The sequence below is a fragment of the Beta vulgaris genome, chromosome 3, assembly GCF_026745355.1.
Source record: "Beta vulgaris subsp. vulgaris cultivar EL10 chromosome 3, EL10.2, whole genome shotgun sequence".
NCBI lineage: Eukaryota > Viridiplantae > Streptophyta > Magnoliopsida > Caryophyllales > Amaranthaceae > Beta > Beta vulgaris.
The window spans coordinates 45,788,086-45,860,174 of record NC_079204.1 but is presented as its reverse complement, the minus strand read 5'-3'; the positions used below and the strand labels follow the sequence as shown (position 1 = coordinate 45,860,174).

General features: G+C 35.9%; 3 protein-coding genes and 1 long non-coding RNA gene across 4 annotated transcripts; 3 read left to right on the top strand and 1 right to left on the bottom strand.

The window, feature by feature from the left end:
• Positions 1-12,325: 12,325 nt before the first annotated feature.
• Positions 12,326-26,405, bottom strand: LOC104906725 (homogentisate solanesyltransferase, chloroplastic). The gene is made up of 10 exons (XM_010695520.4): positions 26,099-26,405; positions 24,193-24,314; positions 23,945-24,091; positions 22,901-23,126; positions 21,869-21,942; positions 17,482-17,574; positions 16,811-16,928; positions 16,609-16,671; positions 16,001-16,033; positions 12,326-12,564 (listed from the first exon to the last, which is right to left on the bottom strand). Exons 1-10 carry the CDS (start codon positions 26,315-26,317, stop codon positions 12,490-12,492), a joined length of 1,170 nt encoding a protein of 389 aa, XP_010693822.3. The 5' UTR covers positions 26,318-26,405; the 3' UTR covers positions 12,326-12,489.
• On the top strand, positions 18,898-21,274 carry LOC130590644 (uncharacterized). Its single transcript, XR_008968483.1, has 2 exons — positions 18,898-20,194; positions 20,279-21,274. It is a non-coding gene; the product is annotated as an uncharacterized LOC130590644 (long non-coding RNA).
• Positions 26,406-36,276: 9,871 nt separating the features above from the next.
• On the top strand, positions 36,277-37,905 carry LOC104906724 (40S ribosomal protein S28). The gene is made up of 2 exons (XM_010695519.4): positions 36,277-36,437; positions 37,469-37,905. Exon 2 carries the CDS (start codon positions 37,470-37,472, stop codon positions 37,665-37,667), a length of 198 nt encoding a protein of 65 aa, XP_010693821.1. The 5' UTR covers positions 36,277-36,437; position 37,469; the 3' UTR covers positions 37,668-37,905.
• An 18,666-nt stretch (positions 37,906-56,571) lies between these two features.
• Positions 56,572-66,366, top strand: LOC104906721 (uncharacterized). Its single transcript, XM_010695517.4, has 20 exons — positions 56,572-58,056; positions 58,222-58,425; positions 59,876-59,980; positions 60,063-60,128; positions 60,207-60,371; positions 60,614-60,688; positions 60,810-60,964; positions 61,889-62,024; positions 62,150-62,219; positions 62,304-62,431; positions 62,559-62,615; positions 62,896-63,081; positions 63,193-63,285; positions 64,123-64,208; positions 64,295-64,361; positions 64,435-64,501; positions 64,587-64,723; positions 64,984-65,075; positions 65,299-65,365; positions 65,851-66,366. Exons 1-20 carry the CDS (start codon positions 56,827-56,829, stop codon positions 66,013-66,015), a joined length of 3,351 nt encoding a protein of 1,116 aa, XP_010693819.1. The 5' UTR covers positions 56,572-56,826; the 3' UTR covers positions 66,016-66,366.
• Positions 66,367-72,089: the final 5,723 nt, after the last annotated feature.

Below are 72,089 nucleotides of genomic sequence, written 5' to 3'. Positions count from 1 at the left end.
ACTTCTTATATATATATTTTCATGGCTCAATGAAAAAAGGTCAAGCTTTGTCATTAATAATACTTTACATGGTATAAAGAGCGTAGGTTAGTTATCCACCCTACAAATAATTTTTTTGGCTTTATTAGACCTAATGTCCACTTGTACTCGCACATAATATTTGTCTTCTTACTGCTTCTGTAGACCTCACATCAAATTTGCAGTAAGTTATTTTTTGTTTGCTGGCAAGTATTCTACTCTAAAATAACAACTTGTTAGGCGAGTATTTTTTTTACAAAGTTATCACCTTTTCTTTCTGACCTCTTTTCCACCTTCAAATCGGAAGTCCCAAGTTTTCTTTTCCCTCCGAAAATTCGAACCTATCCCACGAAATTTTTCAAAAAAAAATTTCTCTTCGGCACCTATCACTGGTCTTTGACACCTCTGTTTCACGCTGCATAATCTCGCTTTGTGCCTCTAATTTGTCGCCTAAAACTCCACATGACAAATTTTTTTTCGCCACCTATAACTAACTATGGCAGGCGGTCATGGCTCATCTACTCCATGTGCTTCCTCCTCGTCTACTTCATCTTCGTCTTCTCGGCTCTTTTCAGCTGAACAATGGAAGCCTTAGTAGGGTTTATTGGTACTACAAAAAATTCTAATGATCGCTTGAAAGGTATGTTTTCTCCTACTAATTGGATTATTCATACATGGACTACTCATTATGTTACTGGTGAGAAGTCATGGTTAGTTGATGTTGAAGAAGTTCATGATTGTCTTGTTGGCCTCCCTAATGGCTCTTCGATTACTATCACTGATAAGGGTTTGTTCGACTTTCGGCATATTTTAATCGCACTAATGTTCTTTTTGTGCCTAGTTCAAACTATGCAATTTAACTCATCTATGTGTGCTATACAGGATCGCATGAGGGAGCTGATTGGAACGGGGCTTAGACGGGATGGACTTTCTTACTTCTACAAGGATGCTCCTTTAACACCTGCTTCTCTTCATGTTGTTACTTCAGACTTTGACCTTTGGCATAGGCGTATGGGGCACCGTTCTGAACGGGTGGTAAAGTTATTTCCTCCACTTTTACCTTTTCTTTTCACGTGATTTATTATTGCGTATGGGTAAAACCGCAGTAATAAGCAATTATTCTACTAGTGTGTATTGTCACACTACAACAAAATGGGAGGGTTGAGCGTAAACACAAACATATTATTAATGTGGGCAGGGCTCTTCGTTTCCAGGCTCACTTGCCTATTTATTTCTGAGGGGAAGAATGCTCTTGCAGCTGCCCATCTCATAAATCGTACTCCCTCTACTTTATTAGATAATAAATCTCCTTTTGAAATTCTTTATGGTTTTACTCCTTCTTATGATGCTATTAAAACCTTTGGTTGTCTTTGCTTTGCTCATAATCACAAAACTAAGGCGAACAAGTTTGCAAGCAAAAGTGGAAAATGTATTTTTGTGGGTTATCCGTTTGGTAAAAAGGGTTGAAAATTATTTGATTGATACCAAGGAATTTTTTGTGTCTCGTGATGTTAAGTTTTTTGAGGAAATGTTCCCTTTTGAATCCCCTTAAGATGACTATCACCTTATTTCCTACTAACTCCTTGCCAATTCAACCGGATTTTGATAAATTTTCTTCCCTCTCAGCCCCACAAACAACCTGCCATCAACCCACCTTCACTGATCCACCTTAATCGAATCTTTCTCCCTCTTCTAAAATTCCCTCACCTGGCCCAATCCCTTCTCCTCCCTCACCTGGCCCAAATTCTCCTCCCTCACCTGACCCACCTAATTCCTCTCGCCTGCTTGATCCGGGTCACCCCTGCCTGGCCCAAACTCCCCATCTTCTCGCATGGTCTCGCATCTTCTCTCCATCAGGCCCAACAACCTCCTTCTTCTACCGTGGATCCAGCTCTCACATTCGCGGCTCTTCTTCTCCCTTGTTGGATCCAAATTCCACTCAATCTCCTGACTTGGGCCGTGGTAAACGTGCGAAAATCACATGTGTCTTTTTAAAAGATTTTGTCACCCATTATGTGGTTTCTGAAAGTACATATCTTATGGCTTTGTCTCCTTCGCCTTCCTCAGCTACTCCTTATCCTATAGCTCATTATATTAATTGCACAAATTTTTCTAAGAAGTATCGCAAATTTCTTTTTTCTATTATTTCTCACACTAAACCCATGTCTTTTAAAGAAGCTATGAAGGATGATGGTTGGAATGCTTCTATGCATAATTGTAGGTGTGATTCTATTTCGCCTACGCGGTGTGAGCGTGTATTATATTTGACTACCCTATTGTTAATGTTTTATTGTAAAATGGTTTCGAAAGAAGTCGCCAACAATTTTTTTTAAGAAGAATGATAAACCTAATTGGATATGGGAAACCATAGGGACAAATTATCTAATGTATATTTCCCTATCATGACTCGTATTGAGTTCGGAGATGATGGTACAAATATGGTCATAATGAACCACATTGCCCATTGTTGGCTTCTAGTAAATATCGATTCATTACAGATTTTATGCCAAATAAGAATCATATAATGTTTTATAACACCCTAACAATAATTTAGTCTAAGTTGGTTCAGGAAACACATAAAAAGAATATTTTTTTAGTGACAATTTATTATGCAATCAATTTACAGGGAACCTAGCAGGTTGTCCAAATTAATCTGATTAATATTAGAACAGATCTATGTCTTGATTAGCAAAAATAACATGTGGGTTATAAAAGCAATAAGTCAGGAAAATCATATAATATGCATAGAATAATCAGGCAGGCATATGATATACAAAGGCAACAATAATACGAACATAAAATAAATTATAGAAAAGAGGTTAGTATGCACAGTAAAGCAATTTTATATTAAAGATCTACATTAGAATAGAAAACTGTTAGTAACTTCAATATAAAAATAATTAACTTATTCGGTTATTTCACCAAATACCCCTGACAAAAAAAATTATTCACCAAATACCCGAACTTTTTTCAAAATTCACCAGATACCCCAAAAGTTAACGGACATTAGCCTCCGTTAGTGTTTATTTACAAGTTTGCCCTGAGTCAACCTAATTAACCCTAATTCAACCTAATAATTAACCTTAAATCAACCTAATTAACCCAAATTAATCCTAACCCTAACTAACCCTAACCCTCTCTCCCCTAACCTACCAGCCCCCCACCACCATAACAACCCCAGCCCCACCAGCCCCCATCCCACCACCCCACCACCAACCCCGGCCCACCAACCCCCTTCCCCGTAGCCACCCACACCAGCCCCACCAGCCCTCCCCGCAGCCACCAACACCAGACCCACCCCTACCCCTCCCCCGCAGCCACCAACACCAGACCCATCCTCCCACAACCCCCTGCACGCAACCCCAGACCCACCATCCCGCGACTCCCTCTCCTGCAACTCCTTCTCTCTTCGGTTGCGATGGTGGACGACGAATCGAGCTCTTCGAATCGACGCCACAAAGATCTCCGGCGGGGTGGGGGGAGGATTCGGGCTCCGGCTAGGGGAGCGGGAGGGGGAGGGCGCGGCTGCGGGATGGGGGAGGGGGCTGCAGGGGAGGAGGAGGGTGGGTCGGGGGTTGCGTGGGAGGATTCGGGCTTGGGCTGGGGGAGGGGGAGGGGGAGGCTGGGGGACGGGGGCTACAGGGGAGGAAGAAGGTGGGTCAGGCATTGCGTGGGAGGTGGAGGTTGAGGGGGGGGCTGGTGGGGATAGGGTTGTTAGGGGGTGGTGGGTTAGGGGAGAGAGAGGGGTTAGGGTTAGTTAGGTTTTTAGGATTTTTAAGTTAATTAGAGTTTTTTAGGGTTAATTAGGATTAATTAACACTAATGACTAACAAAATTAACCAGTGTTAGTCACTAAAGACATTATTTATCATTTTTTAAAAATTTTGGGGTATCTGGTGAATTTTTTTAAAAAATTAGGGGTAACTGGTGAATTTTGAAAAGAGTTGGGGTATTTGGTGAATAAATTTTTTTGTCAGGGGTATTTGGTGAAAAAACCGTAATATATTTAAGGACCCTCATGATTATATTGTGGCTTAGGTCTGCGAGATTGACAACCTTCGGAACGAGCAATCATGAAGCCTGGACATTTGAATGTCTGAAAGTGTAGATTTGAATGTGTTTGAAAGTAAGAGATTTTTGTTAAGGTTGTAACAGGGCTAGGTTAAAGGTGTGGATGATAATTTAGGAATGTGGTGCAAAAAGGGTAAGCGGATACAAACTAGGGGTAAAATCTCCCCAAGCTAGTCCTAACACCAATCTCAAATCAAAATCTCACACATAACCTTGATTTTTCACTTTGTCTTTTTCACTTTTTGAATTTTTTCATTTTTCTCATGAATTTGCTATTTATTTCTTTTCTTTTTCAATAGAAATCCAAATAAAACAATAAGAGCTTTCTTTCTTTCATTTCTTTTGCCTTTTTTTTACGATTTTCTTCAACTTCTGCGATCATACATGCACATTAACTCACTTCAACCAAGACTTAGTATCAAAACAACTCAACTCAACACAAACTAGACATGCACTCCACTTTGGGGAAAGTTTGGTCATGACTCATTATGAGGGTTAAGCTAAAATAGGATAGAAAGGCTCAGATGGGTTGAGAAGCGGATAATTATGTCGGTATTAAAGCTTTTTGGCTTTTGAGCTCCTATTTCTAACAAAAAGAAACGCCCTAAATCATTCTTCTATAGGCTCGATCTTAGCAATTTTGGGGAGCTAAAATGCAAGTCAAAAGTTAGGCGATCAATGGTGAGGGTTGCAAATGAGTCTTACGAGGTTCTTGGCCCTCCTTCGGGATTCATCGCACAAAGAGCAAGGCAATCCAATCAACCAACTCACCTAATTTTAAAAATACTCTACCAAAAGTTATCGTTCTCAAGTATCACTTAAAGTCACAACAAGCCTTCCAAAACCTTCAAGTCTAATGTAGGGAAGGTCTTCCAATCAAGTTATGAAGACTTTTAGCAATAAGTCATGCATGCAACCAAGCTACCGTAAAAGCAAGAAAAAAAAAATTTGTCTTTTTTTATGCAAACCTAACATGCAAAAGCAACAAAAAGAACCTAAATACAAACAGGAGGAAAAAATGTTGAGATGAATTGAACACATGCTAACTCCCCCAAGCTTAATACAAACTCCGTCCTCAGAGTGTACAAGCAAAGAGAAAGTAATGGATGATGTAAGGGCACAAAATCAAACAAAAATCCTAACCAAGTAAGATAAGGATAAAGGTCTCAACATACCTACCAAAAAGAGCTCTTTTAGAATAATTAGCTAGACTTTACCACTATATAATTTGACAAAGATCTCAATAGTTTGTCATAAGCATTAGCACATATTTCACAATGGATCAGATAGATATGATATAGACAAAGAGCATGCACAAATTTCAATGCGTCTATATGCTTACCAAGTAATGAGTGCCGGAAATAATGAAATTTCCAAGATAATCCTGGAAAGTATGAAGAACAAACATCAAAATTCAAATAAAAAGAAGAAAACAATGAGTTCTCCTTTTGATGATCCTTGCAAAATTTAAGCTCGGTCCTATCCTCGATGACTTCCATTTGGTCTTGTGAAGGTTTAAAGAGGTCAAAGGCTCTTCCAAGGTGAAACTTTGAGGAAGGGAATAAGATGGGAAGGAAGAACTAAGTCGATTTTCCTTGAAAAGGAATATGAAAGGACAAGTAGAATTAAAACTCTCATCAACTACTTTTTCAACATCATTAGACTTTATAGTGTAAGCTTTCTCAACAAATGATTCCTCTACTATGGGATTCTCATCCATATCCTAATCATCATCTTCATTGGTTGTAGTCATACAAGAGTGATTTTGATTATTGATAATGTGACCCAATGTTTCGATTGATATTTTGCTAGATTCGACAATGTTGTCCATCATAGAATCACATATCATTAACAATGCCATATTTTCTTTGAGTGAATCAAGAATTTCATAATAAACATGGAGTTCACACCTACAGACAACATCTAAATTTGAGAAAGTTGTATTTCCATGGTCCTACTCATAAGTGTCTCTTGACAACCACCCAAAGAAATTCCATGCTTCATCAAAGTGTTGGGATCGAAATTCACCACTAAACATAGACTCCCCCATTTCTCTTGTATGCAAATTCAAACCCTCATACATCACCTCACACATATCCCAAATCCTAATTCTATACTTAGTTAGAAGAGTGTTCTCAAATCTCTGATAATAATTCCAAAATGGTTCATCATCATTTTGAGGAAAAAAGAAGTTTGTCATTTTTTGGAATTCTCTATAAAAAAAAGTTATGTGCAAAATCCTAGACTTATATAAATAGCACTTACCACTTAAAATAAAGACAAGATAAAAAAAAACCAATAAAGAAAAGAAAAAAAAGAATCAATTAAGCAATTTCAAACTTAAGAAAACTTCAATCAATAGCACAATTTTCCCGACAACAGCGCCATTTTGATAAGAGGTTTTAAGTGTGTCGTTAAGACACCAAAAATCACTTTCCAAACAATATTAATAAAACCTAACAAGAAATTACTAAGAATGTATTAAGGCAAGTCAAGGGTCGATCCACAAGGAAAAAGGGACTAATTATAGTCTACCAAGTCTAAATCACTTAATTGAAGGGTATTTGGGGTTTGAAAAGATTTGGTAACAACTATGACTAGCTAATACCAAGAACTAGCAAATAACACGAGTTTAAATATTAAATAGGAAGACACTAGAGTTAAGGTTCACTAGTAGAAAAACAACGATTTGCGTCTCACCATCTGCGTCGCACAACAGGACAAACATCGCAGAAGACTCATTTGCATCGCATGCAACAGGTAATCGGCGCAAAAGACGACCTATGTGCGTCGTATTTAACTAGTGTGCGACGCAAAACATCTATGTGCGTCGTATGGGCCAAAAATGCGACGCACATAACAGAAGCTATGTGCGTCGCATGAAGCCCACGTGCGACGCAGATAGCCCAAGGTATTTTTAATTCCCCGCATTTATCCCCAAACCCTTAGCTTACTCATCACCTTCCCATCGTCGCTTCAAACACAAAACCCTAATTTCTCCCTCACCTACCTTCATCTATCTCTGTCACCTACCGTCATCTCTCTCACCTTACCTTCATCTCTCTCTGTCACCTACCGTCATCTCTCTCTCTCTCTCACCTTACCTTCATCTCTCTCTGTCACCTACCTTTCTCTTTCTCACCTACCTTACCTTAATCTCTCTCACCTACCTTCATCTCTCTTTCGTATCTCAACAACAAAAGCATTCATCTCCTTAATTTCGTGTTTTCGAATCTCCGACATTCATCTTCTTATTTTCGTGTTTTCGGATCTCCGGCATACAATTCGACGAGTTCTTCAAACAACGAGCACGAACACAAAGAGGAGAGAGAAACGAACTTAAATGACGGTCTTCTTAGTTTCGTGTTTTCGGATCTCCGGCATTCATCTTCTAAGTTTCTTGTTTTCGAATCTAAGGCATACAATTCGACGAGTTCTTCAATTTCGACGTGCAAGAACACAAAGAGGAGAGAGAAACGAACTTGAACGACGGGCTCTGAATTTTGTGCTCAGATTTCTCGATTTTCAGGTATTTTTAATTCACATTTGAAGAAGAACGAGATTTGAAGAAGAACAAGAACAAAATTTGATCTGATTTTGGCGATTTGTGTTTTTTTTTAATATATTTAGTTCGATCTAACAAAGTTCTTTGTCTGCTAGATCTGGTTTTTTGTTTAGGTTCATTTGTTTTTTAATTTCGTCTTTTGTATCTGAATATATAATTTTTGATAAATATTCATCTGTCCAGATTTTTTCGTTACTTAATTTCATTATTTCACTTGTTTAATTATTATCACTTGTTTCTTAATATTTGTTAGATCTCGTTTTTAAATTATTATCATTTGTTTCTTAATCGTCGCAAGGCAGATGTTATGTTCACTTGTTAGATCTCGTTTTTTGATATTTGTCTCGTTTCTTTTTTTAATTATTGGCAAATTTTTTCCTCGAATGCAGTACTAAAGCATTCATGCTTTGGTACTGGGTTTTTTATTTTTCCTATAACGTCATTTGCGTCGCACCTAGTGCCATGTGCGACGCAGATGTCTAATTTGTGTCGCACCCTGTGCTATGCGATGCAAATTCCCCTTATATCCGGCTGTAATTTGTAGTTTGTAGGACTGGGGAGAGCAATTTGTGTCGCACCGTATACAACGTGTGACGCAAATAGCTAAAAAGATTTGTGTCGTTTTCGCATACGACGCAAATCATTTATAGGTCATCTGCGTCGAGACCTGTGCCGTCGGACCCAAGTCCGACGCAAATAGGGGCCCCAGGTCCGACGCAAATCGACCTTTCTCTACTAGTGGTTACTAGTATGAATAAGAATGGACAATGATTGTTAATGCGATTGTGAAGCAAAGGAGATGATTATGCAAGGTTTAATTTTCCTCTAAAATACTCGAGTCCTCTCTCAAATGGTCCTCAAGAGTAATCACTTAATCAATCAATTAAATCCTCTCTCGAATGGTCTTTAGTTAATTGATTAAGAGATTTGATAAATTCGGAAAACCAATAATGAAGGATCCCCTTAATTTCTACCCAATATCTTGGCCTATAAATTAAGTTGATTCTTAGGGATGATAAAAAAAAAGTTCAAATATCGATTTAAGAACATTTGAATCCAAAATACCAAAGCATAAATGTGATCAATATCTATCCTAAGCTCTCAAAACACCAAGATCAATGCATAAACTTCCTTAAAACATCACAATCACATCAACAAAACAATTAAAACCCTAATCCATACTTTCACCCTAACCCTAGATATGAAACTACTCACTAATCATGGATTCTAAGCAATTAAACATAAAATCTATGACTAACCTAAGGATAAACATGATTAAAAGATAATCAAACTAATAGAAATAACAATTATGAGACTATAAGAGTGAAGAACTAATAACAAGGAAGAAAAAGAACAACCACGAAAATAATGAAACCTCAAATTAAATTGAATGAAAAGTACCTTGAATATTATCGAAATCACAAATTATGATTAATTAATCTCAAATCTCAATAAAACTAGAGTGTTTATCTCTCTAGTATAAGCCCTATCAATCACTCTCTAAACTAGAATAAAGCATAAGTTTCAACTAAAACAAAAACTGACGTTTTTAATAAAGCTCGAATTTTTCTTTTCCGGAAACAAATGGTGTGGGCGCACCAAAAGGAGGTGCGGGCACACCACAATCGGGCGCACCTCAGCCTTCTAACTTGAAACTAGAATCTCTCGTCAGATGGTGCGGGCGCACCAAACTTTCTGTTCTGGTCGGACAGTTCAACTTAAAACGAGCATATATAACTTCTTCGTTTTATATCCAAATAAAGCTTATGACCAGTTGTTGGAAAGATATCAAAACGAGCTTTCACCTCCAGCTAGAATTACCTTTATCCGATTTGTAGTTGGAAAGTTGTATCCATTTGAAGTTCCTCATACAAGATTATATGGCACAATGTGCTCCTTTGTGCGAGCGGACATGGGGCATGGTGCAAGCACATCATTTCTCAACGTGTGCTCTATTTTCATTGCTTCGTTTTACCAACTCTATAACTCATATCCATCTTAGGTAGTTCCACCAAATTTAAGAATATAAAACATAATGAAAGCAAATGTACTAGAAATTTGGTCAAAAATGAATGAAAATCTAGTAAAATATCACTATGATCAAGAATGATCAAGTGCATGAAATAGAAGGGGAAATGAAGAAGAAAGAGGGAAGAAAGGGGAGAAAGAGGATCAAAATGAGCTAAAATTACTCTGTAAAGTGCGTTAAAAACGCACTTATCAGTTTGAAAGTAAGAGGTTTTTTGTAGGGAGATTGTATAATTCGTAGAAAGGTTCGTAATATGTTCGTCGAATTTGAAGTGTGTTAATATGAAAATTCATTTTTTAATCTGTACGAAAATTGATCCTATTTATAGCGGAAACAACACTGCACCGCACGCGCCAGCTGGGTTTGACACATGTTTACGTATCAAGACCATGACGCAGCATGCGTTTTGAAAAAGATAAAAACAAAAAGAAACTTCGGGTCTCACGCAGAGAACTGCGCTTGACGCAGGAATCTAAATGAGTCATAAAATCCACGTGTCACGTGTCAGGCGCACCAGCGTGGCTCCTGACGTGCCTTTGCCAGCTTTATTTAAAACGCGTTTTAAAAGATTTATTTTATCCTTTAATTACAGATATCTGAAAATATTTATTTATTTAAAATAGATCAAGTAATTATTGTTAATTAATTAATTGGACTTTTCAAAGAATTGGACTCAAAATACAATTAATTATCATGAATAATTAATTGAGCTTTAAAATAGGACTTTAACACCTTTCGAAATGGTTTTGAATGGTTGTTCATATTGCTCTGCCCTTGGGCCGGACCAATTAAGACCACGGTATGTTTCATCATCGGATCCTTAAATGGGGAGACATGATTATGTGTCTACAATGATAAAATTCGTGCTTTGGAGGATAATGGTACTTGGACACTAGAAGAGCTTCCTCCTGGGAAACTAGCTTTAGGTAGTCAGTGGGTTTATCGCATTAAATATTTATCTAATGGGTTTGTGGAACGTTTGAAATCTCTTCTTGTGGTCCTAGGCAATTATCAGGAGGCAGGTATTGATTATAATGAAACTTTTGCACCTGTAGCTAAAATGACTACTGTTAAGGCCTTCTTAGCTATTATTGCCTCCAAAAATTAGAAACTTCATCAGATGGATGTTCACAATGCTTTTCTTCGTGGTGATCTTAATGAAGAAGTTTATATGAAACTTCCTTTAGGTTTTGAATGTCCTAATCCGAATTTGGTATGTCGATTACGTAAATCTTTGTATGGTTTGAAGCAGGCTCCTCGTTGTTGGTTTGCAAATTTGGTTTCTACCTTGAAAGGCTATGGTTTTCTTCAGTCTTACTCAGATTACTCTCTGTTCACTTATACTAGTGGGACTATGCAACTAAATTTTCTAGTATATGTTGATGATCTTATTATCTCTGGTAATGATTTCGCTGCTCTAGCTCTGTTCAAAGCTTATTTGAGTGACTGCTTCAAAATGAAGGATCTTGGTACCCTGAAATATTTTCTTAGCATTGAAGTAGCTCGCAATACTTCTGGATTGTTTTTATGCCAACGCAAGTACACTTTGGATATTATTTCTCAAGCAGGTCTTCTTGGTGCAAAGCCATTTGGCTTTCTTATTGAGCAAAATCATCACTTAGCGCACACTTTAGCACACTATAGGACTATGCAGCGCCCTACAAGCGCCTCGTTGGCCGCTTGATTTATTTGGTTGTTACTCGCCCTGACTTAGCCTATGCAGTTCATGTTATCTCACATTTTCTGCATGCTCCTCGTCAGGAACACTGGGATGTTGCACTTCGTGTGGTTTGTTATTTGAAAGGTACCCCTTGACAGGGTATTCTTCTACGTTCTGATAGTGACTTATCACTGCAGGGATGGTGTGATTCTGATTGGGTAGCTTGTCCTCTCACTCGTAAATCTCTCATAGATTGGATTGTGTTCTTGGGTGCTTCTCCTATTTCTTGGAAGACCAATAAACAATATACAGTTTCTCGCTCTTCAGCAAAGGTTGTATATCGTTCCATTACTGCTATTACTTGTGAGGTGAAGTGGCTAAAGGCCCTTCTATCTCTTTGTTCTGCAATAGTCAGTCTGCGTTATATTTGGCTCAAAATCCAATTTTCATGAATGCACAAAGCATATTGAAGTTGATTGTCATTTTGTGCGTGATGCCGTCACTGAAGGCCTCATTTCACCCCCTTATGTGTCTACTAAGGCACGGTTAGCTGATACTTTCGCTAAAGCTCTTGGCCAGTCTCGATTTGATTTTTTGTTGTCCAAGTTGGGCATTATGAAACCCACACGTGCTCCAACTTGAGGGAGAATGTTGGAGATAACGTAAGACTATCTTATTATAGATAGATTTTAGTATGTTATAGTTAGATTATAGTTAGATTTCCTTTTCCATGTCGGATTTCTAAACCTCTTGTAAATATATTTTGATGGCTCAATGAGAAAAGGTTAAGCTTTGTCATTGATAATACTTTACACAAATGCAGCCTTAAACCAAGCAAATTTTGCTTTAGGCAACTTTGATGATCCTGAACCAGACCAGCAGCAAGAGAAAAAACTGACAAAATCACATTGACTTTATGTTGCACAGCAACAAAAAAACTACTATGAATTTTATATCATTATATGGCTGAAAGAAAAGGAAATGATAACCAACAATCCTATACATAAAATGTTGGACATATTGGTACAGTACATGGTTCCAAAAAAGGGTACATGTTATGTCATTAGATACAGAAAGTACATAGATAGATATATAAACAAAATCAGGAAAACTATCACTTGTTTCCCCATAGTTCTAGTACAGTTTTTAAATCAGAGGAAACATGATATACTCTGCATAAAATAGGTTCCAAATAAATCTGTAGAAACTTGTAATTGCTTCCTGCAAAATGAAGGTCAAGGTACGATCAGAAATCGAAAGCTGCCTATACAAAAGTAAAATAATCTGCAGCATCAAGGGGGGGGAAGCTAAATCACAAAGGATATGGTCGTAGAGCAAGGTTGAAGGAAGAGAATGTTGTGGAGAGCGTTATCTGGGTCGCAGAAGGTGCATGTTGAACAATACAGTGTGATCTTTTGAAACCCCGAATTTTGAACTATTTTTTATATCTCCACTAGCACTACCACCCCACCCTCCCAAAGAAATGAAGAAGGAAAAGAGAGAAAAGAAAGACAACCGGTTATCACAATCTAGAAGCAGGTATCGTTCATTTCACCCAATAAAAGACATACTACCTCCTTTTCTAAATATATGCACCATTTTCCATTTAGAAATGTTTGATACTACACATGCACCATTTCCCTATTTAGTAAAGTTTCATAAGATAATAGTACTAATAAATATTACTACCCCCTCCTTTAACTACATAATCACATGGGTAAAAAAGTAATTACAACGCTCTCTCCTCACCCTTGTGCCAAAAAGAAATAGTGCATGTATTTAGAAATGGAGGCAGTAAGTAAGAACCTCTTTCAATAAGATAGTAAATTAGATAGGCGTGGGCATGCTGACGGTCAAATTTGAAGCATACCAAAATGTAGGACATCACTGTAGAATGAGAGTATAACATAGCCATTTCCAATAGATTTGTACGAAAGAATAAAAATAGGGTTCCTATTCTGAAATATCCTATGAACAGGGTTAGCTAAATAGCTAGTCTATGGCAGTGTACCTCAATTGCGGTAGGAAAATATGCTACTTGCATGTACCAATTCGCCGTTTTTAGATTAGAGTTTGCAGGGGGGTTTAGCAAATCAGGTAATACTAGCTGAGGTAAAAGCACACCCTTTCCTGCTGGTCCAGCACTTCTTGGAAAAATGAAACTGACTGAGGACTTTACAGGGTGGATTCCTTTTAGCTTCATTGGAGACTTAATTTATATTTCCCATCACGAAGATCTTATAAGAATACCATCGCATGTACGACAAACAGAATCATATTGGTTTTGCGGACTTTCTCTTCATCATGGGGAAAATTTGACAGCTCTACTATTCCATTCAATCTTATTTATTAAGGGTGCGTTTGGTTAGAGGGTCTTAGGAAAGGGTAAGGGAATCAAGTGAATTGATTCTCTTACTTGTTTGTTTTGTCAATTCAATGATTCCCTTTACCCTTCCCTTACCCCCAAACTCCTCTACATCCTTTCCCCACCCTACCCCAAGGTTTCACTTACCCTTACCTTGAAACAACATTGACCACTTTGTTGACCACCAACACCACCCTAGCCTAACCGCCAACACCACCCCAACCTAACCGCCAACCACCGTCACTTCCTTCACCAAGACCACCAGCACCGACCCAACCCACCCGCCAACACCCCAACCCCAACCACCGTCACCCCTCCACCATGACTGCAAGCACCACCCCAATCCACCCACCGGAATCTGTTCACCACCCCCCGAAACCCATACCATCAACCATGAAAACCCACCCACACCTATCACCACCGAAAAAACCACCCACCGCCACCAAAAAAAACCACCCACGAGACTAGATCTACACGAGAACGTAAGGAGAGAGAGAGAAAATTAACCGCCGGCGTTCAAAGACGGAAGGAGTGGCAGCGGCAGCGTGCAGATCTTCATCGTTCGCCGGCGGAAGTTTTTCTCTCTTTCTTTGCCACCAACAGACCACCACATATGGGCTCAGGACAACGTTGGTGAAGGTAGAGAGGATGGGAGGGCAGCCGCGAAGAGGGGAGGGGGACGACGGCGGCGAAGCGGAGAAGCGGAGAAGCGGAGAAGTGTGGTGGGGGTGGTTGAGGGAAAATATGTGGCGGTAAAAATTTGGGGTGGTGGTGGTTTCCCTTAGACATTTTAAACCAAACAATCTACTAAATCTAAGGGTTTGGCTTTCCATTCACCCTTTTTCCCTTTCTTAAACCCTTTTCTTTTCCTCTTGGTGAACCAAACGCCCCCTAAACTTCATTCATTTTCTGATCATTCGAAGAGTTTAATTTTCAGAAGTAGCACATTTCTGCAAAAGAAGACCATAGCAATGCGGTGGAAAGCAGAATCAGCCGGTGCCAATCCTAGTATACCAAAGAAGGTCCTCCTCCATCCCTTTCTCAGAATAAAAGGAGGGTTTAAAATCCGCACTTGACCTGAGAGTCCCATCGCCATACTTTTGCTGCTGAAAGCTCCCAATCACTCTTCGCTCTATATGAGGGGTTTATTCAAGAGCAGGCAAGAAAGATTATGAAATGTATTTAACCAAGCTAGGAAAAGAAATGGGTAGAAACCTCCAGGAAAATCCTATTCTATTCTATAGTTCGGGAGGTGGTGAAATAGAACGACCAGTTCTGAAAGACTAGTTTTTCATTCCAGTATTCAGAAATTTTATATTCTCTATCTTGGATTGCATCATCAACAAGTGTATCTACGACTTCTAGAACCACGTCTCCAGTTTGGTTATCTTAACGAACCCCCCCACCCCCCCTCCCCCAAAAAAGCTCAATCATAACAGATTAATAACTCTTTAGCTCAAAATGAACCAGCCAATGCCTTCATTCGATACAAAACTGTGACAAACATTTCAAATCCATTCTCCTGGCAGTGAATTTTTCTAGAAGACCTCGTTTTCTTGAATATCATTTTATAAAAGAATGAAAAGGTTTTTTCCATGAGTTGGGAAATGAATTACCATTAGTCTATTAGCCCCATACCGTGAGGAGAGGATGAAAAGAATCTCCAATAGACAAGTAAAAAAAATGGAATACATTCTTAAAAGAGTGCCAAGAGAGATCTTGTGCCACTCCACCATTCATATGAAACTGGCATACTTAGGGTTCCCGGACATGCCAAGAATCCTCTTGACAGAGAAGTGTGTCTACGGGAACATGGGCACCCCTTTATCTGAGGGGACACACCGAATTTAGCTTCGCCAAAAGGAGAAGTTTGGCACACAAAACAGTGTGCTGTTTTTCTTGTCATTATGGGGTGAAGTTGACATGTATACTATTAAATTCTATACTATTCATTGAACTTCATTCCTATTCTGGTGAAAAGTTTGAAGAGTTACTTCAATTTTCAAAACCAGCACACTTCCTGCAAAAATTATCAAACCCTAGAATTAAGGAATCCTCACTTTTAGCTGAGGATATGTTTATGTGGATCATGAATCTTTTACATGGGGATTCATACGACTTCTCTATGAAAGCTAGAAGAAGGGACTCAATCAGAAAGGCCAACACTAAACAAACAAAGATGCTAATTTCATCTCCACGGATGTCATATACATTCCATGACAGGCTCGAACAATCATGGAAATCAAAGTAACTCGACTCTAGCATAAAATAAACAAAACAATAGAGTATTACCTTGGAGTAATTAGCTTGGTCTAGCAACCATGTCTGAAACAAAGATTAACAAGTAAACAGATAGTTCACATCAGGGTCCAGAATCAGATACATTGTAAATATGATGGTTATAGATATGCTGTTAGACTCAAATTACATTCAACCCATGTTAGATAGTCTGTTCCTTAAGCTTAAACCATTACAGGATACTAAATCCAAGGGGGGAGACTTGTTCGATTTCATTGGAGGAGCCAAAAACACATAAAATTTTGAAAAAGATAAACAAATACAAGACTTGCACGTCTCAGTTGGACATTTTTACCCTAGTCCATGTAACAATAGATTCAACTCAATTTGTTTCTGTTCACCAACAACAATAACAACCCAACATGGATCCTGCACTTTCACCAGGATTTGGGAAGGACTATATCCATAAAATAAATAAATAAAACCATTATTTAAGGAAGAGACTCACTAATGTTCACATTGGCTAGCTTTATCATCGATATAAGAGGAAGTTATTGTAAAGCAAAGTATCCCTAAAAATTAATATGATATTCCATAATGATAATGATTGAACTGTCATCTAAGATTGTATCCTAGCTAGCACCATCATTATAAGCAAATACCTGGAAAATCAGACCAATTGCCAAAATGGTGTGTGTAGGTATCATCAAGCTGCGCCTGAATGCCTGCGCAAGAAGCAAAGTACACATGTTAGCAACTGAAACTAGGCCATTTAACAGCACATTGCAACTATCTACAGACAAAGCCTAAGTTTAGCAAAAATAAAGTGAGAACAAACAGCATAAGAATATAAGTGTATCTCACCTCAGGAAAGTAAATAGCAGCAGCTATAGACCCAATATAGTTAACTAGCAAAAGCCCAGAACCAAGCAGTGCAATATTTTTCACCCCAAGCTTTGTCGCTAGGGTTGATATCTGAAACCTGTAAAAGCGATTTGTTACACATATTTATAATTTGGAGGAAGTCCTAGAAATATACAAAAGGAAAGCATGTTATTAGAAAGACTACTTACTATCTTACTAATTCATCGCGACATTAAGCATTTCATAGTACATGCAGGGAAACTATTGGAAAGAGAAGCTGAGCTTTTCTGTTCTGTTTCACTTTTTAGCACTCTCAAGTTGCCAGAGAAATGAGAGCGACGGGTAGTTGTAAACCCTATGATGTACTAGCAGCGTAATATATTACACTTTTCATTTCTTCAAAGTTTTGATCTTCCAGTTTTCTTTTTATTCAAAGGAAGTTGATTAAAAATAGAGCAGATATCACCACAGCAAGTTATCATACTACTACAAGATATCAGTAATTGTTCAAAAGATCACAAATGTCCAATAATTTAGATTAACCCACCTCTCCAACTGAATTTCAAATTTTACCAACTCCTACAGTCTTTGCTTTTTTGTAGAAGGAACATGGAAGTGATACAAAGACCAAGAAATAATTACAAAAAAAAGATGGCAGAAGCAGGCCTTACTTCCGATCACCTTCCACATCTGGGAGATCTTTTGTTATGGCAATGACCAATGCAAACAACGTCACAAATGTTGTGATGAAAACCACAGGATAACTGCATATCAAAACCACAGTAACAAGTGAATAGATATCTGGTTAGTTCAATCACGATGGTGCATGTGCAGATTGGAAGAATGAAAGTTCATCTAGTAACACATTTGAATATATGAGTCATCTCCAAAGGAGCTAGAAGATTCACCATTGAGTCAATTTTGGTTTTGCGGTATAAAAGACTCAATGAAAATGCATTCAGTAACTGTTTGGGCTTCTCATTCATCATCAAATAGCAAGGGCTCCATACATCCAACCCCCAACCCACCCTATGTTTGTAATAAACTGAGAAATTGTGCAGTGAAGTAAAGAAGTAGATGATGATATTTGATTGATGGAAATGCAAATTACAGAAAAGAAAAGGATAATTGCCAAGTTTTCGAGTGACTTGGTCACACTCCCAAAGCTAACCACTAAAATAAACTTCTCAATATGTTCTTGATGATCTTTTCTCTCCCTAATCTCCTCTATTTATAGTCTACTTGCCTTATTACCCACGCTAACATATTAAATAGAGTATATTACTAAAATACCCCTGCCCCTTAGGCTAGTCTATTACAATGTTACTCAGACTTTACTTTTGTGAAACACAAGTGACAAGTATATGACTCACTGACTTAGGCTTTGTTCTTTTGGACTAAATTTGTCTAAACTGAATTGAACTTAATTTGTCTGAATTGAACTGAACAAAATTGAGTAGGATAATATTTTTATGATCGTTGATAATGATAATAATAATAATTATTATTATTATTATTATTATTATAATTACTATTATAATAATAATATTAATATTAATACTAATAATATGCATAATAATAATATTCTTACGAATTGAGTAATATTAATAATGACAAGTAAAATATTAATGATAAGAAGTAATTATTAATAATATTAATGATAATTAACTATATTAATCTATCAATAAAAATAAAAACAATTACATTACGTTACTAACAATAATAGCTATATTAATCAAATACCTATAGTAATGATAATACTAATAATAATATGCATAATATGTATAATAATAATATTCTTATTCAACAATCTATCTTATGTTGTTAAAAAAATATAGATTCAATAAAAAGACACTTCTACAGTTTTACTATTCGTTTTTTAATCTTATATTCTTATTACAATATGAATGCTTTTAATGTTGGTTGGTAAGGTTTTAATACATTGTTGGAGAATTTAAATCCTAGTCACTATTGAATAAATAATAAAAGTGAAATAAAGAGATAATTCAAAATGTAACACGTATATATTCCACTTATCAAATCAAAGTATAATAAAGCCTTAAAATAGATTCACTTAAGGTAAGATGAATAGAAAAGTGGTAACAATAGACTGCTAAGTGCTAACAGTCAACAAAGCAATCCCAGAAATATCCTAAAATATTTGACAACTCCTAATTTCCTAACAACCCACTAAGATCATATTCCAACATATACTATCATTCTCAGTGCTCCTCTCTCTAATGCCAGCTCCCTCTTCTTCTATCTTTCAAATTTGAAGAGGTGCTCTTCTCTCTTTCAACGTTCAAGAATCTCCTCTCTTCTAAGGTAAGGTTTATCAATTTCTCAATCATTTTGTTGTGTATTTTCGTTTAATTTGCTCGTTTATTATATCTATTCAATTTCAAAATCATCATAGCATCACGCGTGACATAAAATTTTCGAGATTGTATATCTTTGCGCAATATGAATCTTCGTACAGGAACATATAACAATATCAAAACACCGATTCCCCATGCTAATATCAACAGCAATGAAGACAACACCCATTGTTTTGTTTGATAATTGACGAAACTCTCCTCCATTTCCATTTACAACACCCATGAATTTCTTCTAATAGTGTTTGGTTCCAAGGGAATTATATATGCGCTAAGAGTTGTGTCTTGACATCTTTTGATTTGTTTGTTTGTTCATTGGTTTATCTATGAAAAACATTTCCAATTTGTATTTTTTTTTTCAATATTTTGCAATTTTTGGATGATATTCCGTTGTCTCCTTTATATTAGAGAAGGGTGTTTGGGGTTATCCTTTCATCCAAATGCCGACAAATGAGCGTATTTTTGCTGGGATTGTTATCTTTGAGTGTCAATGTTTTTGTTTTTTTAAAGAGGAATGATATTCAATTCATGAAAGATCAATTCATGAAAGATCAAATATTTCAAGAAATGCTACAAATTGCTATCTTGTTGATATATTGGAATTGGTCCGCTATCAAGTAATTATTTTGTTGCTATTGAAACTAAAGATATTGGGCTGTTGGATTTGTACCAACATGTGATATTTGGGTTCATGAATTAATAAAGATGATGGAAAAACGAACAAGCTCGGAAGAATATCATGGTCAGACAATCTATCGGGACAATTGTTGACTATTCTACTTGATTAGAAAGAAAGAGGATCTAGCAAGTATAATTGGGCAAATATTGTCAAGATTTTTGATTTAAAAACGGACTTAAAGCATAGTGGAAAATAAGTGCAAAATCATCATGGTGACAATATAAGGCTTGGATGGACTTACAAAATATGAGTAGCATAGCATATAATCCTCAAACTAAAGAGGTGGATGTTCAATAAACGTGCCTAGAGAGGCGGGAAGCATTCTTAAAGGTACGAATTTTTTCCCTATGTTATTATACATCCTTAATGTTATTGATGGTAATTCTAATTCTCATACTTGGTTATTCATTGCAGAAGCATCCTAGGTATAGCTTGGTTATAGCTAAGAAGGGACTACCCAATGTCGAGAACATGAAAAAACTCTTCTCTAGTGTGTCAGCACATGGTGTTGGTGGTTGTTTTACTCAAGAAATGGTTGAGGAACAAACTTTTTGTCTAAAGAGGCGGAGGCCGACTTAACTATCGTAAATGAAGGGTCCAAGGATACTGACGAATACTTGAGTGGAGGGAGCAGTCATCTCTTGTGAAGAAAGTAAATTCCCTCCCCCAAAATCAGTTGTGCAAAAAGTGACACCCAGAACCTCCTGCAAACGGCAAAGTGAAGAGACCATTAGTTCTTCAGAACCCAAAAGAAGGCGAACTAGTTTCAACGATGTTATTGAGTTACTATTGGGGGTTGATGTTAGTTCATCTACTGCTCCCGCGCCTTCAAAGGCTCTATTGGTTAGTGATGCTCTATCAAATATGAAATGGGTGAAGAGCAAGGCAATGAGTACTTTGTGGATGCTATGAAGTACTTCAATGATGAATTGATGATATGATGATCAGAGGTAGTATTTTCTATAAGGAGGTTTGGACATGGCATATTGCTTTGAGTAGCTTGTTGGTGAGTTGTTGGTCTTATGCTTGGATGTCTAATTTATTTTTATTTGATCACTGTTTTGTGTGTTTTAATTTGTGTGACTTTGGTGCCAAACTTTGATATATTTTTGTGTTTGTATTTTATGATGTAATATATATGTCATCTCTTCGGATGCGGAACTTATGTTTAAATGTTTTTATCACATGTAGAATGGATGATCATATGAAACGTGCATCTACAATTGTTGTGTTAGAAGAATTAAGGAGATCACTTGAACAAAGTGAATCATCGAAATCATCAACAAGGATTGTAATAACAACAATAATACTAATAAAAGTGGTAGACTGAACTGAATTGAATTTCCATTAATTCAGTCCAAAAGAACAGAGCCTCAATGTCCAAGTCCAACCAATGAATTTTTCGCATAATTCTCATCCAAAAAAAGTCAAATGTTGATACCATGTCAAAGTGACATACAGTAAAAGTAGTAGTTTGCAATGAGATGAAGTGTACAGCACTATAAGTAACAAAGGCCTGGCCTTGCGTGAGACTGTTCCTAAAGGTTTTGTGATAGTGTGAGTATTGATGTTGGAGAGAAAATCATTAGACATATAACATCAGGCCCCTATGAAAAACCATATGAGTAAACCAATAATTTCAAATGCAGCTGCCACCCTAAGTTTTCTTTATGCCACCAAAAGAAATCCACAGCAAGTTGATAGTAACTCTAAGGAGATCAGCAGTAACATTTACTATCTACTAAATCTTCATACTACAGATTACAGAAAGCTATTTTGCTATCAATATTCTGGATTGGGATGACAGAACGATATGACACAGTTTTCTAACACACTCAATACGTATATCATATCAAACTGCTATTGATATTCACTGTTTCAATCATGATTCAGGACAAGAACAGCATAATCAGTATATGAAATCTCTCTGTTTCTTCTACCTAATTATAACAATAGCAGGCTCACGTGTAATCAAAATTATTCTTTTGAAAAAGAAAGACTCACCTCCACTCAAATGGAAGTCCTAAAGCTGCTCTTGTGGCATAATATACACCAAAATTAAGAAGAAATCCACGAACCTGAAAGGTAATTCTGCATCATCTTTATAGCTGCACTGCAAAGTTCATAAAGTAACCAAAGCAGAAATATCTCTGCTATGATGAATCTGCTTATGCAGACACCATCCTCGCAAAAGGTATCGCGATAATTAACACTTCCATTTTCAAATAATTAACCATACAAGGTTTAAATCTTGGAGAAAGTATATGAGTTGAAGATCTACAAGTGTGAAATATGGAGCCGAGAAAGCAAATCATATGATCGGAAGGAAAAAGAAAAAGAAAATTTTGTGAGTAATAACCTTACGAAACAAGTTTTTGCAAAACTACCTTATATAAAAGATGTAGGAAGAAACTATCTTTTAAAGTAAAAAAGTTGTAAGAAGCTACCTTTAGCCGGATTTTGACCTTTTACCTACTTTCCAGTGTTAACTTTCTAAGCAATTTTGTTCCCCCCCCCCCCAAATTTTCACCCACATTTTTCATAATCCTTTGAAAAATGGTGTTAAAATATGGTTGACTTTCGGAGAAAAAAAAAATTGAAAAAGAAGTAAAATAAAAGGGGGGGAAAATATCAAACGTCGAAAAAAGGTGGTCAATAGCCAGCCAAAGGTAAATTATGCTTTATAAGGTAGTTTCTTACAACATTTTTTTATCAAGTAGTTTTTGAAAAAAAAAAAATCATTTTTAAAGGTAGCATCTGAAACTTTCCAAAAGAAAACAGCATAATATTCAATTTTTATGTATTTCCAATGTCATTCAACAATGCATACTTACTAACTTCCATTTTGCAATAATATTAGGGAAAAAATTAATTTGATGGTCCTCCATGGCTGTTTCTGTGCACAAATACTCAAAAGGCCATTTACTTGCAAAGAGTAAAGACATCTTCACTGTGAAGAGAGTGGTAACAAGCAAGTAGCAAGAAATTTGGAAATTCTAGTGCAAGAAGAAGACAATGGTGGATACAAAGACATACCGTTGCAATTATGAGAAATGCTACAACAGGAAATCGCTTCATTCTAAAAGGAGGAACAGAATAGATGGTTCCAAGAAACAATCCCAGGCAATATAAGGATGTTATGAAAGGACCAAAGTTTGATGCAACAATGGAAAGTCCAGTGACAGCAAAAAGCAACACTAGCACCCATGCAGATCCAACTGAAAGATCCCCTGCTGCTATAGGTAGATAAGGTTTGTTTACCCTGCAAAGAAAAATTGACAAACACAAGCACTATTTCAACGGTAACAATGACTAGGAAATCCAAGTCCTTCAATAATAACACAATTGACATCGTCACCAGACAACAAATAATCACAATAAGGGTGTGTTCTCTTCTCTTTAAAAAATAAGTTTCACGAATGATCAGGTCTAATCAGGTCCTCAGGGATGATATGCAATCATTTGTAAACATCAGGTAAATTCAGGACTAATTAGATTCAATCAAGTCTAATAAGTTCGGTGTAGATAAGTTCAGGTGAAGAAATAGCCTCCTAACACAAGTGCGATGTTTTATATACGATGTTATTTTTTCCATAACCTTCACAAAACACAGGGACAAATGTGAAGTGCACTGCAGATCATTCTATATTCCTAAGAATTCTGAAATAGAGGACATGCATGTTTTTGTTATGTGTGTTTACGTGTGTGCATACCACATTTGGAATAATTATGAAGTGTATGCATAGAAGTATGCCAAAAACACGTGGTCACCAAGGGCTACAGCATTTAGAGTTTCCAGGTATAGACAAGACCTACGAGGGCCAAATCAAAAGCTTCACATCATGAGTTATACTTTTCCAATATTGGACCCGGCAAACTAAGAAGATAATCAAGACCTTCCCGGTTTAATTTACCTTTTTACATCAGAAAATCAATAAAGAAAAGCTGCAAGTCATAGGCACACATAAGGAAGGTGTCTGTTGGCATTTGCATACAGGTTCCAGAAATAATTAGCCTCTTAAACACCATATATATAAATTGCAAACCAAAGTACATAATATCACAACTGCAATTGCATACTTATCAATACCAATATCGTAGATTTGATTAATGCCCACTATATAGCCATTCCCGCATATCAGAGCAACAAGACCAGAAACTGCCTTCAACACTAAAGACCATCTTATTAAAGTTGGATTCTCAATCAGAGCTCTAGCCACCAAAGCACTGTCAGAAAGAATGACAGAAGAGCAGTTAGGTATACCTGAGATCCCTCCATAAGAAGAAAGAATGACGGAAAATGCAGGATTAGCACAGAAACAGCTTACAAGGAACCTAGAGTTGTTCCGCGAATAGTATGTGGCCTTAGGAATCTCCAAAATGCATCTCTGAATTCAGTAACTTTGCTTATAACTGGATCGGAGCCAGCAGCTCCAGCTTGTGCACAAGCCTAAACAATACTTTAATCAATAAAAAGTAGCACATACTGAACAAAGTGATATATGCAGCTGAAAGCAAGTTGTATGAGAGCACATAAGCTTTATATAACAATGATAATAATCTTCATTGAGGACATTATGCCAATCCAGGTATTTAAGGGCCTGGAGTAGCAAATATCTACGAAGATATAAAATTGGACAGATTTTCCAATGAAAATAATCAAATATCAGATTCAATTATATAATCGCCTCACAGGAAAAAAAAAAAAAAAAGAAAAAAAAAAAGAAAGAAAGAAGTGTGTGATTACTGATTACTGGTACTTCTTTGGCTCTCGCTCATGCATTCTCAACTCGTGTTTATTTATTGTTTGCTGACATGTTGGATTTCCAAGGAGAACCAAAATGAACAGAGAATTGGGTTTAGCTTAGAAAACTATTGAGCCACATGTTGTGCACATATGAGTTTTCCCATATTGGAGAAGATGAGAGATATCAAAAAATTTATTATCTAGAAGGGCTACTTCCCCATTGCCAATAGGTTTCAGGATGGAGCCTACTATAGTGCTCTAATTCTAATGACGGTCACATGTCCGGGGAAGAACCAGCCCTAAGTTGTACAGATATGAGTTGTCCGAAATTGGAGAAGAGGAAAGATATTTACTAACTTGAGCTACTCCACCACTGCTAATAAGTTTTGGGCTCCGTTTGGTAGGGCGTAAAATATTTTCAGTGTAAAATGATTTTCATGGAAAACAATTTACAATGGAAAACACAATTCCAAAATTAGTTTTCCGTTGTTTGGTTCGATGTAAGAGAAATGATGAAATGAAAGGAAAATGAAAGGGAAAGTAAAGAGGTAGTGAGAGGAGTGTACAAGAGAGATAAGGAAAATAGTTTTCCCTTCATTTTGAAAGGAAAATGGTTTTCCATCATTGGGAGATGAATTTTACCCCAAGGGAAAATGGTTTTACACTCTTTTGCCAACCAAACAATGTAAAACTGAAAATAGAGGAAAACCGTTTTCCGGGAAAACGTTTTACGCCCTACCAAACGGAGCCTTGATATCGAACATCTTTTGGCTTTGTAAGGGGTCCCAACTCTCCTCATTCATGACTATCCCAAGCACATTTTTAAATTCTATAAACTCCGCATAAACAATTAAAAGGACAATCACAACCAAGCAAGAATTCACCTCTGCCTACAACCAAATACCAATAGAAGTAGACAGAAAGCAGAGCTTGAGACTGTAAAGTAAGCCACCCAATGCAAATGGCAACAACAGATACAGCAAAAAAGATCTTATAAGTCATAAATCATTCAAGCACAAATGCCTTGTCATTTTGTAAATATAATCAAAGGAATATAACTACCCCAAACCCAAATTCAAAAGTTCTCACAATTCCTATAAGCTGCTAAAACTCTAATATGTGATCAACAACTTTATCCAATGAGACATACACAAGACATAGTCTTTGTATGCAACCCCAATACATATTGCACAACCCATATATTTCCAAATGGTATAATTGTGTCCCCCTAAATTCCTTATCATTTTAAAGCTATCGACAAACTAGGAAGGGTTGATTTCAAAACTTCAAGTTGGCATAGTTTTGGGTTTCGAGTCATAAATTTTGTTGAAAACCCAATTCATTCCTTAAACTTTAAAGTCAGTTCAAATTTAATAACTGAACCATGATCACAACAAAGTACCCAAAAATGAATACTACAACAAGTTACATAAATTTGATAAATTGAGCAATGCTACATAGAAAAAGATACGTAAAATGGAGATTACCCGGATTGAGAAACGGGTCGGAGAGTTGGAGATGGTAATGCTGGGTAATTTGTAGCATCTCAAGCGAAGTGAAGACAAGTTTCTATGAAATCCCAGAGAAATTTTGGAGGAATTTTGAGTGAGAAAAGGAGAGGGGAGAGAGACAATTCGGTTGGGAAGGTTGATGGAAGAAAATTGTTGAGGATGAGTGGAAGTGGATGAACACTGTAAGAGCTCCATCTTGATTTTAGGAGCAACACGTTGGCCAGTGAATATAGGAGAGGATATAGTATTTCAAAGATTGCAGTGGTGGGGTTTGTCTGGAGGGCTTCCAAACACTAAAGAAAACTAGCCCCATAATTAGGGCGGTTCAAAGTAAGGATGGCAAAAGTTGGCATATTCTGATGAACCAACCTAAACTAAACCTGAAATTTCAGATTTGGGTACATATTTTCGACTCGAAATAAAAAAATCAGTTGACCTAACTTGATCTTAAATCTCGGCGGATTAGGTTCAAATTGATTTTTGAACCTCGAAAAACTCCGAACAATTTGATTTGGATAATGCGGGTGGAGTATATAGAAGCGAGTGAAACTCCATCACCGATTCATTGACAATCCTACTTGCTAGGCTCAACCTTAAAATCAGGCTAGAGAAATTTGTTGGAGCCCGAGCTCTTTTCAAGGAGTTCACTCATGGTACACCCGGGTGTACCATGAGCATGGTACACCCAGGGGTATTTTTGTAATAAATTAGAATTTCAGGTGCTCATTTGATACCAAATTTGCTCATATGGAAATTTTGCTCATTTTGCTCATTTTGCTCATTTTGTAATAAAAGTGTTTGCTCATTTTCTTAAATGAGTAGAAATGTTTGCTCATTTGTTCATTTTGCTCAATTGATCATTCGCTCATTTTGCTCAATTGATCATTCGCTCATTTTGCTCATTTGGAGAAAATAGTCTTGGGTGTACCATGAGCATGGTACACCCAGGTGTACTATAAATATTCTCCTTTTCAAGTCGGGTTGGCTCGTATAAGACTTGACGAACTCTAATTTCTTCATTGATATGTGAAATATAAAAATTTCCCATAAAATAAAACCCCTATAAATATATTGAATTGATATTCGACGTCCAATAGTTCTTACTAATGCCCTCCATTGAAACATAATAGTTTCATATTCTTTCATCAATTGGTTATTTTTCTTAAACTATGTCATCGGCAAGTGATTATCAAGTAAAGTTATTTTTCAAAATATATTTACAATTTCCTTGAAAGTTTGATTTTTTTTAAACACTAAACATTTTAATTTGTATAAATAACAAGAGAAAAATAATAAATCATCTATAACAAGTTACAATTATTTTTTTCACTTATATTTTTCACTATTGAGTAATTAAATATACACAAAATATATTAAACATGTGGATGAATGGTTATATAGCACCACCTAAATCCAACCTGATCCGTCACCCATTCCACCCATATTCAAATATTTCGAATTTTTATTTGTTTTCAAAAATTTGCTAAAGTGATAATTAGATAATTCATATAAAATTGATATCCCTACTACCAAGTCTAGAGATGATAGTGGAGATCTAAGAGCTGACTACCCACACCATACTGAACCAACTCATTTTTAAGGGTTCGAGTCTAAGATTTTCCTGCCCAACATGTTCTGGTAGATTCTGGATCTAAACGTTGTTGGGTCAGGACTAAGTCAGGGTCTAGTGATACTAGACCTGCCACACATTTGACTCATGGACCCATTTATAATATTTTTTCCAAAATATTTATACATTGAAATTGAAAATACACAACTTACATGCTCACAATAAGTCTATACTCTCCAAAAAAAAAAATGAAAGGGAGGATAAGTAGCAAAATAACTATTAGTAATATTCTAAGTATGTACTGAAGTGTATGATATTTGTGTAAGTATCTTTGATATTACTTATATCAGCGTGGCCACACGCGAAATTACAAGTGTGGTCGCGCACGTGACACCATGTCAGCCCCTCAGCTCATTTTCAAATGGTCATATCTCACTCGTTTCTCATCAAAATCGAGCTTTTGACCAGGTTTCGGAAAGATATCGAGCCAAATATTCATCGCCAATTTGAATCTTCCTAAAATATTCAGTGTTCTGTGAGATATGACCTTTTGAAGTTGATCCTTATGCACAAATGCTTATATGAACGAGTGGACTTACTCTTATGAACAGATGGAGTTACTCTTATGACCAAATGGAGTTACTTGTATGAGTATGTGGTTACTTTTAACAATAAAATGGCGTCACTCTTATAAAGAAATGTGGTTACTCTTATAAGCAAAATGGGATTACATATATGAACAAATAAGGTTATTCATATGATTAAATGAGTTTACTAGTATGAATAAATTTGGTTACTCCTTATGAACGAATGAGGTTACTCTTATTAATAAGTGGAGGTTACTTGTATGAACAATTGGGGTTGCTGATACGAATAAAATGGGGTTACTTATGTGAACAAAATGAGGGTATTGATCATATGATTAAATGCGGTTACTAGTATGAATAAATGGTTTAATCCTATTGAACTAATGAGGTTACTCGTATTAATAAGTGGGGGTACTTGTATGCCCAATTGGGGTTACTGATATGAATAAAATGGGGTTACTTGGGTGAACAAAATGAGGTTATTCATATGATTAAATGGGGTTACTGGTACGAATAAATAGGGTTACTCTTTATAGACGAATGAGGTTGCTAACTCATAATAATAAACAGGGGGTTACTTGTGTGAACAATTGGGGTTACTAGTATGATTAGATTAGGTTACTCGTATAAATCAATGTGGTTACCAGTATGATTAAACGAGGTTACTCATAAGATTAAATAAGGTAACTCATAGTATTAAACAAGGTTACTCCAACAATATTTTAAGGTTACTCATATAATATTTTAAGGTTACTCATACGAACAAATGAGATTACTGATATGATATAGAATGAATAAATAAGGTTAATGATATGAACAAAGTAGAAAAATCGAAGCAAACGTTAAACTTTCGTATGGTGTACTTTTGTTTACAATTGGGGTTACTTTTCAACTCTTCTCCATTAGTATTTCATATAGACATTTATGTGGTCAGTTATAGAGTAATCCCTCTTCTCTAGTAAGTACTACTGGCATATGAAGCTTGACTTCCGTATCTTATTATGCATGTGTTTTTCCTTTCTCTCTTTGTTTAATTTTTTTAAGATCCCAAAGAAATACTTTCTCCGTTTCTAAATAAGTGCAACATTTCCCATTTTAGAAAATGTCATAATAAGTGCAACATATCTCAAAATGGAAAGCTTTTTCCTTTTATTTACAGAAATGTCATTACGTAATTCCCTCAACCACTTAATTAATCTATCATCTACCAACCTAAAAACCATAATCAACCTACCCACCCTCATCTCTCTCTCTCTCCTCAACTCAACCAACCAACCCCACACCACCACCAACCCGACGCCACCACTTAATTAAGGTTTTATTGACTAATTCGTGTGTGAAATTGGAGGAAAATTATTTGATTTTTTGGGGTTCGAGATCTAAGAATAATTCTATTTTCTGGGTAATTGATGGTGGTCGGTGTGTTGCTGCAATGGTGGTGATGGGGAGAGACAGAAGATGCCGGTGGACCGGTGGTGGTGATGGTTGATGCGTTCGGTTGAAAAGGTGGTTTCGGGGGTGGTTTAGAAGGGGATGAGGGTTGGTTTAGGGGGTGGTTTCCAAGGGAGGGTGTTGGTTTCGGTATTGGGGAGGGGAAATGGGGTCGGTGGGCAGGTTTCGGGGAGGGTGGTTTTCTGGTGGGCAGGTAGGGAGGGTGGTTTTCGGTGGGCATGTTTGGGGGAGAGGTTTTACGGTGGTCGGTGGTGGCGTAGTGGTGGGTGACAGGTGGCAGGGGGAAGGTGGCGAGGCAGATAGTTGTTGGGTAATTATTTTAGTGTTTTATTAAGTTGCCTAATCTCTCTTTTAAGTGTGGTCCCCAACTTTCTCTCTCTAGATGCCTTGGTCTGTGTGTCACTTCTCTATGTTGCACTTATTTAGAAATGGAGGAAGTATGATATTAAAAAGACAGTTGAAGGAATTTCTTGTTATTCAATTGTAGATGTCTAAGTTAATTGAAAGCAATACTCCACCATAGGCTCATGTGATTTCTCTCTTTAGAATTTCATTTTAGAATGTTGTTAGTTGTTGCTGCACCTTCCTCTCTCTATACGCCTTCTTTTCTCTCATCCTCAGCTCCAACAATGGCGGTTTTCTTAAATTGAAGGATTTTCAGAGGTTTAAGAGTGGAGAAGTTGAATAATTCTCCAATTCTTTATCAAATGAAGATGTCGGGTTTAGGGGCTTTTTCCTAAGCAGCGAATTCGAACTCTTTGGCACTCATCTCAGTCTCAAAGGCGGGCGCCTTGAAGATTTATGCCCGGAAATGAGAAATCTAGTGGGTTTTTTCAGGCTTGAATATTCAGTTGGTGTTTTTTGCTTAGCTTTTGATCTTGCTAATCTGGTGAGGTTAGAAATATGGAGTAGTGGAGAGAGAGAGAGAAGGGAGAAAGAAGGAGATTGGAGAGAGAGGAGGAAAAGAGGACCGACAGATCTGAAATGAAAAGTGAAAAGCGCGCAGGATTCATGTTTCTCAGTCTGGGATTTATATATGGGTGGCCACATATAACTATATAAGAATTATGTATTATAGTCTTGTGATGAAACTTTTGAATTAAAATAAGTTCAATACTTCCTCCGTTCTGTTTTAAATGAAACATTGGATGAAATGACACTATTCACTAATCAATTTTAACTCCAATTTATCGCTATTATATAAAGAAAAATATAGTCAAGTGGGATCTTGTTAGATTCGTCTCGATGTATACTATCAAATTATAACTTTTTTATATTTTCTACGTTTACACAACTAAAGATATTAATGACTAAAGAAGCGCGTTGGGTTGCGTGAAAAAGCAAACGTTTCATTTAAAATGGAACGGGGGAAGTATTATATTTTTTAAGTTATAATTTTATTATTTCATTATTCAGTAAGTATTTAATAGTCGAGTTTAGCACTAAAATCGGTACATATACGTAAAAAGAAGTTTCACGAAAAAAAATGTATAAATTAATGGACACAGATACAAAAAAAAAAAAAAACACTCAAGACCCATAACTCGCTAAACCTTACGGGTCTTGGTAAGGGACTGGATCTTTTAGACCTAGTTATATATAGTGAGACTGGGGCAGATCTTGGTCAACTTCAAATAAAAAAAAACAGGTTGAGTCTGGACCTTATTGGACCCTCCCCAAACTGACCCATTGCCTTAGGCCCAGGTCTGAATTATGGGCAACAACAAGTGAGCTTTCGACATGATCTTATTCCCGTAAGTGTTTTCAGCCTAAACTAGTTCTTGTACTGGGCGATACTCCCCAAATTATTTACCAACATGCATTGGATATCTTAAAAAATAGAAATAATATTTTGTATTTATATGATTTTTCCCCTCACAAAGACCAACATGAGTATTGCAGTGTAGTTGGTTAGTACATTAGTATATCAAATGAGAGGTCATGGGTTCGAGTCTTGAAACAAACATTTTTATTGCTTAATATCTCATTTGATTGTGTAAGGGAAGGGAGAATACATGTGAGTATGTGACAGCATGATATTTGTTTGTCTTGGATTTAAATATACTAGCAATTCATGCACGCGATGTTGTAATAATTTTGGTTTAATTAATATATAAATTAAACCAATTAGTCAATAAGTCACTTTAATATATAAAGTAACTAGCTTTTTAAGCCGTGCAAAAATGCACGGGAGGCCATATTTGTATGTGATATTATAAATTATTTATCAGACAAAAAGAGACATGTTATAATGTCAGCAACACTTTTGTTTAATGAGATTGATTGAAATCAAACTGAATTGACAACACATTATGATAAAAGAAAAAAAAATAATTACACTATCTAAATTGATACATAAAAAATTGGGTCAATTACAACTCATACACGATTTAAACATTTTGAGAAACTTCCTCATAAACCACATTTTTAAACTTTAAAAATCTTGTAATCGTAATATATACATATATAAATACATAGATGAAACAAAATACACATTAAAGTACGCGGGAATATATTGTTTTGTAAATTTAGGATTTTAGGATGTTTCTCCTAAAATCATGGTTTGAATATTAGCTCGTGATTTAAAGTTTTTATAATCATATCGTGTAATGAAAAAATATATTTTAAAACCGACTTATGACTCGTGCGTTCAATGACTGATGACCCATTTAAAATTAGAAGTTACACTTTGCTTAAAAAGTACCTCTTTTAACTTGTGAAATCACCCACTTGATTTTTTTTCTTAATTATATTTTTGAAGATTATTTGTTGAATAAAATTATTTTCTCCTTATCTAGATTCTTTGTTATTCTTTGATCTTTGATTATCTTACTATTAGATATATCTATTAAAAGGCTCCTACACTTCGAAATCACTATTTTGTTTGTGATGGTAATTGACAATGGTATATCAAATCTTCTTGAGCTACAATTATTTATAATAATATGGTTGTTGTATAATAATTACATAAGGTAATTCATTTTGCACGAATTTTTTCAATCTTCCTCATCCATTGCCCGACTGTATAATAATATGGTTGTTGTATAATAATATGGTTGTTTTTGTCATTCCATTTAATTTCAATTATATAAACCAAACTCCTATTTTGACAAAAACTCTATCAATGTCGCTTGCTTCCTCTCCAGTGCAAATCTAAGTGAGACTGTGAGAGTGGAATCATAGATTGTCAACTTTCTAACGTGGTAGTTTTTTTTTTCTATGACACTTCATCGTTTTTTGTTTATATTTCAAATCGGTGAATATGCACTTAATGTTTTTGTTTAATTAAAAGTTGTACCAATTCTCTTTTCTTTAACCCCACTAAATTCTAATAAGTAGGTGGTCATTTAATTTTTGAGTTGATGATTTTAGCTTTAATTTTTAACAACTTTTTTAAAAGTAATTTTTTTACCGAGAATTTTAAAATAAGGTGGTTGACAGTATGTATCTACTTCCGTGTATGATATAATGAATTTTTTTGTTTGATGTGGAGAGTTGAGAGAAAAATGCCAAAAAAATCGCTAATATATATTAAATAGGAAAACAGTTAGAAATTAATCTACATACCCCTCAAAAAAAGAAAAGAAATTAATCTACATAAATATACAAACTTACTAAAGTTACAAAGATTGTAATTGATGCAGTCCATTAGTCAGAATTACAAGTGGCAGAAGGCAGTGAAGGGGCTTTTGCAAATGACATGTGGACAGATTTTTTTAGTGAATGACACATAAGCCAATTGAAACTCGTTTTATATATATATATATATATATATATATATATATAGGGTTGGGTTCTAGTGAGAACCCTCTTATGGTGAGAACCGTGAGAACCACTTAAAATAAGCAAAAACTTCCTAAAATGAGCAAAAAAAGTAACAAATGAGAAGAAATATAAAATGAGTAGAAAACATTAAGTTATCAAAAACGTAAAATGTACCAAAATGTAAAAGAAGAAAAACGTAAAATGAGCATAAAAAAATTCAATGAGAAAAAAACGTAAAATGAGCAAAACGTAAAATGAGCAAAAACGTTGATAAATGAGCACAAAATTGTTAAATGAGCAAAACCATAAAATAAGTGAAACAAAAAATGAGCAAAAATGTTATGAAATGATCAAAATCTTCGTAAAATGAGCAAAAATGAGTGGTTCTCACGGTTCTCACCATAAGGGTGGTTCTCATATGAACTTAAACCTATATATATATATATATATATATATATATATATATATATATATATATATATGTATATCAATTGCAATACTTTAGAATAGGATTTGTTATAGACTTGCTCTATAACGCAAAAATAGAGTTCATCCCAACCTCATAAAGGATTTAAGATGTGGTTTTTGTAGCACGTATGATGAAATTATACTCCAACTACTAAAGGATTTCCTAATTTTTGTTTGAAGAAATGTTGCAGGAGTTACATTGATAAGTGAATTCTATACATATAATATACAAATTTCACTTAGAAAAATAGTTTGATATATTAAATAGTTGGTCTTGTAAGAGAACTTCGAATCGCAATTTAAAATTAAGTGCGATTCAAACCCAATATTAAGAAGATAATGAAAAATCTTTGTAAATAATATAGTGAGTAATTTAATCTATTTAGTGACCAATTTAATCTATTTAGAGACCAATTTAATCCATTCAATAATCACATTCTTTAATTCATTTAGTGACTAATTTAATCCATTTAGTGACTAGTTTAATTTATTTAGTAAGACATCGGGTTATTTTAAAAAAATTATTTGTTGCAATTTGAGATTCAAAGGGAAACAAAAGAAGGAGAAAAGAAAGGACGATTAGGATGGTGCAAGATGCCTAAGAATAATGTTGGTTAGAGTTAGACAGAATTGGCTTGTTAGAAGAATATAGATCAGGATTTGTCAAATTTTATGTTAAAAGTAGATTGCCTATTCTAATAATTTGTGTATATCAAAAGACATGGCCAACATACTTTGCTATTAATATTTTGGTGGTTATGGAAATGCTGTCATATTTTGGTTTTTTTTGGCAAGAGAGAGAATTCAAAAAGATGCTAGCTGGAACTACGATTGTAAATGATGCAAGTCAAGTTCGCGTTTGAGCGAGCTCGACTCAACTTGTTAGCATTTCGAGCTAAGTTTTGACCGAGTAGATCTCGAGTAGCTTGGAAGTGTCTCATGTTAAAAGTAACCCTAAGGTAGAAAATATGTTGAATTTATGTATCTTGATATAAAAAAATGGATATTCGAGCTTTTCACGAGTTTTCGAGTATCAAATTGCTCAAGTCAACTCGCCAACATCTCGAGTCGAGCTCAAGTTCAGTTTGAGCTCATTCTGATTGAGTTTTGACCAAATCGATCTCGAGTATCTCGCGAGTTATCTCATCTCATGTATACCTCTAGTTGGAATTTATCTACACACTAGCTAATCCATTTGCATAAGAAAATAGACAATCTTTACACTAGGATTAATAGCTTGGAACACAGATGTTACAGCTCGAGGATTTATAGAGCAATGGGTGGTGGTGGGATATTGTGTGACCATAGAGGTTTTTTCATTTCAGCCTCTTCTACTAAGTTTGGACGTTGCATTGCTTTTAAATAGATTAGATAGCAGCGACAAGAGACTGGAAAACAGCAACTTCTTGTTGTTGTGAATTGTTGTTGTTGTTGGTGGTGTTGCAGCAGCAACATGTTGTTGTTGTTGTTGTAGTAGTACTAAAGTCGTAACCATTGCATTAAGGGTCCTTGTTTATTTCACTTTGAATGATATCACCAAATGTCACTTGGCCAATAAACCAAATGACGTTTGGTGATATCATTTAAAGTGAAATAACCAAGGACCCTGAGTGCAATGGTATCGCTTCCTATCTCCCATATGGGAGATCAAGGTTCAAATTTTAGTGTAAGCAAAAATTTCATTGTGGTCGGAGGGATGGGGGTTGGGGATGCTTGTTGGGCCTCTGGGTGAGTGTCCTACGATCCTCTGTGAGGGTAGCTAAGAGGAAAATTCTTCTTACCATGAAATTCCTGAGAAGGGGTCCTAAAAAAAAATTAAAAGTGAAATATTAGTAAATGAAAATTATATACTTCATCCGTTCCATAATAAGTGAAACATAGGGATTGAGCACAAGATTTAATAAACATCACTTTCAAAGGCCAAGAAGTCATAGAATACCCTTTTCATTATCAAAAGGAGAAGAGAGAAAAGCAAACCACACAAGTTTGTGATGGATATTCCGTATTCTTGTCCTTTTATAACTTTCTTTTTTCCATTTAAGGTATGTTTCACTTATTTTGAAATTACTCATTATGGAACGGATGAAGTATAATTAAAAAACTCGTTTAGCACGTACGTAGATAGCCAAGTGAAAAATTCTTCTTAACATGAAATTCTCGAAAAAGGGCTAAAAAAAATTTTAAAGTGGAGAATTAGTAGTAAATGAAAATTAATATATTAATATATAATTATCCAAAATTAGTGTAATTCATCTCAATTCCGCTGAACGAGCTTTATTTATCTAAAATCAACTCATAAAAATATTTTTTTAATACTCACAAGTCACAATCACCAAAAAATTCCGATCTCACTTCATAAACCCTAAACTCCTATAATCCCCTCCCCCTCTCCCTATCTACCTTCTGTTTGAAGCGCCGTCTCTCTCTCTCCAATTTCTCTCTTGCTTTCTCTCGCCTGAAGCTTCAAATCCAGGTAATTTCTTCAACCTATTCTCAATAATCAACATCATTTAACGTCGTTAATGTAATCTGTCTCGTTTTAGTTCATCCAATTGCATTAATCATACCTTTACAAACTTGTATACTGCTGAAAAGTTATGCTTTTTATTGTTGGTTGATATAAATTCTTGTGCTTCATCCCTAATCTTCATCCTAATTTGCAAAGGATCATAATTGTTGCTGTAAATTGTAATATGCTTGAAATCTGAGGATCATGGGAAGGAAAATATTGTTTTTTTTCTCTTTTTTGAAAAAAGAGACGAATCTGGGTTTTATATTGAAAACATCGGGTTTTTTTTTTTGAACTATAATATGTTTTGAATTCCTTCATTTATGGAATAGATGTTTGAAAAAAAGTTTATCCTTTTCATGTTACATACATTATTTTGAGTCATATTGAGTTGAATTATGAAGTTTCAGTTTTTGCTTATTTGTTATTTGTACATGTGATTTTATTAGTAAGAACGAAGTTTTCTGAATGCGTATTAGTGGAGAAATGAGAATTTGATGCCTTTTGTTTAATTGTTTTAATGATTTGATTTGTTGATTATGCCTTCTGGAACTTGCTGCAAAAATTGTGCAACTACTATGTAATTCAGAGGCTATGTAGCACAGAAACGGCTGGGGTTTCAGAAATAGAAATGTTACGGAATTGGGGAAACCTTAAGTCTTAGCCATCTCAAATAGAACGAGAACTGTGCTTCACAACTTCAGAGTTGGCGCAAGATTATAGCATAAGATTTTTTAGGTTATCACTTAGGAACTTAATTGATACTAATAACATTGTGTTTGTCAATCTGAATTGATGCTTTATTCTTTTATTGTCTCATTTTAATTCCTTGTTGGGATGAGACTTGATTAGCAACTAGCCAATTTGACATGAATGTTGTGCTGACTTTTTTTTAATAAGATTTTGGAATTCGGAAATCTGATTTCATTTGCTGTAAAAAGTATTGTGATGTGTGAATCAAATGCTAACTGAGTATGATTCCATTTTGTTTGCAGAATGGAGTCTCAGATTAAGCATGCTGTTGTCATCAAGTGCATGGGCCGCACTGGATCAAGGGGTCAGGTGACCCAAGTCAGAGTTAAGTTCTTGGATGACCAGAACCGTTTCATCATGAGGAACGTTAAGGGACCTGTCAGAGAGGGTGACATTCTCACCCTCCTCGAGTCTGAGAGAGAAGCAAGGAGGCTTCGTTGAATTACCATACTTGTTGCTGCACTTGTATGTCAGTTTTGGCTTCTGTGAGTCTTATGCCTAAGTTAGATTTTCAGAGTGAGATTCTATATTTTTGATGATTTAGATTTTCAGAGTGAGATTCTATATTTTGATGATTTAATATCAAAAATCTGGTTCTGGATGCTTATCTTAATTATTGGGATGTTGTTTGAGATGCCTAGTTTGAGTTAATATAAAGTCTTAAATCCTGTTGGCTTTTGCTCTTTGGTTCTGTCTGTTTGCTCTCGTTCATTGTTTCTGACACTCGTGTAAATGCGAGATTTATCTGTTCTATGTGCTCTTTTACTGAAATTTTGCTTATACCGAGTTTTATTCTGACAACCCGTTTGGTAGTTGGTTAAATGATGGTTATGGGAATGAAGTGGTATGTAAGGTTTATGGAAAAAAAAGTTAATGTTCATGGTGATGCTATATCATCTCAAAGTGTCCATTTTTCAACTTAAATTTTCATTCCCACTCAATACCAGTTCCCTAAGTGGTAATGGCCTAAGTTAGGGTGGTAATGAAAATTCATGATGAAAACCCAAGCTTGAGGGTGAAATTGCTTTCAATGGAGGAAAATAACACAAGCTTGGGGTGAGAGATTGCTTCTTTGTAGAGAATTTAAGAGTGCTTTCTTGTTAAATTACACTTGAAATTCATTCTCATTATCATTATTTATTAACAAATACCAATCAGGTTGTGAGATTAATGGGTAAACAATTAAGCTTCTCTGCAAGATCCAATTTATTTTTGAATCAAGTTGATCAATCAATGAGTATTCTCCTTCCACCATCTATCCTAAGTTATCAACGGCCGCAAATGTTATTATAGGCCATAATGGTACATATGGCACTCACGCAAATTGGCCATAAGATTGAATTGAGCAAAATGTTGCCGTAAGAATGATGCGGCATTGGAATGACTTAATAATTATTAAAATCTTAATTAATCTCATTAATACAACTAAGGGGGTGTTTGGTATGAATACCGTAAACGGAATGGAAATGATTTGGAGAAGGAGGAGAAAAGGTAATAATAAGTGTTACCTTTGGAGTATTAGTTATTTGGTATCCTAATGGAATGGAAACAAATTTGACTCACTCCCTTTTCTCTTGTTTGGTATAATCACTTTTGTATTTTGATTTTTTTCTCTTTCAACATAACGCATTATTTAATATTTGTTATACTGATTATTGTAGAGTATCATTTTTTAATTTTTACACATTTTTTAGCAAAATAGGAAAATATACTATTAGTTAAATCCACTTGGCCAAATCGCCAAATGAAAACAATAAGTATCATATGTCCAAAGTACAAACCAAAGACAACACCATAAAAGTCATCAGGTTACTTTTTGTGTAAATTTCAGCAAGTGTGTTATAGTGAACAAAAGAACTCCAAACAAACCCTTAGCTTTCTTGTAAGTCTACCACAAAAAGGGTAACATATCAGTTACCAACATTATGAAAAACATTTAAAGATAAAAGAAAATAAACATTAATATAAACAAGCAACACTGAAAACTCCTAGCTGCATGTAATGAAATAGAAGTGTTATGGCTAATTAGCAATACTAACAAGCAACCTTTCATGTAATGAAATACTCCTTCCGTCCTCTATTAGTTTACCTGTATTCTTTTTAAGGGTGTCCCTTATTAGTTTACCTCTTTCTTTTTTTTTTTGCTGTTTTTGGAATGGGACTACACACTTTTCATCACACGTACATTCAACTTTAATATAAAATAATAGTTTCTCTTTCTTTCTATGACCCACAACATTATTTCTCCTAAAACTTTGTGCAAAAGAAAGGGGTAAACTAATAGAGGACAGAGGGATGGAAGACAAGAAATGTGCAGCTTATCTTAAAACTTTTTCCTACATTATCATTCTAACAGATGTAATAATGAATCTCAATAAGACAAGAAATATGCAGCTTCTGAATTTTTGTCCTGCAAAAAAAAGCATGTCAAATGTACTGACAAAAAGAGCAAACACATATGACTAAAGACCAGAGTTCACCAACAAAAATAGCATTCTGAATTTCAGCAAACTTGAGAAACCAAATTGTGAGAGTTCACCAACAAAAATGGCCAGAAAAATTAATTACATTATGAATCAAACGCCATGGAAACGAAGCTTGGCAACTCATCTTTGCTTGAAATAGAATGAGGCCCAAACAAAGCCCAATTCACTCTTTACTTATGATCATGTTTGCTAGGTGGATTACAAAGCTATTTTCTAGATTTCTGTACTTTTTTGTCAAGAAAGTATTTTAATGCAGTTGCTGAGCCTACTGGAAGGATGCAGCTAAGTTAATCTAAAGGGTGAAAAAGTTTTTATATTGAGGATGTTTGTTTGATTTGTGGCTTTAGTAGAACTTTGTTGTTCCTTTTTGGTGCTTATGCATACAGATTACAGGCCAAGAGAAAGTAATAACAAGGTGTTGTACATAACTTTCTACTAAAATTGATTTGAGATCCTGAAAAGTCCATTTCAACATAACTTTCTTATGAGGTTGTTTGGTAACAAGTTAAAAAGATGGTATCAAGATGTTGTAATTTGCTTCTCTGCCTCTGAAATCTCTTTCTACATCTGACCAATCATATAACACTGTATTAATATTTGGGGGTTCAGCACATTTTAAATTCATTGTCTGAACTTGGACTTCTGTTGTGAAAAATTGTTGAAGTTTTATATTTTTTTTCATCTGTATGGATTTTCCGTACAAGTTTATTGGTTTAGTTGAAGCTACCAAAATGCTAAAAGTTTTGGTTTTTTCATTGATTATTTTGGAAAATTCCATTAGTTTATTAAGCAATTTCATCTTTTGTTTTATGTTGTTCAGCAACTCAATTTGAAAATTTAGGATCAATTTATGATTTCAGAATGCTTAGTTGGGAAATGAAAATTTTGGAAGCAAATTAGTAAAAGAAAACGAGGGTGGGGAAATTTTAAGTAATGTTAATCTAAAGTTTCATGATTGGTTGGCCGTTGGAGTTACAAAAGCAGATCTTACAATTCAACTCGAAAAAAACCAAATCTTACGATATGTTGGAGGAAGAGATTCAGGTACTCAAAAACTGAGGGTCAGTCTATGGTTAGCGCCTTAGCTTTGTTTAAGAAAAACATCAGGCCGCAACCAATCCTGTAATGCCGCCACCGCATCTAGCTCCGTCGCTTACTTCAACTTCGGGGAAAGGAGAAGGGTTTTCTGATAAGAGAGAGGAGGTTTTAGGGGCAGGAGAGGAGGTTTCGAGAGCAGGGAAGCGGGGGAGGGGAGGAGGTTTCGAGGGTGGGGGAGGGGTGGCAATGCCGAGGAGAGGGTGGCAGGGGTGTGTTTCGAAGGATTACCTGTTGTAGCAGGTCAGATGACCTGCTAGGGCCATTTTTGTAAAACGCCCCCTAAAGTCAGGACTATTTAAAAATAATCGGACTGAAAACGGCGGAACGCCCATAGTTGAGATTGTTCTTATCAATTTTTCCTTTAATGTAATATATTTTAAAAACATGCATGTGCCACTTTTATAATACATGTGCCGCGAGGGTGAGCTGTAGGGGCCAGAGCCGCCAGACCATGCGAACCCATGACAACTCGAGATCAATTCGGTTAAAGCTCGACGAGTGAGCTCGAATCGAAATCGAGCTCAACTTGAAATGTTGGTGACTGGCGATTTGAGTTGAGAAACTTGATACGCGACTCAGATCCAAAACTCGTAAGAACCATGAATATCCAATTACAATAGCAAAATACCTAAATTCAACATTATTATATCTTAGGGTTGCTTTAAACATGAGACACTTGCAAGATACTCGAAATCTACTCGTCAAAACTCTACTCGAGTGAGATCGACTTCAAATGCTAATGAGTCGAGTCGAGCTACCTAAAACTCGAACTTGACTTGCATCGTTTACACCCGTACTCATGCAGCAGAGACTGATAGTTATCATCGAGGGTATGACCAATAAACTACTACTGAGAGCGATAGACTGTCTGACTTTCGAACTTTGCTCTTAAGTCTGTTTTAACCGAAATTTTGAACGAAATTGCCATCAGTCAAAGGCTTTCTTTTAGCGGAAAAGTCAAAATAAGATTCTTCGTCTAAGTCATTTGCCCGTTGCTGGTCATCAATCTCCGGTATCGATTCCCGGGTTTCCGGGGCCTACTTCCTTAAAGCTTGTTACGGTATTATCACGTGGATCGCCCCAATGAAGAGCAATCTCTTTCCCTTCTTACTGGGTTATGGGATGATAGAACCAACTTTTGGTCTTGGATTTGACAAGTGAGCTAATCACCAAATGAGTGTGAACCATTAGAAAGAAAGTAAGCTAGCCCAAGGTAAAGGGGTGTGGACACAATCTCATTGTCCTGGAAGAAAGCTCACCGCTTAGAGTTGAAGTTATTTGTATAAAAACAAAAAATCCAATATAATCCAAACTAAGATAGTAATTCATATTGGAAACTATGTTCGCTTGTTCGGTTTGGATCTGGGTTGATTATTTTGAAAAATTGGACTTTCAAATTGGTTCAGATTGAAGGTGATTGGATCCAAAAATCCAAAATAATCGGATAGCAGTAAACCAACATGCATTGTATATTTGGATTAGGGTTGAGTGTTTTTGATAAAATTTATATGTTTGGATGAATTATTAGTTGTTAATACCAAATTTTATGGAACTCTATGAATTACTTCTATTATCGAAGGCTTTATTTGGATCCTCATGACTAAATTATTTGTCAAAAGAATATAATTTAAAATTTTGGATAAAATCTGATAAAAAAGTCTTGTAGTGTGGACCAAATTCAAATGTGTGAATTGCATTTTCGAGCCAAACAAAATCAACGCAGAAGTAATATGTAAATTAAAAATCATAGTAACCATAAATAACTCATAATAAGATAATCTACATACTGATAGCTACTTTTGTATTTGGTCACTATGTATTTTAAAAAGTTGAAAAAGAATCATAGTGACCCTATATTATATCATAGTGACCCTAGTAACCTATGTTTAAAGAAATTAGTCATAAAATATTTCGATAAAAAGGACACTATGAAACCTTTAGTCCAGTATAAATCAATCTAAGTTTTCAAATTCATATAAGACAATTTACATACTAGCAACTATGTCTTTCATTTGGCATTATGTATTTTAAAAGACGAAGAAACCCATGATGACCCTCTCTTATATCTTAGTGACCCCAAAAACATGAAATTTTAGAAATTAAAAATAAAAGAAAACTAATTACAACATCGAAACCATAAATCAAGCACAAATTTTTGCCTTTTTTTATTTGGTGTTTGTGCCTGATTAAAACGTGAAAACAAGCAAAAAGAATTCCAAACCTAAAAGTTCAACTACATAAGCAATTGCAAAATAAACAAAGTCAGATACATATAAAATCAATGTGAAATAATACGAAAAACAAGATAAATATGTTTCTGAACGAAACTCTCTCTTCATCTTACCAACACCAGCACGCCGAGTTTTAGCCATGGTAGATTTTGCAAAAATTGAAAGTTATGCATGTGTGACGAAGAAATTGAAAAGAAAAACTCGATTTTGCAAAACAAGAGAAAAAAAATTAGAAGCTATGGCAAGTGAAGAAAAAATTTCGAAGTTGAGCGAGGACAAAAGAAAATTACGGAAAAAAAGCTTTCAAAGGGAGAAATATGCGTGATATTGGATGGCCTCTCTTCACACTTGTGATATTGTTTATAGGCTTTGGTCCCCAATAATATTATAGTGGACTACATTCATTATGAATTTTCCCTTTCAGACTAAATCCAATATAGTGTCAAAATAGATTTTGAGAAGAGTTTTTCAACTTCTTCATTGAAATTTGTTTCTTGTTTGTGTATTTATTCTATATTTTTGATTGTTTTGGACTCAAACTCCGAATATTTTGGATTTAGATTTGAAAATTGAAATCCAATTTTTATTAAGATATGATTAGACTAAACCTAAATCCAAACCGAACACTCAACTTTCACCCTTACACATGAGGTACACATGGTGTTACCATCCATGTTAGATCAGAAAAGGAACAATGTCGTTTGATCGGGTTATAATTCGCTAACCTGCCTCTAAATAAGTGAAACATTTTGACTTTCACACTTGCCAACGCACAATTTTGACCATGAATAACTCTAATTATGAATTTGTAAAAATAATAAAAACTTGATATTATGAAAATAGCCTTTGAAACAAATCCAACATTATAATCATTGTTATATATTAGGAAAAAATACGATCAAAGTGAGATGTGTGAATAGTAAAAAAAAAGTATTACACTTAAAAAAAACATAGGAAATATATCGGGGAGAAAGTAGGGTTGAGACGTTGAGTCTACATTCCAAAATTTTAGTTTGAGTTCAAAAAAGTTTTCCACGACCCAATCTAAAATTAGCTAATTGCATTAAGATCTTCCAGCCTATATGGGTTGGTTTTGGGTCTTGGTTAGATTTGTCAGAGAAAGAGGCAAGCAATATACACAAGAAAAACAGATTGAGCTTATCTCGACAAAGCAGAATGAAGAGGAAACTAGAGTGGCTGTGATGCAGATGATCATTGTCCCAAACTGTGATCACACCACGGCAAAGGTGGAAACCTCCAATGCTCCAACCGTCCACCCATAAGGATTAGCACATCACCATATTGTGTGCGTTCAGAGAAGACCAGAATGAGTGACAGTGAATTTGAACCGAACAGTGGAAAAGACAACTCTTTCAATAAGAAAGCTGAGTTAAGTGTCTAGGAGGGTACTCAACTTTGAAGAAAGTATCAGTTAAGGTACTGAACTTTCATTTGTACCAGTTAAGGTACTCAAATTGGACGGCTATTAGTCTAAGGGACTAAACTTTGCTTTTTGCCGTTAACAGCCCCTAAATTAAAAGTAAAATGTGACATGGCAATAAATACATGGTGACGTGGCAATAAAATACAAAATGACAGTTAATTCAGTACCCTTTAATTCAAAAAAGCCAGCGAAATTCTTCAACGGTAACAAATGAACATATATATTTAAAAGTAAAACTGAACCATATTAACAGATATATTAACATTCAAAAAATCATCTCTCTCAAGAAATCAGGAGCAGCAAAAAATAAGAACTTCCACAACACGAAAAAATTCTGATATTGGTGTTCTTCCATCAGCAGCAAAAAAAAATCAACTTCATCACCTTCCATTAATCAGGTACAAAGCAACTGCATTAATGAAAATTAAACCTAATGTTAATTTTTTGCCCTTTTTTACCAATATGAATTTTAATTCATAGTATTTTGTTCACCTAGGCAGCATAATGTCAAGAAATAGCTATGGTGGTTCCATGCCCCCAATTCCCAAAAGATGTCATTGTGGGTTTGTTGTAACCAAAATCAGAGCCTGGACAAGGGACAACCCTGGTAGAAGGTTTGTAGCATGCCCTGACTACGATGCTGAGACTGATACAAGGGGGTGCAAGTTATTCAAATGGTGTGATGTTGAAGAGCCTATAGAGTGGCAAAAAAATGTGATTTTGGGGTTAATGGAGGAGAAGCAGGAGCTTAGAAGGGAAGTGATGTTGCTGAGGCACAATTTGAAGACAGCAAATGAGAAGGCAAGGAAGATTGAATCAAAATATATCATGCTGAAAATGAAAAGGGTGGATTTATGTGTGTTAGGGCTTGGATTTGTGTACTCCTTGTTGTTCTTGTTTGTTTATGGTACAATATATAACTATGTAAGGGGTTTATTTAGGACTCTAATTACTATATCAAGCATGTAGTAGCATATTATTAATTAAATATAAGTTACCTTTCAACTATTTTCTCCTTTGCATCCTTCTAGCCATTGCTAGGTCCTGAATATATATAAACAAACTAATTCAGAATACATGTGCAGATTATAAGTTAAGAAAATGTTAGCTAATTCAATCAAATCACATACCTGTAAGGCTTGGCTAGTTATTGTTTGTGAAGCTTGTGAACCCCTGGTTTGACTGGCTAAATGAGTATTCTTGGCTGAATGAATATATGGTCTGCTCACCCTCATAATCTGAATAACATGCTACTCTTCTTTGTGGGATTGTGTGATTGAGGGGTTGAGTAGGTGGCTGCTGTGTGGCTGCTGTGCTGTGGTGGCTGCTGTGGTGGCTGCTGTGCTGTGGTGCTGCTGTGGTTGGAGAGTAGCAACTCTTTGGTAGCCACTTGGGTAGGTGTATACACCTACACCTCTATGGTGCATGGGTACAGTAGGTACATTCTGTGCACGGCTACTAATTGACTCACTTGCACCCATGCGCACAGACTCTGTAGGTACATTCTTGCAACCTCTCTTGTTATGCCCTTGAACACCACATAGGCTGCATGTCATTACTGAGCCTGTTTTTTTCAATTTCCCTGAACTTGTAACTTCTCCAGCTGCCTTCCTTCTCTTCACTTGGCGCCTATTGTGCACTTTCTTGAGTTTTGGTGCATTTACCAAAGTTTCTGAACTAGGCCACTCTTCTGCTCCATTTATAGGCTCCAACAAGTAGTCATATGCCTTCAAATACACTGATTTGGTGAAGAATGGGTTAACATAATGTTCTGGTTGATCAACTTTGTTCCAAATTGCAACCACTGCATGTTTGCATGGAATCCCACTTATTTGCCATGCATTACAGCTGCAAGTTCTAGCTTCCAAATTACAACATATTTTGTTTGTGTTGCCCCTTCCCTCACCCCATAAGAGAACCCCCCATCCCAGAATGCATTCCATCCCCTAGCACCAATCTTGTGCTTCTCAACTTGCTGTTGTATTCTTGGACACAACATCATCTCTTTCTTCCCTATTTCATCCCTCTTCTTGTGTAGCCTCTCCATTATCCCCTCCCTGATGTCTTCCAACATAGTAATTATAGGTTTATGCCTTGAGTTCAATATGTAGGCATTGAAAACCTCACTCATGTTGTTATCCACACTATCACAACAAGATAGAGGAGTGTAGAAGGCTCTACACCATTTCTTGTAGTTCCTATTTAGGAGATTCATCAGCAGCTGCATTAGATATTATCCTCATCTTCTCTAAGTTAAGCAAAAATTCATTTTCTGTGGTGCTCTTAGCCATGATCCAAAACTGCTTCCTATACTCTAACCTACCACCAAACACCCCTCTGAAGTTACAATACACATGCCTTGCACATACCCTACTCTCAGCTTGGGGAAACACATCTGACACAGCCTTCAATAAACCTTTCTGCTGATCAGACATGAAAGTGTAACAGCACCTTCATTTGATAATAAATCCTCCCCTAAAAATGTCAAAAACCATGTCCAACTAGAAGTTGATTCAACCTCTACTACTGCCCATGCAATTGGGAACATTTGGTTGTTCCCATCCCTCCCAACAGCAACTAAAAGTTGTCCACCATAGGGTCCTTTTAAAAACATCCATCAAGAGATATAAAAGGCCTACATCCAGCTAAGAACCCCTTTTTCAGTGCCTCAAAACAAATGTACATTCTTTCAAAAATATTTCCATCCATCTTAATTATCACTGTATTAGCTGGGTTACTTTTTTTTATCTCTGCAGCATACCTTGGCAGCAAGGTATATTGTCCATATACTCCCCTACAATCAAACTTTGCCCCTCCTCCTAGCTCTGTATGCTACATTCTGCTGACCCTAATCCCCCACTCTAGCCAGACTGTCTCTATTATATCTTGTAGCCTCAGATAAGGATTTATTTTGAACTTGCTCTTGTAATTTTTAGCAATCCAAGAAGCTGTCATGTTTCTGTTTTTAGGGGCTCTTCCACAAGTGTGCTTGGGCACCAAGGTTTTCACCATAAAGTTTCTCTTAAACTTCTCCAATGAAGCCCAAATTCTCCAAGGACATCCTTTTTCCTTGTTCATGCATCTAGCACCTACCCTGTTGGGGTCATTCCTAGTGAATGGTAGTTCTCTCCAATCTCAATTGAGTAGTCAATTAATGCTTTTCTGAAAGTCTTTGCATTTCAAACTGTTGTCCTACAAAAAACTTACACTCAACTCCAACATCCCCTCCATCTACCCCTTTGCTGCAACTGGTGTTTTTTTTTTTGAAGGTGCAGCTTCTAAGTACCCATACTCCTCATCTTCATCTTCACTATGACTGTCAAGATCAGTATCACCTTCAAAGTCACCATCAAATAGATTTTCTCCTAATCCCTTAGTTGCAGATACTCTTTTTAACATCTCTATTTCTTCATCACAAGACTGTTGTTTTTTCTTTTCATCACTGACTTTGGTCCTGACACTAACTAATTCATCATCATCCTCATCTGTGCCTTCTGTATCATAGTCTATATCTACATGGGGTTGGGTCTAGTATGGTCAGTATTTTGAGGAGGGACCAATGCCTCATCTCCATCACACAACAATTGCACTAAGGACCCTTCACCACCTAAGGACCCTTCACCACAATGAATTGACCCAACTCCACTCCATCCATTACCCACCCCAAATGGCCTAACTATTGCATGTTCTTGTACACATGTACAAGCTTGTATTGTAAAAGTAGTGCTAAAAATGGATCAAATAATTGCTTAGCATAGCCCAAGAATCTAATACCAGTACTAAAGTCTTTCCTAGGATCAACAAAATGCAGCTTAATGATGTTATTATAACCCAAGTTGTCTATGATTTGTTTTACATATGAAGCATCAACATTATCAGGTAAGTTTTCAAACACACTTACTTGACCACCTTCGTATCTAATGTCACCATGTACAAACCACTCTCCACCATGGTGCACACTTATGCAAGGTTTTATTTCCATAAAATCTGTCATACAAAAATTTATATACTAAAGTAAGTGCAAGGAATGGAAAAGCACCAATGATATTGTAGGATCCATAAAAACCATTCATATATATTATATAGTAAAGAGTACATAGCATTCATTACTACAAAAATTGGCAAGCTCCAACCAATTACATAACATACTAAAGTTTTTTGGAGCTTGCATTCATATAAACAACAAAACAAATCTGTCATAGCAGTGACAACCACCCTAAATAAAGCCAGTGGCTGTCACATTCTACCCCTCCTACAGCTATGACAGAGGCAAAACAAACTTAACCCAACCCAAAAAAAAAAACACCAACTTCCTTCATCTTCAATCCTCTTTGAACAACCATGGAAACCCATCAAAGTATTGAGTCATGTCCTTGTTGATCCAAGCATGGAGGTCCCTCCCATTGTTGTAGATAATATCATCTATTATCCACTTCTCAATGTGCCTACGATCATTAAGCCAGAAATAATGACTACTGCCATAAGTTTTGAGTCTCCACCAAAGCCTCCATTTCTTACAAGTAGCTCAAGCTTGTACTGATCCTCCCACCTTACCCTAGAGAAAATGTGGGTCACTAGGATATCTTGATGCGAACACAAAGGGTGTGCATGGGTAAAAGCTTCCATACCTAGTCATTAACAGAAACATAAAAAATTAATTAAATTTCACTTAACCCTAATCTGTATAAATTATACTTTAAGTTTAACAACTAAACTTCATAAACAATTAACACTCACACAATCTGCAAAACCCAAATCCCAATTACAAAAAAAAATTATTTTACTAAACATCAAACCCTAAGCGTCATCAACATGCAACAAACAAATCCAACAAAAAACAACTTAAACTAGTTCCAAAAATCGCCTTTTTAAACAAGAAAACAACCAAAAATATCCTTTTTACTCCAGTTACAAACAACAACCGAAAAGTTAACCAAAAAGTACTAAAAAGGAAAACAAAAGAAATAAATGAAGTTCTGCAAAAAAAGAAAGGAGTAAATGAAGTTCTGTAAAAAAAAAAAAAGGAGTAAATGAAGAAGAATATACCTTCTTCTGAAGTCTCTGTAATTCTTGGGAATTTTGGAGGTTTTGGTGTTGGCCATATACTATGATTATAAATGGCGTAAATGAAGAGGACAAGGAGTTGCAGTGATTTAAATAAGGACAGTGAAAGAAGGAAAGTAAATATGAACAGTGAAAGAAGGAAAGTAAATAAAGACAAAGAATACAGAGAGTTGAGATAAATACCCGCGAAATAAACCGCCTCATGAAAAGTAATCATTAGGTGGCGTTTCGTGTTGCACACGCGCCTAGGAAAATGTACCAAACGGCGCATTTGACAGAAATTGACCCTAAACTAACGCCCGTCCATTTTCAGTACCTTAACTGGTACAAATGAAAGTTCAGTACCTTAACTGATACTTTCTTCAAAGTTGAGTACCCTCCTAGACACTTAACTCTAAGAAAGCTTGATATAATTAAAGATCTAAGAACAGCAATTAACAACAAACTAATTTTTAGGCCTAGACTACCCCCGAGTAATTATGTCTGTCATCTATTAATATCTATAGAAATATATTAAAAGGCGTGCAAAAGAAAGCCTATGTGCCACGTGACACTCTCCTCACATTTCTAATGCAAATGTTTTATGTCTACATGTAGACCACACTTTAAAAAAAATGTGTAAGTGCAAGGTATCGAACACGTGACCTTTGAGATGAAAAGTAAGAGCTTAACCATCAATACACTATGACTTTGTTGTCTAATGTTTCAAATAAAATATGATGAAGTCTTGTAATAATTGTAATTAACTAAAAATACTTAAACAAGTATATATACATTTCTAACACTCTTGTTACCTAACTTATAAGAGGATATTGATATCATATTCTCTTACCACAAACCCTTTCAAAATATTGTGTTCAAACTCAAACCTTTCAATTTTTTTACTTATCGACGTGAATTTTTCAATTTCTTAATGGATAAGAAATACGAGTAGCAAAATAAATTTTGAAATTTTAAAATAATACTCCCTCCGTCTCAAAATATAGTTCCCATTTCCCTTTTTTCACGGTAATTTATGCAAGTAGAATCTAAGAGGGATAGTAAAGAATTTTTGTTTATTTCAATAAATGTTGTATGGGAAAAGATGATTTTAGGAGAGAGAATGGAAAATAATTATTGAAAGAGCATTAATTGTAACATTTTGGTTGAATAAACAAAAGGAAAAAACAAAATTCAAGAAGCAAATAAATGATGGGACACGGTTTTTCTAGACAAATTACGGAAAGATGTAGAACTAAATATGGAAATGGGAACTATATTTTGGGACACCCAAAATGGAAATGAGAACTATATTTTGGGACGAAGGGAGTAACATATTTGTTTATTGTAACTGACCCGAGGCATCGCCCGGGCATAAAAAACTAGTTTCACTCTAAAATGATATTTAGTTTAGTGGTTAAGACTTCAGTATATATGCTCATGACCACGGGGTCGAACCTTATACAAAGTATTTTCTTTTTCTTATTGTACATGAATTAATGAAGGTAAACACTGTAAGGGGAAAGCGCAACGTGGTATCGTTCCTTGTTATGAATGCCTTCTAATATACTCCCTCCGTCCTCTATTAGTTTACCCCTTTCTTTTGCACAAAGTTTTAGGAGGAATAGTATTGTGGGGCATACAAAGAGAGAGAAAAAATATTATTTATACTTAAAGTTGAATATATGTGTGATGAAAAGTTTATGGTCTCATTCCAAAAATAGCAAAAAAAGAAAGGGGTAAACTAATAAGGGACACCCGAATAGGGGTAAACTAATAGTGGGCGGAGGGAGTATTAGTATAGATAGATGATACCAATCCATGTAAACTCAAGCATTTAATACGAAAGCAATCGGGATTTACCATCATTGCTTACACTGTAAAAATGCATTTAATTTATGTAGCACTTCGGTTCAGTAACCGTACCCTTAAAATATTTTTTATCGGTACGGTTACCACCCATTTAGACCGGTTTTCGATTTTTCGCTTTCAGTTTTTTATGAACACCCTACTTGTGTTGTGGAGGTTAGGGTTGTGCAGTTTTGGACCGAAACGAAAATTTTTGGTCCGGTCTCCGGTCTATGAAAACTTGTGATTGCGAGTTTCCGGTTCGACCCGGACCGGAATGTAAGAGAATTCTTTTTTTTTTTGTAAAAATAGGTTTGGAGGTTAAAAAAAAGTTCAAAACTTAGAAAAGTTATAAAGTTAAAACTCAGCATCTGTATTGCATTGAAGATTATTATTTTTAATATTATTAGTTTTTAATCTATTGAATTTATTAATATGTTTAAACCTTAGCTAAAAAAATTTTTTTGAATAAAAAAACTACAAATTGCGGTCCGACCAGTCCAAAATCGGACTGAACCGGAACCTGAATATTCCTGTCCGGTCATGGTCCAAAAAATTTCGGCAACTGTCCATTGGTCTAGCCGGTCCGGTTTTGGACCGGTGCACACCACTAGTGGAGGTAGCTGTGAGCGTTAATATGTGGAAGTAGTTGTAAACTTTTAGTTGTGAGATAGCTATCTAAAGTACTAGAATTTGGTAAAAGTAGTTGTTGGCAAAATTTTAATATGTAAATAATATGCAAATATGGTAATTTTTGACAAAAGCTACTAAAAAGCTAAAAGCTACCTCCAAAAAGCTATTTCGCTGAACACCAAATTTTTCAAAAGCTAAAAGCTAACTTGAACTTATCAAAAAGTTTTACTCACCCATTTTTATATGAGCAATTACTAAAGTGATTGCTAATAAGCCCGTTAAACCAACTAACCATCTAATTTCGAGGAACCGAAAAGGTGAAACTGGACCCAAACTCGACTATTAAAAAGATATTTCCTCCGTTATGTTTTAAATGAAACGTTTGCTTTTTCATGCAACTCAACACGCTTTTTTTTTATCATTAATATGTTTATTTGTGCACACGTAAAAAATATAAAAAAGTTATAATTTGATAGTATGCATCGAGAAGAATCTACCAAGACCCCACTTAACTATTTTTTCTTTACATAATGGCGATAAATTGGAGTCAAAATTGATCAATAAATAGTGTCATTTCACCCAATATTTCATTTAAAACAGAACGGAAGAAGTATGTAGTATACACTATACAACAAAAAAAAGACTAAATACAACACATAAAAATTTAATTAACTTAAATATGGTTAGAAACTTTTTTGCCTCCTACCGTTCTTTTGGTTGCGTCTAACTAAGTTCCAAAGAAAGAGTGAGAGAATAATTAGAGGGATGAATACAGCATTGTAATCCCCCACATTTTTAAAGGATTTTCATAAATATATTAAAATATTTATGTAGTTATATTTAAATCCAAATGAGTTTGGAAAATGATTTGACTTTTAAAAAGGGTTGACTATTTTACAAAGTCAACTAAAAATATTTTCATAGCTTAATAAAATTGAAAATGTTTTAATTAAGCATGTCTTAATAAAGCTTTAAGTATTAAAAGATTTATTGAAAAAGAAGTTTAATGGAATCGAAACTCTAAAAGGATAAAAAGGAAAAGAGTCTTGATGATTAAAGTCCTAAGTTGATCATCTTATTAGTCATCAAATCTTTTTAAATCTTATCTCTTTTCCTAAACCTAAAAGGATTAGCCTTTTGTAAATATCCTAAAACCCAATTATTTTATCCCACACAATTATTTTATATACATCACGCCATTCATATTTTCCTCCTCCTCTCACTCGACTCTCTCTCTCTCCTCTCTCTTTGTGCGTGAGTTCATATTTTCCTCTCAAAGATCGTTTCTTCTTCGCTAAGTAACGTTTCTTGTTGAACAAGAGACGTCACAAATATTTTCTTGAGCCAAGACATTGCTGCCGCCACCTCCTTGCTGCTGTCATTCAGTTCCGGCGCTGCCTTGCCTCCTTGTTGTGGTTGTTTTCTTTTCTTCTCTCTAAGATTCCATTAAAGTATTAATTTTTACATTATTTTATGTTATTAGCATGTTTATGATTTAAATTATGATTTTATATGAAGAATATATTTTCGGTTTTCATATGTATAAAAATAATAATTTCAGATTTATTATTTTTCAGTTTTATTATGAAAGATATATTTTTAGGGTTTTAAATCACTAGAAACTATATATTTAAAGTATGAATATGAGTTTTGATTAGAATATGATTTTTATATGCATTAAATATATTTCAGAAGAGTTTATAAATTTTTATAAATGCTGGAATTTCAGAAAGTTTGTATTTTAAAGGTTTTTAATGATTTTTAATCACTAGAATAGTTGTACTATACTAGGGATTAAAAATAACGAAAGTTTAATACATAAAAACGATTTTAAAGACGTTTAAAAGGGTTTGGGACGTTTTTAAAGTTGCTGTAAATTTTTAGTTAAGTATTTACTTGGTTATTTATTTTCTAGGCGGAGAATTCATAGTAGGGGACTTTTAGATCGAAAAAGTGGCCTACCGTTTCGTTTACACAAGGTACGTACATAGTCTACGTGCTATATGGTTTAGAAACATGCCTTAGGGATGTTTTTATTTATTAGTATCATGTATAGGACTTGTTGTTCAATATATGTTTACTGAAATTGTTTACATGTTACTTGCCTGTGTGCTACATGTAAACTAAGAATATTTATGAGTATGACTGTTTGTATGGAAGTTTGATGCAAGCAGATAAGTTCAGTTTTTGGTATTAATTCGTGAGTGAATTAATGTAAGTAAGTTGGAATCATGTGTTACATAGATTCTTGGAGATTATTTATTTATCTTATAAGAACCGTGGATCTTATTTGGTAAGTATGAGTTATACCTATATAAAGGTACGATTTCTGTTGGCTAGTTCAACAAAGGATAAAAAGAAATAAAAGGAGTCTTGATTGATAAGTTGTGAACACTTGTTAATCCAAAGATAAAAAGGATTCTGTTATGATTGTGTGATTACTATTTATGTGTTATTTGCTGGTTGTGTCAACACAATAATAAAATATATTTACGTAAAGTGAAACGAGAATAAGTTATAGACTTTAGACTAGTGCACGTCTAGAGTTGGACACTAAGGGTTGGAGTACAGGTGGTAGCCCATGGCTTTTCTAGGATTGGATTGATCACCATTCCTCTTTATTCAAAGGTTCCTCGATATCGCAGGTCATTCTGGAATACGTGGTACTCCCGTATTTCCTATTTTGTTGGTCAACTCGTCCAATAACTATTCCATTAAAGTAATAAAAGTTGGGTCAAGTGTAGTTCAGTAAAAGTTGTCTGTAGAGTATTATTTACTTATGTTATTATTTATTCCTGCAAGTTATGTTTGTAGTATCATGCTTAGGATTATTTATGTCTGATATGTAGTACTCAGCTTTGCTGATTACGTGCTTGTTGTGTGTGTGATCATGGCTTTGCCTATTGATCCCGTGGTGATCCTTCTGGTGAGCAGAGTCAGTATTGCATTGACATTACAGGTTCGCAGATGCATCACATTGGGAATCTGGAATGGAGAGGCTTATACTTAGCATAGTTTAAGTTGTTTTCGTAGGGACATCTTTACTTAAGTTTGAGGTTTATTTAGTTGGTGTGTTTTAGTTTCCAAAACACTTGTCATTTATTTCATAAGTTTAATAAAGTTGATTTTATTTTAGTAAGTTTTCCGCTGCAAAATTCTGAGTAAGCCGAAACGTTATCACACGGGCGATAATGCCTGGGTAATTCTCTAAGTTTTATATTATAAAGTATTTTCTAGAAAGAGAGAATTATCGGGGTGTTACAAGAATAAAGTCAAAAATTATCATAGTCGTCTATGTAATTCAGGCGAGGGGCATGGTCTGGGTCTTCTGTGTGGATCGATGGGGGTGGAGTGGGCTGGGTTCGTGGGGGGAAGATGGGTGGTCGTGAGCAATAGGCAAGAGGGATGGCGGGGGGTAGTTTTTTGAGCGACAGAGTACTTGAGATAGTCGCCACCGTCGAGCGGGGGACAAGGGCTGGCGCCGACGTAGCGCGTGAGGAGGAACGACGATGAAGAAGGTTGACTGTTGCTGGTGGCACTATTAGTGACTTTTTTTTTTTGAAAGAGAAATTTCATTAATTGAAGGCCAAACGGCATCTACAATAGGTATTAAAGTAAAACAAGATACAATTAAACAAAACTAAATCAAATTCATCTTCGAAGAAACTATAATGAACCAGATCGAACAATACAGCACAGCCCTCTCGTATTTACTGAATCAAACAGCTATTGATGAGGAAGTCTATCATTCTGATATAGTTTGGGAAGAATATTCTTGATTGAGTCAAGTTGACCGCATCTGAGATTCCAATACCTTCATGTTGAGTCTCGAACTTCAACCAATGAGAATAATTTCTCATACATAAAAATAAAAGAACCGTACTCACAACTCCCATAGGGGGAGAAGGAGATTTCCAAAACAGAAACTAAAAACCCCATAACAGGGTTTGAGAAAATCTCATAAAGAGATACTAATTTATTGAACAAAACAAGAAAATAAATTAAAAACTGGAAATAAAAGGGGAGAAGGGGCTTACCATGGATGAAAACATCCATGGCAGCCCCTAATTGATGAAAAAGGGGTAGAAGAGGCTAGGGCGGTTTGAGAGAGAGAAAAAGAGAGGGGAGGCTAGGGTTTTTTTAGATAAAATTACCATTATTAGTGACTTTAGTGTGTTTGTATCACTAGTGTTTGGATCCTCTACAGTTGTAAAATAAGTTTATAGGGTAGAGTTTGAGCAATATCAACCATTGAATAAAAAATCAATTGCTCATATATATTCTTTTTCCAAAATTCTCCTATTTTTTCTCATCAAAGTACAATCCCTATTTGCATTATTGAAGGAAAAAATTCTAAAAAATTCCTAAATTAAAAAAATCCCCGAAAAAGCAATCCAGCCTTAAGAATTAAGATGTTATGAAATTCGAATGAAAGCACCCACTACATTAACGACGTGGCATCTCATGATTGCTTCTTACTGTGACGGACATGTGAACATAGCACCAATCTAGGAACAACAAAGGTAATTTCCCAAGTCCCATCCTTGATTCCTTTCTTTAAAAAAAAATCCCCTCCAAAAATTCCAAATACTCCTCTTTTTTCTCTCCTCATCACTCCAGTTGTCCCCAAAAAATAATAATAAAAAACACAAGGAAAAAAAAAAAAGAAGAAACAACACTCACACACACAAATCTTTTAGCGCCTCCACCTACTACTGCCTCTCCTCTTCCCCTTTCTCTCTCTCTCTCCAAATTATCCCCAAAACCCTAATTCTTTGTGAGGCGCAAAAAACACGAACCTCGAAAAACCTCCTTCAATGGCGTCCGAGTTGACTCAGTTTCAACACTCACAAATGGCGGCGATTCTCGGCCCCGATCCTACTCATTTCGAAACCCTAATATCTCACTTAATGTCCACCAACAACGACCAACGTTCTCAAGCAGAATCACTCTACAATCTCTGCAAACAACATCAACCTGACGCACTCTCTCTCAAACTAGCGCACCTTCTCCAATCTTCTCATCACCCTGAAGCTCGTGCTATGGGAGCGATTCTCCTCAGAAAGCTCTTAACTCGGGATGACTCCTTCCTTTGGCCTCAACTCAGTGGTTCAACTCAATCTACTGTTAAAACTGTTCTTCTTGCTTGCGTTCAACGCGAGGATGCGAAGACGATTTCGAAGAAGTTGTGCGATACGATTTCTGAACTTGCTGCTGGAATTCTACCAGAAAATGGATGGCCGGAGCTTTTGCCGTTTATGTTTCAGTGTGTTACTTCGGATAATTTGAAATTGAGAGAATCGGCGCTGTTGATTTTTGCGCAATTGGCTCAGTATATTGGGGAGACTTTGGTGCCTCATTTGGATACTCTTCATAATGTGTTTTTTCAATGTTTAGGAGGGAATTCGAGTGCTGATGTGCGAATTGCGGCTTTAGGAGCAACGATTAATTTTATCCAGTGCTTGACGAGTGCGGCGGATAGAGATAAGTTTCAAGATTTGCTTCCTCCGATGATGCAGACATTGACAGAGGCTTTGAATTGCGGGCAGGAGGCTACTGCTCAAGAGGCTCTTGAGTTGTTGATTGATTTGGCGGGGACGGAGCCGAGGTTTTTGAGGAGGCAGTTGGTTGATGTTGTTGGGGCAATGTTGCAGATTGCGGAGGCTGAGACCCTTGAAGAAGCGACGAGGCATTTGGCGATTGAGTTTGTCATTACACTTACCGAGGCAAGAGAGAGGGCTCCTGGTATGATGAGGAAGTTGCCTCAGTTTATTCAACGCTTGTTTGGGATTTTGATGAAGATGTTGCTTGATATTGAGGATGATCCTGTGTGGCACAATGCTGACACTGAGGATGAGGATGCCGGGGAGACTAGTAATTATAGTGTTGCACAGGAGTGTTTGGATAGATTGTCGCTTTCGTTGGGTGGCACTACTGTTGTACCTGTTGCTTCGGAGTTGTTGCCGGCTCTTTTGGCGGCTCCTGAATGGCAAAAGCATCATGCTGCTTTGATTTGTTTGGCTCAAATTGCAGAGGGCTGCTCGAAGGTACTATCTTTTGAGCTTTCAATAAGATAGGGGTTTTGCTTTCCATTTTAATGTCTACATTGTGTTTATGCTTTGCTGTTTCTGTTTCTGTTTCATACTCGTAAATTATATAGCTTGCCGGTTAGTGTTAGGGAACTGAGTTGCTTTTGGAATTCGAGTGGCCAGGTGATGATAAAGAACTTAGAGCAAGTGGTGTCCATGGTTTTGAATTCGTTTCAAGATCCACACCCACGTGTGCGTTGGGCTGCCATTAATGCAATTGGTCAACTATCAACTGATTTGGGGCCAGATTTGCAAATGCAGTATCATAATCGTGTCTTGCCTGCTTTGGCGTCCGCTATGGATGATTTTCAAAACCCTCGTGTTCAGGTATTGAAATTGCTGCTGAGATCCTTTGTTTAGACTCTTGCTTGTTTGTTTAAAAGGGAAATTATTGATGTGAGTTGGTAGTTATTTTTGTGACACGAGCCAGCATGTGTGTCTAACTTTGATGTTACCTATGCTTAAAATGAGAACCAAACCTAAATCTATCTGCTTTCTAGTTGAGATGGATCTTTTTCTTTCTATATCGTTATAAGTAATGGTGCAGTAGCATTGTTGAATTTCAGAATGTTGTTGACTTGAGGATACAAATCTTAGTATCAATTGATTGTATGACCCAAAAGCTCAGTGATGATTGCCATCCTGACTAAGATTTAATTTTGGTAAGATCATAGTGATAGCTATATAAAGTTTGATATCAGATTGGTTCTATATTTGACCCTATTTACCCTGTCCATCTTATCAATAAAACTTTTGGAGCTCATCAGTTTTACCCTGTTGCATTGGTGCACGCATTAGTAGGCACATATACGTTTGAATATTGGCAAAATGTATTATGAAATCTAGCTAATCAATCATAGTTACTAAGAGTATTGCATACTTCCTCTGTTTACCAATAGTTGCAACACTTTAACTTTTACATTCTTTATGTAATAAATTTGACTATAATTTATTTCTTATATATATTTTTATTATGTAAAATGTTTTTGGATTAGTGTGAATGTATATATTTAAAATCTCAAGTATCAACTATTTATATTATTTCAGTAATAGAAAATTAAAGATGTTAGTGGTCAAAGTTTGTTCTGGCAAATGTGAAAGCCATTGTGTTGCAACTATCGAGAGACGGAGAAAGTATAACTTTTGATCAGATTCATTAGTTTAATTGTAAGGCTACTGCAGTGAGCCTAGGTAGAAATCTTGATCCCAATTCCCAACACTATTGATTGAATGCACTAGTTCAAAATGTGTATATAAACTTTAAATGTAATGCTATTGTGGACTTGTGGTTACACTTTTGTGTACCCTATATAGCGTTTACCAATGTAATGTGATGTGATATCTGACAAGCTCTGGTTGAGCTTTGGCTGGAGCTGTTTCTGCCCACCTGCTTGTATGAAATGTGTGGCATCATGCCCTCTAGTCCCAAAACTTTTACTGAATTTTCCACTTTTTGTTATTTACTTAACTGATGCTGTTTGTCGGCTAAACTTGCTAAAGTAGTCTAAATCATGTGGATCCATCATAAAAGTAGGCTTGCACTGATGTGTAAGAATAACAATTATCCAAGTTCCAAGTGATTGTGTCGGCTTCTGATATTAGAGAGCTAAAAAAACGGCCATCATCTTTCTTTCAATTTTTTTCTCTGCTTTGTACTCTAGTTATTGTTTTTTCTCATTTCTAATCATCACGTTTTATAAATTTTTACAAATGGGGAATTCTTGAAAAGTTTGCATGATTTTATATTTGTTTTGTCCATCGTATTCATGCTGTACAGGCACATGCTGCTTCAGCTGTGTTGAACTTCAGTGAAAATTGCACCCCAGAGATTTTAACGCCTTACTTAGATGGTATAGTGAGCAAATTGCTCGTCCTCCTACAGGTACCTTCTTCACTTGCACAATAAACCTTCTAAATTTCCATATGTGCACGCATCTAAATTTTTTCTTTGCAATGTCATCTAGAATGGAAAGCAAATGGTTCAGGAAGGGGCCTTGACTGCATTAGCATCTGTTGCTGATTCATCACAGGTAGCCATGAATACGTTGTTAGAGCCTTGGAGGTACTATTGGTTGATGTTGTTTCTGACTATGTGTATGTACTTGCAGGAGCTATTTCAGAAGTATTATGATGCTGTTATGCCGTACTTGAAAGCTATACTGGTTAATGCAACTGACAAGTCCAATCGCATGCTACGCGCAAAGTCAATGGAATGTATAAGCTTGGTTGGAATGGCTGTTGGGAAAGAGAAGTTTAGAGATGATGCTAAGCAGGTAGTCTAGAATATATTTGCCCACATTCTGAAACAGTTGCTCTCATCGTCTTAAGTGGCTAAGAATAAGGCTTTATACATCTGATCCGAGTGTCCCTGCCACTGCTGACCCACCACTTCTATTTGTTGCTATTACAGTTGTAGTTGAAGGTCATAGTATAGGATCATTATATGCTGCTAGTTGTAGAATTTCGTTAATTGTCACTGGTCATGTAACTTTGATTTCATTTTTATATGTTCAAGGTTATGGAAGTTCTTATGCAGTTGCAAGGATCACAAATGGAAGCTGATGATCCAACTACCAGCTATATGCTTCAGGTTTAGATCTAAAATTTGATAAACTTCTTGTTATAGTTTGGATATCCTGTGCAGTTTCCTAGCGGCTTTTAAAAACAATTTGCTGTTGTATGTGGATAAATAACTATAATACATTTTTCAGGCATGGGCAAGACTTTGCAAATGTCTGGGGCAGGATTTTCTTCCTTATATGAGTGTTGTTATGCCTCCATTGCTTCACTCTGCGCAACTGAAGCCTGATGTGACGATCACATCAGCAGATTCAGATGCTGATATTGATGAATCTGATGATGAGAGGTAATGTTGTACTACCTAATACATGCACCATTATTCGGGAACTAATCATCAACCAACTTTGACAATCTCTCTTACCATTGTGTTAGAAAAAACATAGTTAGTTGGGATCTTGTTATATTCGTCTCAATGTGAGGATACCAAATATCAACTTTTTATAGTATTTACTTATACGCAATTAGAGATATTAATGTTCAAACTTCAAAGAAGTGTCTTGGAATACATGAAAATAACAAATCGTGCATGCATTGTGAAAAGGAGGTAGTATATTTCGCTCTGACTGCCTTCCGCGTGGTACTTTTGAGCTGTAGTGATGTGTATCTGTTGTACCTTTTTGCTAGGAGAATTTTCTAACATCTGCCCAATCTTCTGTTTTAAATAGATAAACCTAGAAGATGATGTGAAATAATCTATCTAAAACTCTCTCTTGTAGCCTAGGTTGCATAGAGACGGATACGGGTACGGAAAACGACAAAATTTCAAAATTTTAGGAATTGGTATGCGTATCCATACAGCATACGTATCGTATACGAGTACGAGTACAGGACCTAGTAGCAGTACCCGTGCTACATAGCTTGTAGCTGTCTGTATCCATATGATAGGACCTTTGATTATAGATCTGTTCTTATCACCAGATTTTCTTGAAGTGCTTTTTTTACTGATTTAAGTGATTTTTACGGTATATATTGATTCTTTTTTGATAAATTAAAATTTTACTTTAACTAGTGTTGTTGATAAATCTGATTGCTGCTGTCAAGAGGTAGGAATTTCTTGAATAGTCCATTGATGCGAAGGGGCTGGGGAAAGCTTGAACCCAATTCCTAAGAAACTTATTTTACTGAAAATGGTTTATATAAGTTGAAGATCAAGGCTAAGGGAACATGCTTCTTTAAATAAACTGATATATGGATTCTGATATGATTGCAGCATTGAGACAATCACCCTCGGGGATAAGAGGATTGGAATCAAGACCAGTGTTCTCGAGGAGAAAGCTACAGCTTGCAACATGCTCTGTTGTTATGCTGATGAGCTGAAAGAAGGTTTCTTTCCATGGATTGACCAGGTCATTCTTTATATTTTCTTATATTGTCTTTTCCTGGTTGATTGAGGCAAACATCCTATGTAGCAGAGTCCACAGTGGGTGAAGGCGTTTTGTTTGGTGTTAATAGATGCTTTAATATATTGCAGGTTGCACCTACTTTGGTTCCCCTTCTTAAATTTTATTTCCATGAAGAAGTTAGAAAGGCAGCAGTGTCAGGTAGTTGGCTTGTTCTTCATTTTACTGTTCTTACTTCTGTCAACTTGTAGCTTTGTTGATGTGCTTTCTGTTTGTGGTGCATAGCTATGCCGGAGCTGCTGCGTTCTGCTAAATTGGCTGTGGAGAAAGGGTTAGCCCAAGGTCGCAATGAGTCTTATGTTAAGCAATTGTCTGATTATATAATACCTGCTTTGGTGGAGGCCTTACACAAGGTGATATTATCTCTTCTATTTCATTCATATTTACTAGCACTGATGAGCTTGCTTGAGTTTGTTTCTCCATCTCGCGGGCAGAGTATTTATCTGACACTCCCAAGTCCCAACCCCATTGATCATGCAGGAACCTGAAACAGAGATTTGTTCCAGCATGCTTGATGCGCTTAAAGAGTGTGTACAGGTATGTCTCCCTAGTTCTTTTTTATTTAAAATTTTAAGACTTCGCTTTAAATTATTCACGTGTTTAAATTTCGACGATGGTGTTTGATTCTACCATATCGAAATTAGGCCCCCTCTTTTTTGTGTTATTCAATGGTAATCAGATTATTATCTGTCTTAAGGTCTTTCATTAGACTTTGCTTCAGGATGGGCAATGCATACATTTACAATATATTACCCACTGAATATTTCATGTTAGCTTCATATCATTGGTAGAAAAGCTAACTCGAGTGTTCTTTTAGATTTCTGGGACACTACTCGATGAAAGCCAAGTAAGATGCATAGTGGATGAGATAAAGCAAGTTATAACAGCAAGTTCCACTCGAAAAGCAGAGAGGGCAGAAAGGGTTAAAGCTGAGGATTTTGATGCTGAAGAAGGAGAAATTCTCAAGGAAGAAAATGAGCAAGAAGAAGAACTCTTTGATCAGGTGAAGTTTTGATGGTTGTAGTTTGAGGCTTAGTTTTTTAGACTTTTTTTTTGAATTTTGTGCTTATTTCAAACTTGTAAAGCTATAAGTTCTATTTTGTGTTTGAGCTAGGTTGGTGATTGCTTAGGAACATTGATCAAGACGTTCAAGGCATCTTTCTTGCCGTTCTTTGATGAGCTCTCATCTTACTTGACACCGATGTGGGTGAGTTCTAAATTCTCTGGGCGCTTGTTTTTGTTTATGTAATATTAGTATCATATGTGAATTTTGTAGGCTTTTGTTCTTAGCTCTTCTCTTTTTGAAGGTGCTTGGTCATTTTTCCTTTTTTTTTTGTTGGGGGTGGGGATTTCATAATAGAAGTAAAGGTTAAGCTCCATCCCCCTCTCATGATGGAGTCAACTGTTGTTTCCACAAATTCGTGGGACTCCATGAATCTCTGTTTTTTTGCCTGCTGTGCTGATTGAGGAGCTGTGTTATAAAAATTGGCTAGTTGAAGCAGGTGTGACGTGTGAGCCTTTGTTTGCCACACTGCACTGCCAATCAACTCCTGTGCTAAGCATGGACTCTTGGTGTGGAGGGGTATCCTGTTTGCAAATAATACCCTTCTACTGAAGGTTACTTTTGTGGAGAGTAGCTAAACAACGACCTTAATGTTTATAGGATTTCAGCAGACGTTTTTCTTTATTCTTTTTTCTGTGTTATGACTTGAGAAACCAACTGCCACTGTTTTGGTGATTGAAATTACATTGGAACTATAGCCATCTTAGGGTGCATTCTTTTTCACCTTAAAAAATAAAGCTTCAGATATTTAAGTTGAGATAAATTCCAATAAGTTCAGATAAGCTCCAATAAGTTTCAACACCTTATAAAATAAACGTCAATAAGCTTCAATCGTCTCAGATAAGTCTAGGAAAATTAAGGTGAAGAGAAAGCATCCTTAGTAATATTACATTCTCTAATTCATATGGAATCCTTCCATACGCGTTTCTGGGCTTGCTTTGTCACATATGTCAACGAGTTAATGAGGTTTATGGCATGCAGGGCAAAGATAAAACTACGGAAGAAAGAAGAATCGCCATTTGTATATTTGATGATGTTGTGGAGCATTGTCGAGAAGCAGCACTTAGGTGGATATCTTAACTAGTTTTTTTCACTTAAAGTTTCAATCTGTTGTTTGTGCTTTGTATATTTATTGCATGTATTGGTGATGCAGATACTATGATACATTCCTTCCTTTCCTTTTGGAAGCTTGCAATGATGAAAATTCAGATATTCGGCAGGTGAGTTGAAATTCTCCTTGTGTTTGTGTAATAGCAAGAGTTGCATTTAGTTATATAATTTGTTGGTTTACAGGCGGCTGTTTATGGTCTTGGTGTTTGTGCCGAGTTCGGTGGGTCCGTGTTCAAGCCTCTTGTTGGAGGTATGATTAATTTGTTTCGCTGTGCTATCCTAATCTTGATATCCGAAATACTATATCTTGACAAATAATTTGGTATCTTATTCAGAGGCTCTTTCAAGATTGGATGTTGTGACAAGGCATCCCAATGCTACACATTCAGAGAATGTGATGGCATATGACAATGCTGTCTCAGCTCTTGGGAAAATATGCCAGTTTCATCGTGATAGTATAGATGCTGCCCAGGTACTTAAAATGAGATATTTCCCTTCTTTTTTGAGCTGAATGTATGACTGTATGTGACTCCCTCATTTCTAAATTGTTTATGTAAGTGATAAATCTAAGAAGTCAAACTTTAATGATACGTCAAATGATGTGTTTGTTTAATTTAAATCTATATATGAAGCATTATCTATTTTTTTTCTAAATGGTGTGTTAATTCCAGATGGCTACCAAGCCTACCATGTTTGTTTTCATCCTTGTAACAGTCCTTTTTGACATGACAGATATTTCCGATGTGGTTGAATTGCTTGCCAATTAAAGGAGATCTAATTGAAGCGAAGGTTGTGCATGAACAACTGTGTTCCATGGTTGAGAGGTAATATGCTCGACATGCATGTAATTATGTCACACTATTTCCTTTCACATTCTATCTCAAAAGAAGAAAGAGGTTCAAGTTGCTCTTTTTAGTTTTTGTCAGAGTTATGGGAGTGGTGAAGGGGATTGTCTGTTGAATTTTCTATAGGCATGTACTTGTTTATTGTTTCTGTTCCACATAATATGTATTATCATAACATTTGCAAGTTCATTGCACTTTGCAGGTCTGATAGAGATTTGTTAGGGCCTAACAATCAGTATTTGCCCAAAATAGTAGCAGTATTTGCCGAGGTATGCCAAATTTTCTGATTTCATGATTATCGTTGCTCATTAAGGCTAGTTGAACTTGAACCACCATTATCCTGGGGCCACAGGATTATAGGTGTGCTCCGTCTTCCAGATATATGATATTTTTCCAATGCCATGTTTACCAGTAAATCAATGATATTCTAATGTGAAAAATCATACTTGCGGCAACTGGGGTTAGTACAGAGTAGAACTGACCAACTGTCTCGTTGCATACATTGTTCAGTGCTGCCGCTGTGTGTTTGAAAGTCGGGAACTGGCATCGTTTGTAGACTGTATAGAAGTTGCTCCTTTGCGAACCTTGATTTTTGTGCCTTTTTGCTTCTAGTAATATTGTAAACCAAGTGTGGCTCCATTTTACATTTGCTAATTTAGCCAGTGTGATTTACTGAGTTTTGCTGTTACCCACTCTGCCATATTATACATTTCTGCATATGTGCAACTAATCTTGTGCTCTTTCATGATTGAAGGTTTTGTGTGCGGGTAAAGATCTTGCAACAGAGCAAACTGCAAGCCGAATGATCAATTTGTTGAGGCAACTTCAACAAACTTTACCGCCTTCTACCCTTGCATCCACTTGGTCATCCCTTCAACCTCAGCAAGTTTTGGCCTTGCAGTCCATCCTCTCTCAATAGTTTAATTTATCTTATTTCTTTTTTATTGGAGCTCGCTCGTCTTGAGAGCTGGTCCATTGTTTTCTTTTCAATTATTCTTTTTCCATCACAAATTCAATCCATAATTCGTAATTTTTGAATGCGGCATGTAGTTGTGGGTCAATTTGGTAGCCTTGGCTGGGGCATATGATTTTGGTGTATAATGTGTATATTTTGAATTTTGTCCTTGATGGGTGATCTTGCTGAGATGATGACTTAAAAAAGATGATAAGGAAGTAGAATGTAAGGTCATAATTTTTGTCGTCTTATAGTCAAATTCTTGGCAGTTTGAAAAGAATTTTGTGAAGCAATTTTGGGTCTGTTTCTGCTGTACATTATGGTGTTTTTAGTTGAGGGGTGTACTTGTTGATGGTTTCAGATTATTATTTTATCGCCTTTTACGTTCCCAGCATACTCAGTTTACTCTTAATTTAAGAAATTATTATATGTAGCAATTATTATGAATTATAAAAATACCATAATTTCGTGAAATTCACCGCAATTTACCATAAAGACTTAAAAATTCGCAGATTTCTCCTCCAAATGCACAATTCGGTACAATTTAGAATTTACTTGTTTAGGAAAAAGCAAGATGTTGGGGTTTTGGTGTGGTTTATAATGCATGTGAAAATATGGAGTAATTCTTGTTTAAGACTGCCATGTGAAGAATTTATTGTATGGTCACCTAACTTTTCGACCTAAAAGGGTGACTTTAGACAAAGAGATCATATCATACCTTAAAGTGGTAATTTATATTATAGTGATATTCTTAGGAAAAAAAGGTCCACATCGTATTTTTTTTTAAGGAAAAAGTAAGGCCAACATTTGATAATAAAGTTTCGCCAAAGTTATAAAACTTTGAGGAAAAGAGTTCATACAAACAAGTTTAGATGACTCTTGGTGTCTTATCTTGCCACTAAATAAGCCACAATATTCCCTGCCTTCTTAACATGAGATAAAACAAAATTATAAAAGGAAAGTGACATATTGTAGGTCATTATAAGCTAGGAAAATTGGGGTGAAACCAACTAGAGAATTTTTAACCATGTTCACTGCATCGAGAGCATCATCTTCAAGCCAAAGATTAGTGTACCCAAAGTGCGAGCAATTTGATCACCATAAGCTTCACAACAGCGATCAAAATCTTCCCGTGGACATCTCGAACTACGACGCCAAGCCCCACATACACACCCTTAATCCTTACAATTATGAGCATCAATATTTACCTTGAGTTGTCCTTCAGAAGGGTATATCCAAGTTATTACAGATAAAGGGTGCGTTCTGTTCAACTTAAAAAATTAAGTTTCAGGTTCAATAAGTTCAGATAAGTTCAGATAAGTTCAGATAAGTTGCAATAAGGTCTAATAAGTGCAATAAGTTCCAATAAGGTCCAATAAGTTCCAATCAGGTGCAATAAGTTCCAATCAGGTCTAATAAGGTCCAATAAGTTCAATCAGGTCTAATAAGGTCCAATAAGGTCCAAATAGTCAATGTTTAATAAACATTTGTATTATTGTCCACTATTTTGTTATTCATAATTTCATATCACTATTAGCGGATTATGTTATTATTAGAATTTCAAATAAATGAAAGGTGAAGAAAGCTGAAGAAATGAATGAAGGAGTTGTTGTTAGCAATAAATGTTCAGCTTATTTTCATTGATTAGGAAAAGGAGAATCAGGCCCATAATCAAGCCCTTTACAATGAAAGTTCACTGCCTTTTGCTCAGCTTAAATTAGTAACTACTAGTATTTTATAAAATTAATTTTTTGATTTTCTACTAGTGTTTTATAAAATTAAAACAACACTATTGGATATATTAGTGATGAAAGTTATGTATAGGCAAATATATAAATAGTAATTTTTTGTTAAATTAATTATCATAAGAGATAATTAATAATCATTATTTTTTAAAGGACGAATTATAATAATAATTATTCCATAAAAAATTTTGAGGGGTAGTATTTACATTAGTGGTAATATTTATGTTATTCATGGTCAATGTTTTTGTCTAATAAGGTCAAATAATATTCAATCAGGTCCAATAAGGTCTAATAAGTTTCAATCAGGTTCAATAAGGTCTAATAAGTTTCAATCAGGGTCAATAAGTTCCAATAAGGTCTAATAAGGTCAATCAGGTTCAATCAGGTCTAATAAATTCCAATCAGGTTCAATCAGGTCCAATAATTGAATCAGGTCCAATCAGGTCCAATCAGGTTTAATAAGTTCCAATAAGTTCAGTTCAGGTTCAATAAGTTCAGTTCAGATAAGTTCCAATAAGTTCAGGTCCAATAAGTTGAATAGAACGCACCCAAAGAATGTCCATTGCCATGGGAAGGAGAGGAAAACACTCTAGAAGAGTAAACTCCATAATCCTTCACAAGTCTCATAAATCCAGCTATAGTGAGGGACATGTTGAGCATCTCTTGGACATATACGAGTTTATTACAAAATAACCAAAAAACCCATGATATTGTCATCATCTTATGGATTCACCAATCCCCATTTTACTCGCCCACCACCGAAGTTTAGACGGAAAACAGCCCACCGGGGATTAGCTAGGTAGCATATGGACTATCCTCCCACGCTAGTCTTGTCATATCAAATTCGAAGAGATGATTGATCGACTCCACTTGAACACCACATCAAGTGCAAAATTCATCTACAATAACGTGACACTGATAGAGGACCTCTTTCACCGCCATACTCCCCTTGCAAGCTTGTCAAATAAAGTAGTTGGAGGGCTATCCAAACTCCAAACTAAATGTTATAGCTCCGCATTTTTTGTGTATGTCGCTTGTTCTTAGCCCTAGATACCCAGCCAGTAGGCCGACTTGATCGTGTGCCAATACAAAATGTCACACATTGGTTTTATGGGAAGAGGAATTTGGAGAATTTGGAGAATTTTCCTCAACAACAAAATTTTCCTTCAAAACGTTCACATCCCAATTTCTTTCATATTGGTCAATACAATCGGCTCTACCCACAATTCTACACCGTAATTCTAGAACCATTACCGATCCTCCATTTGAGCCCCTCAAGAAGAACTACTTTCGATCCCCATAACTCTTCCACGAGTAACTAGGATCAAATCCCTGTGCCGCCTCAAGAACCGGTGAATGCTTGAAATAACGGGCCTTAAGATCAGAATTGTGTGAAGGAAGGTTGTAGAGTATGAGTGAAGGTGCCATATTTCCTCGGCTAGTTCAGATTATTATTTACACACTTTAAGGTCCCTAGAGCCTTAACCTCCCATGGCTTTCGGTTTATAAAGAGCTTCCTAAGAGTGTCAATGCATCTTTCTAGTTGTATCATTCGACCCCCATAACAAAACAAGCAATCATGGAGTGGAGTACATCAAGTTGTCCATCTAGGATTTTAGAAACACTCATCATATATGTGGGAATAGCTTAGGAGCAACTTTAGTGAGATTTTTTTTCCCGGGCTTAGATTACAACTTCTCCTTCTAATCTTGCAATTTCTTACATCATCTCCTTTAGTGAAGCAAAAAATGCCTTTTTTTGATCTCCCAATGATAATAGATAGTCCCAGGTACTTTTCATGTCTCTCCACTTCCTTAACTGCTAAAGTCGCCAAAATATTATGTCGCTGAATATTATCCACACTTTTACTACAAACCAAAGATTGACACTTCGTAAAGATGCTCTTTCGTATTTGCTGATAATGTCAGTTGTCCTCTGTAAAAAATAAATGTGACACCATTACAAATTTTTGCTCCTTGGCTTTATTTCTCCCGAGCTTCTTTAGTAATCAAAGTAGAAAAAGCATTAGCAACAATAAAAAATAATTAAGGAGAGATGGGATCACTTTGTTGGAGGCCTCTAGAAGGAATAATAGAACGAGAAATCCTTTCATTAATCTTGAAAGCAAAGGAGACACTCGATAAACAATCCATAACCCTACTCACCCAACTATCATAGAACCCCAATTTATACATCACTTTCTCCAAGATTAACTACTCAACTCTGTCATATGCTTTTTTCATATCCGGCTTTAAAGCAACAAACTCATCCATTCCTTCCACTATCCTCTTCATGGCATGAAAGATTTCGAAGGCTATCACTACGTTATTAATGATTAATCTTTTCGATATAAAGCACTTTGAATTAATGAAATAAATTTACGCAAAAACGAGTTTAAATTATTAGCCAAAGTCTTCAAAACAATTTTATATAGGACATTGCAACAACTTACGGGTCTGAATTCCGCAATACGTTTTAGATTTTCACATTTTGGGATCAAGACAACACAAGTTTTGTTTGTGTCATTAAAATCAATAATCCATGCCACCGATGCTTCATAAACATAATAATATCACCACCCACAACTTGCCAAAACTTTTTTAAAAATGAAGCGTGCAAACCAACAAACCCTGGAGCTTTGTTGGGGTGCATTTGGAACAAGGCTTCTTTAATTTCTAACATCTGTAGGCTCCGAATTGGAACCATTATTCATTTCTTCCGCAACCTCGACCACTCAAGCCTTCCATTGCTTACTCAAAGTCACACAAAATTTTCAGATGTAAATAACGAGCCAAAGTAGGTGACACAAAGTTCTCCCAATCCTCCTTGCTTGTGCGCCACTCCCCATTCCATCATCATTCATAAGGCCTGAGATTGTATTATATCGCTTCCTTGAACTTGCCTTGTGGTGAAAAAATGATGTGCTAAAAACACACTATCCCGAAGCTCATTTGCGTAGGCTTGAGCATGCCAATACAAACATCTACTTTGCATAAAAAGACAAACATGATAAATTAAAGGTTGTTTTTTCAAGAAATGAGGTCTAATTTTAGTGATCACTTTATTGAATCTAGGTATCTAGGTCGCTATTGAGCCAAATATTTGAACGGGAGAAACATTGGGCCTGAGGTCTTATGGGAATTGGGCCGTCGCAAGTAGAGGGTTGAGAAATATGGGTCGATCTAGACCAAGGGAAGATCCAAGGGACCGTTGGGCCAGAATAAGTCGTGTCATACGTAAAATAAGGGACGGTTATATATTGAGTAATATCATAAAGAGCGGATAATAAGATATACGTTAATTATGGCCTCTTGTGTATATAAGATAAAGAGCCGAAAAATTGTATACATAATAGACTTACATATGATTTACAACAATAACACACTCACAACATTTAAAACAATAAGCAAGTTATTTGCTTTCTATCTCTTGCACTCTAGATATGCTTAGAGTCATCATACGAATTCTTAGTTGCTTGTCTTTTGACGAAAATTGGTTAAACAATTTAGCACCCACCGTGGGGCCTCTAGCCAAAACCTGTTATGGAGAGTCAAAGTGTATCGACTAGAAGTTTAAGAGCCTTGAAAAATGTTAGGTGACCAGTCATTCTCAGTGAAAGAAGTCGACCATAGCATCGCGCGAGCAGCGGAGATGATGAACGAGAAGATCACATTATTACAGCGAGAGAATGACACTTTACGTTCACAAGTGTCGTCAGCAATCTCAATTGTTGTTGGGTATATTGATTAATATGGAGCTCATGGAGGTGTATGGGTGTGGAGATGAGGTTGCGTAAAAGGGAAAACGCCAAAATACTGAAGAAGGACTTCGCCCGATCGAGCCCGCAACGAAAGCAAGAGCTGGGTTGTTTTGAGCATCGCCCGATCGGGCGAGACAACGAACAACGACACGGGCGTGTTTCGCCCAGTCGGGCTCGAGAGCAGCTTTGGCTTGGTATTAAGTGCCCGATCGGGCGGGTCTCTCCCGACGCGATCAGGCGGTTGATATTTTGGGCCGGTTTTGTTACGAAAACGCGTTTTTCCCGAAGGGGGTATAAATAGGATGCCCTAATACGTCTATTATTGTATCCTATATACAATATTATTCATCAAGTATTCACAAATTCAAGAGAGGGAAAGCTAGAGAAAGAGAGTTCTTGGAGTGCTTTTGTAATCTTTCTTGAACATTCATTGATTCCTAGTGCATATTCGTGGTTTTTCTCCCAGTTCTTGGGTTTCCACGTAAACGTTTTTGTGTGTTCTTTCTTGCTTTGTTATTTGTTGTTCTAGTATT

Excerpts from the sequence above, each read along its gene's own strand:
- LOC104906725 (XM_010695520.4), bottom strand. The coding sequence starts at position 26,317 with ATGGAGCTCTTACAGTGTTCATCCACTTCCACTCATCCTCAACAATTT. Across the intron at positions 21,943-22,900 it reads CATTTCTCATAATTGCAACG|GTTCGTGGATTTCTTCTTAA; the intron begins GTATGTCTTTGT and ends ATTACCTTTCAG. Across the intron at positions 16,672-16,810 it reads CTGCTATTTACTTTCCTGAG|GCATTCAGGCGCAGCTTGAT; the intron begins GTGAGATACACT and ends CTTCTTGCGCAG.
- LOC104906724 (XM_010695519.4), top strand. The coding sequence starts at position 37,470 with ATGGAGTCTCAGATTAAGCATGCTGTTGTCATCAAGTGCATGGGCCGC.
- LOC104906721 (XM_010695517.4), top strand. The coding sequence starts at position 56,827 with ATGGCGTCCGAGTTGACTCAGTTTCAACACTCACAAATGGCGGCGATT. Across the intron at positions 59,981-60,062 it reads AATTGCTCGTCCTCCTACAG|AATGGAAAGCAAATGGTTCA; the intron begins GTACCTTCTTCA and ends AATGTCATCTAG. Across the intron at positions 65,076-65,298 it reads CTGTGTTCCATGGTTGAGAG|GTCTGATAGAGATTTGTTAG; the intron begins GTAATATGCTCG and ends TGCACTTTGCAG.